Source organism: Bos grunniens, chromosome 19, assembly GCF_055505025.1.
Source record: "Bos grunniens cultivar Pamir isolate PY7600 chromosome 19, Bosgru_T2T1.0, whole genome shotgun sequence".
Lineage (NCBI taxonomy): Eukaryota > Metazoa > Chordata > Mammalia > Artiodactyla > Bovidae > Bos > Bos grunniens.
The window spans coordinates 63,705,949-63,778,037 of NC_141183.1; the positions used below are offsets into that span (position 1 = coordinate 63,705,949).

A 72,089-nucleotide genomic window follows, 5' to 3' on the forward strand; every position below is an offset into this window, starting at 1 on the left:
TCGAGGTTTTTTTGTATTTCCATACAAATTGTGAAATTATTTATTCTAGCTCTGTGAAGAATGCCATTGGTAGCTTGATAGGGATTGCATTGAATCTATAAATTGCTTTGGGTAGTATACTCATTTTCACTATATTGATTCTTCCAATCCATGAACATGATATATTTCTCCATCTATTAGTGTCCTCTTTGATTTCTTTCACCAGTGTTTTATAGTTTTCTATATATAGGTCTTTAGTTTCTTTAGGTAGATATATTCCTAAGTATTTTATTCTTTCCGTTGCAATGGTGAATGGAATTGTTTCCTTAATTTCTCTTTCTCTTTTCTCATTATTAGTGTATAGGAATGCAAGGGATTTCTGTGTGTTGATTTTATATCCTGCAACTTTACTATAATCATTGATTAGTTCTAGTAATTTTCTGGTGGAGTCTTTAGGGTTTTCTATGTAGAGGATCATGTTATCTGCAAATAGTGAGAGTTTTACTTCTTCTTTTCCAATTTGGATTCCTTTTATTTCTTTTTCTGCTCTGATTGCTGTGGCAAAAACTATGTTGAAAAGTAATGGTGAAAGGGAGCACCCTTGTCTTGTTCCTGACTTTAGAGGAAATGCTTTTAATTTTTCACCATTGAGGATAATGTTTGCTGTGGGTTTGTCATATATAGCTTTTATTATGTTGAGGTATGTTCCTTCTATTCCTGCTTTCTGGAGAGTTCTTACCATAAATGGATGTTGAATTTTGTCAAAGGCTTTCTCTGCATCTATTGAGATAGTATATGGCTTTTATTTTTCAATTTGTTAATATGGCGTATTACATTGATTGATTTGTAGATATTGAAGAATTCTTGCATCCCTGGGATAAAGCCCACTTGGTCATTGTGTATGATGTTTTTAATGTGTTGTTGGATTCTGATTGGTAGAATTTTGTTAAGGATTTTTGCATCTATGTTCTTCAGTGATATTGGCCTGTAGTTTTCTTTTTTTGTGGGATCTTTGTCAGGTTTTGGTATTAGGGTGATGGTGGCCACATAGAATGAGTGTGGAAGTTTACCTTCCTCTGAAATTTTCTGGAAGAGTTTGAGCAAGATAGGTGTTAGCTCTTCTCTAAATTTTTGGTAGAATTCAGCTGTGAAGCCGTCTGGACCTGGGCTTTTGTTTGATGGGACATTTTTGATTACAGTTTCAATTTCCGTGCTTGTGTTGGGTCTGTTAAGATTTTCTATTTCTTCCTGGTCCAGTTTTGGAAAGTTGTACTTTTCTAAGAATTTGTCCATTTCTTCCACGTTGTCCATTTTATTGGCATATAATTGTTGATAGTAGTCTCATGATCCTTTGCATTTCTGTGTTGTCTGTTGTGATCTCTCCATTTTCATTTCTAATTTTATTGATTTGATTTTTCTCCTTTGGTTCTTGATGAGTCTGGCTAATGGTTTGTCAATTTTATTTATCCTTTCAAAGAACCAGCTTTTTGGCTTTGTTGATTTTTGCTATGGTCTCTTTTGTTTCTTTTGCAGTTATTTTTGCCCTAATTTTTAAGATTTTTTCCTTCTACTAACCCTGGGGTTCTTCATTTCTTCCTTTTCTAGTTGCCTTTAAATGTAGGGCTAGGTTATTTATTTGACTTTTTTCCTGTTTCTTGAGGTATGCCTGTATTGCTATGAACTTTCCCCTTAGGACTGCTTTTAAAGTGTCCCACAGGTTTTGGGTTGTTGTGTTTTCATTTACATTCGTTTCTATGCAAATTTTGATTTCTTTTTTTATTTCTTCTGTGATTTGTTGGTTATTCAGCAGCGTGTTGTTCAGCCTCCATATGTTGGAATTTTTAATAGTTTTTCTCCTGTAATTGAGATCTAATCTCACTGCATTGTGGTCAGAAAAGATGCTTGGAATGATTTTTATTTATTTTTTTTAATTTACCAAGGCTAGATTTATAGCCCAGGATGTGATCTATCCTGGAGAAGGTTCCATGTGCGCTTGAGAAAATGGTGAAATTCATTGTTTTGGGATGAAATGTCCTTTGGATATCAATTAAGTCTAACTGGTCTATTGTATTATTTAACGGTTGTGTTTCCTTGTTAATTTTCTGTTTAGTTGATCTATCCATAGGTGTGAGTGGGGTATTAAAATCTCCCATTATTATTGTGTTATTGTTAATTTCTCCTTTCATACTTGTTAGCATTTGTCTTACATATTGTGGCGCTCCCGTGTTGGGTGCATATATATTTATAATTGTTATATCTTCTTCTTGGATTGATCCTTTGATCATTATGTAGTGACCATCTTTGTCTCTTTTCACAGCCTTTGTTTTAAAGTCTATTTTATCTGATATAAGTATTGCCACTCCTGCTTTCTTTTGGTCCCTATTTGAATAGAAAATCTTTTTCCAGCCCTTCACTTTCAGTCTGTATGTGTCCCCTGTTTTGAGGTGGGTCTCCTGTAGACAACATATGTAGGGGTCTTGTTTTTGTATCCATTCAGCCAGTCTTTGTCTTTTGGTTGGGGCATTCAACCCATTTACGTTTAAGGTAATTACTGATAAGAATGATCCCATTGCCATTTACTTTGTTTTGGGTTCGAGTTTATACACCGTTTTTGTGTTTCCTGTCTAGAGAATATCCTTTAGTATTTGTTGGAGAGCTGGTTTTGTGGTGCTGAATTCTCTCAGCTTTTGCTTGTCTGAGAAGCTTTTGATTTCTCCTTCATACTTGAATGAGATCCTTGCTGGGTACAATAACCTGGGCTGTAGGTTATTTTCTTTCATCACTTTAAGTATGTCTTGCCATTCCCTTCTGGCTTGAAGAGTTTCTATTGAAAGATCAGCTGTTATCTTTATGGGAATTGCCTTGTGTTATTTGTTGTTTTTCCCTTGCTGCTTTTAATATTTGTTCTTTGTGTTTGATCTTTGTTAATTTGATTAATATGTGTCTTGGGGTGTTTCGCCTTGGGTTTATCCTGTTTGGGACTCTCTGGGTTTCTTGGACTTGGGTGATTATTTCCTTCCCCATTTTAGGGAAGTTTTCAACTATTATCTCTTCAAGTATTTTCTCATGGTCTTTCTTTTGGTCTTCTTCTTCTGGGACCCCTATGATTCGAATGCTGTAGCGTTTAATATTGTCCTGGAGGTCTCTGAGATTGTCCTCATTTCTTTTAATTAGTTTTTCTTTTATCCTCTCTGATTCATTTATTTCTACCATTCTATCTTCTAATTCACTAATCCTATCTTCTGCCTCTGTTATTCTACTATTTGTTGCGTCCAGAGTGTTTTTGATCTCATTTATTGCATTATTCATTATATATTGACTCTCTTTTATTTCTTCTAGGTCCTTGTTAAACCTTTCTTGCATCTTCTCAATCCTTGCCTCAAGGCTATTTATCTGTGATTCCATTTTGATTTCAAGATTTTGGATCAATTTCACTATCATTATGTGGAATTCTTTATCAGGTAGATTCCCTATCTCTTCCTCTTTTGTTTGGTTTGGTGGGCATTTATCCTGTTCCTTTTATCTGCTGGGTATTCCTCTGTCTCTTCATCTTGTTTAAATTGCTGAGTTTGGGGTGTCCTTTCTGTATTCTGGCAGTTTGTGGAGTTCTCTTTATTGTGGCATTTCCTCACTGTGTGTGGGTTTGTACAGGTGGCTTGTTAATGTTTCTTGGTTAGGGAAGCTTGTGTCGGTGTTCTGGTTGGTGGAGCTGTATTTCTTCTCTCTGGAGTGCAATGAAATGTCCAGTAATGAGTTATGGGATGTCTATGGTTTTGGGGTGACTTTGGGCTGCCTGTATCTTGGAGCTCAGGGCTGTGTTCCTTGTTGCTGTAGAATTTGCTTGGAATGTCTTGCCCTGAAACTTGTTTCACCCAGAGAGGTTTACAGCGTTATATGGAGAAGAGAAGACTGAGGAGGGAGTTAGAGGTGACCCAAATGAGATGAGGTGGAATCAAGAGAGGAGAGAGTGGGCTATTCAGTAATCTCTTCCTTATGTGCACTCTACAACTGGACTGCTCAGAGTTGTTCACAGAGTTATACAGAGAAGAGAAGAAGGAGGAATGTAGCAGAGGTGGCCAGGAGGATAAATGGGGGGGATGAAAAGGTGGGAGACAGATCCAGCCAGTAATCAGTTCCCTAAGTGTTCTCCACCGTCTGGAACACACAGAAATTCACAGAGTTGGATAGAGTAGAGAGGGGTTAGGGAGGAGACACAGGCGACCTGGTGGAGAAAAAGGAGAGTCCAAAGGGGGAGAGAGCAGTCAAGCCAGTAATCTCGCTCCCTAGTGAAAAATGGGTACTGAAGATTGGGTTCTTAAAGGTACAAAATTGGTAACAAATACCTAAAAGCAAAAATTAAAAATCTAGGGTAGAGTTTGGAATTTCAAAAATACGATGTTAAAGAAAAGAAGAAGGAAAAGAAAGAGAGAAAAACCGAACAAACAATAACAAACAAGGTTGCAAAAATTATAAAGAAAATATAGGTAAAAAATTGACAACTAATACCAAAAAGCAAAAGTTAAAAATCTAGAGTAGAATCTCCACACTGTTCTCCATAGTGGCTGTACTAGTTTGCATTCCCACCAACAGTGTAAGATACAATGTTAAAAATAGAAGAAGAAAAAGAAAGAGAGAGAGAAAACAAACAAACAAACAAGAACAAACAAAGTCGCATAAATTATAAAAAAAATACAGGTACAAAATTGATAACCAATACCAAAAAGCATAAATTAAAAATCTAGAGTAGAGTTTGGAATTTCAGATATACAATGTTATTTAAAAGAAGAAGAGAAAAACAACAGATAAAAAGAAAAAGAATAAAGAAAAAAGGGTCACAGGAATTATATATATATATATATATATATAAACTATAGGTACAAAATTGATAACAAATACCAAAAAACTAAAATTAAAAATCTAGACCAGAGTTTGGAATTTCAGAAATACAATGTCAAAGAAAAGAAGGGAAAAAAAAAGGTCAAAAAATTATAAAATATATATGTATATGAAGTTTGCTTTAAAAAAACAGGGTCTTTTTTTTTTGCAAAGTAATCAGTTATAAAAGTGGAAATTAAAGGAATAATATAGGACTTAAATTTAAAAAAAAAATTAAAAAAAAAATTAAAAAAAAGAAAGAAAGAATGATCGTACAAATAGTAAAAATATATCTAGGACTTTCTCCGGTTTTGTTGTGAGTATTGTGGGTTCAGTTCATTTTTGGCTAGTTTCTTGGTGTGACTTACATTTCTCAAGATCTATAGGCCCCTTCCTATGTAGTTGGTAGTAACCACAAGATTTTAATCTCTTGCCTGTAGCTTCCAAGGCGGTTCCCTCTGTTATAGCTTCTTCTGTTTGCTGGTCTCTTCAGTGTCTGGTTTCCACCCTGACACAAAGGGTACGGTGGAGGACACTTTTTTTTTTTTAGGCTCACTTGTTCAGTCGCTCTGAGGGGAGATAGGGAGGGATGCTGCAAACAAATAACACTGGCGTGTGCTCACAGTGCCTCAGCCACACTGGGCCTGGCCCTGCTCATGGCACGTGTAGCCTCTCTGCCCACGATGCTCAGGCTCTAGGTTGCTCCGCCGGGAACCATCCGTGGCCGGCCCTGGGCTGCCTGTACTTCCCAGGTCCAAGCTGCTCAGGTTCAGGCACTCAGGTAGTCCTCAGAGGTGCAGACTTTCGGTTGGGCCTGCGTTTTGTGCCCTTCCCAGATCCGAGCAGCTCAGGTGATGAGGTGTTTGGCGCACGCGATTGCTGCAACTTATCACCTCCCTGCCACTAGGTTATCTAGGTGTGCACCGGCACACCTTCTCAGGCAGATGTTGACCGTCCAGACCCCCAAGAAGTTTTAGTTGACAAAGAAGCCTGCTTACAGTTTTATAGATAATGTCTCTCTGGGGCTGCAATTGTCCCCTTCCGGCTCTGGCTGCCTATCACCAGAGGAGGATGGTCTGCCGCCGGCTATCTCTGTTCAGTCTTTTGTTCTGTGCACAGGCCTGGCAGTGTCATAGGTTAGGGCTGGCTTTTCGCGTGGTAGATATCCCACAGTCTGGTTTGCTAGCCCAAATTATTTCGCTAAGATAGTGCTCGGGGTATTCAGGCCAGATTCTTGAGATGCAGCCGGCGCCGTGCCTCCCTGCCCAGCCCCCACTTGCTAATGGCAGATGCAGGCGTCTGCGCTGCTTCTCCACTGGGGGAGTTACCATAGGGCTCGCAATGTGCAGGTTTTAATTGTTTATTTATTTTTCCTCCCTGTTATGTTGCCCTCTGTGCTTCCAAGGCTCGGCACAGATTTGGCAGTGAGAAGGTTTCCTGGTGTTTGGAAACTTCTCTCTTTTTAAGACTCCCTTCCCAGGATGGAACTCCATCCCTCCCTCTTTTGTCCCTTTTTTTGGGTCTTTTATATTTTTCCCTACCTCCTTTCGAAGACTTGGGTTGCTTTTCTGGGTGCCTGATGTCCTCTGCCGGCATTCAGAAGTTGTTTTGTGGAATTTACTCAGCATTTAAATGTTCTTTTGATGAATTTGTGGGGGAGAAAGTGTTCCCATCTTACTCTTTCACCATCTTAGCTCCTCCCTCCTGTCACTACTTTTTATATTAGAGCTATTGGGGATCTTAGGTGCAACATAATAACGTTTTGTCTTCATTTGACAGAAATGCTTCCCTTAAAGCAATATTAAGTACTTGAGTATTAAATGATACTTAAATATCACAAAATAATACTTTTGGTGCCAATTTGAATTGGAATTATAGGCTCAGGTTCTAAAATAGCATGACAGTACTTTATCATGAGATTATATAATGATTGTGGTAGTGGGAGTGGTGAGCTAACATTATTTATATATTAAGCTATCTTCAAATACACATTTTTTTTGAATAACCTCATGTAAAATAAAAGATCAAATTTTGAGAAGCGCTTGACTGAGTGACTGAGCTGAAGCTTTCAATTTCGGGTTCTTCCCAGAATCCTGAAACTTGAGTTTTCAGATGTTATGGGGAAGCAAAAGAACAAAAATGCTTCTTTTCTGTACACAAATCAATATAACAGAGAAAACTTAATGATATGGGAATAGCCTGAAATTTCATTATTTCCTGAAAATGTTCATATTTCTAAAAGTGATTCTCAAAGTATAAGGAAGATGAAGCTTCTTCTCTCCTCTTTGGATAAAATGACCACTTCCTTTCACTTATTCTCTCTTTATAAAGCACCGTTTTCTGTCCTCCCTCCTTACCGTTAGCCTCCTTTCTGCACATTGGTGCTGCCAAACTCTTATTTCCTCTTCCCTCTCCTTCATGAAGAGCCATGTGAAAGACTCTGAAGGGCAACTGACTGACTGGCTGTTATTTCCTATTAAATCAAATATAAGATCCTTCATCTTCTTAACTATGCACATTTTAAGATGTTTTTCAGTGAGTCTAGGTTTTCACTGATAGTTCCAGCTTTTATAGGAGTTTGAGGGTCATCAGTATAGATACACTAGTAAGGTGGATTCAGCATTAATTTCTAGAGTAACATTTTCTCAGAGAATTTTCTCTAATTGTTAGGTTGTCAAAACAGAAACCATGATTCTGTAAAGTTCCAGTCCCTTATGGATAAGCTCTTATGATCACCTTCATAAGAACTAGAACAAAATCTAGAAAAAGAATCAATGTACACACACACACACACACACATACACATACACACACACACACACATTCTGTCAGTCTATTTCTCTCTGAAGAAATATTTGTACAGGAAACTAAATTATCATGTGAATATTTTCTGATGTTGATAGAATTAAAGTAAGAGTCATCAGAGGTTGTTTGAAATTGTTATGGGTTTTATTTCCTAATGCAAGCCTCTCAGAATAAGGATACTGTGTATCTCTGTCTTTATATCCATGTATTTCTTTACTCTTGCTTCTGGACAAAAATATGCTATATGCTATTTCTTCTTTCCGTAAAGCAGAACTACACCATTAAGGACATATACACAAGGATTCCAGTATATACACTTATCAACTGAAGTCATGCTTTGCTACATCATAACATTTTCATGGCATTTTTCACTTCTTCATTCTGTAGTTTATAGATCAGTGGGTTAAGCAAGGGTGTCCCAACTGTATAAAATACAGTCACCACCTTGTCTATTGGAAATGTGGTTGGTGGGCGTGTGTATATGAATATACATGGGCCAAAAAATATGACAACCACAATGAAGTGGGAGATGCATGTAAAAAGGGCTTTTATCCTTCCTTCTGCACTGTGGTTTCTCAGTGAGTACAAGGTGACAACATAGGAGATAAACAGGATTATGCAACTCACCATGCATATGGGCCCACTATTAGAAACAACAAGCAAATTTATCACAGAAGTGTCCATGCAGGCAAGTTTCAACAAGGGCTGCAAGTCACAGAAATAGTGGCCAATTACATTGGGGCCACAGAAGGGCAACCTCAAAGCCAGGAAAATCTGTGAAAATCTGTGCTGAGATCTCACCCCAGCTAGAATTCAAGACCCCACCCAGGCTAGAATCACCCAGGCTAGAATTTAAGACTGCACCCAGGCTAGAATCACCAATACACCACAAAGGTGCCAGCTCATGATGGCTGTATATTGCAAGGGTTTACAGATGGCTATGTAGCAATCTAAGGCCCTGATGAGCACAAAGATCTTTATGCATCCAAAGAAATGGGCTGCAAAGACCTGGGTTATTCACTCATTGTAGAAAATTGTTTTCTCCTGAGAAAGGGCATCCACAATTAACCTGGCGGCTGTGGTTGTAGAGAAGCAGGCATCAGCAAAGGACAGACAGAATAGGAAGAAATACATGGGACTCCTAAGTGTCCTGCTTGTCTTAACAGTCACAACAGTAAGAAAGTTCCCCAACAGTGTTGCAAAGTATAGGATCAAGAAGACTCCAGGTATTACTTTCTGCTTTCCTACATCCTGTGTCAAGCCAAAAAGAATTAATTCAGTCACACTCTTATTCACTGACATGGTAATGACTATAGATAAGAGGTAGTTGACAAAGGTTTAATCTGCAGAAAGAAGAAAATAATTAGACATGCGGGGAAGATAAGTGGACTGAATTCTGAAGTCCCAGTTTCTGTTTCATTCTTTGTTTGCTCCAAATGCCTTTGATCCAATATGGATCTCTGGAAATCTGCACATGTCCTAATCTCTCCCAGATCTATCTATTGATTCAGAAGTTAGCTGCCTTGGATCAAAGTTTTTGCGTTTTGATAATATCAGAATGAGTGGCCTTTAATTGTTTTTTTCTTATTCCAACCAAGATTACAAACTCCAGAACTAGTACTTTCCTTGGGAAAATGACTTTAACACTTCAAAATTTAGCCTTCAGACAAGAAATGGAGTGCAAATACTTGCCATATCGTATTCTGAGTTTTCCTAAAAATTTGAAGACGGTTTTGTATCCACATAGACATCAATATACACATGTATATTCCAGGCATTATGTATCTTTTCTATGTTCCCTAGAAGCTAAATAGCACTATTTCAATATTAAGTGCTAATATTATTAGAGTCTCTGCTGAAGAAACCATTCTTAGTATGGCTCATTTTTGTGTCTGTTATACCTGACTCCATTGGAATCTTGGTTGAAATATGCTTTGACAATTTTTACCTATGCCTCTTGTGTTCAAGATGTCAGCTTCACTGATGGTCATAATATAACAAATGTATGGATAATACACTAAGGTTTATATAATTTAGGAAACTACTATTTACCCTCAGGACTATACTTCTGAACTTACCCCATTAAATTACTGACCCTTTCTTCCTATGGATTTGACTTGTAAAATTTCCAATATGTGTATAATCTAATATATGATCTTACTTACACATGTCTCTCTTTACTCTAAATTTTCCAGAATACTTTCCTAAAAATATTGTTTGAAAAAAATCCTGCAGTTCCAATATAAAATAATGCAATTTTTCTATTTCAGATATTTGTTAATATCATATATAGTTTGACTGAAATCATCATTATAGTTTCTGACTTTCACTTAGAATTATTATAACAATTTTCACAAATTACTATAATTCCCATAGTTTAATTATTTTACTTAATGATATAATGATATATAGTGTTTTAGAATATTGCAAAAAATTAATGCACATACAAGCAAAGCAAAAAAAGCTTATTGTATTATCTCACTTGGTTAGCAAAAATGTATTTTTATTATATGTATATTAAATTATATTATAAGCCACATTTTATTTTTTACCACATCTTTATGAAAACATATTGTCCTGAGTATCTTTTATCGTTTGTTGTCTTATATTTTGCAATCTTGTTATTTTATTTGCAATTAATATTAATCTAGCAAAATGATATTTCTTGGTAAAGAATACAGTTGCTGAAGTCAGTTTGTCTGGATCTGGGTTCAAATCCCAGATCCACTATTTACTAGTTGCAAGATCTTGGGAAAATCACTTTAGACTTAATCATGGTTACTATGCAGATAAAATAAAGAATGATGTAGCTCATAGTAAGTAAGAACTATGTAAGTCAGTCTCTACCACTTGCACTTTTATAACTTTGCTTCTTTTCTTCTTCTGTGACTTTGTTCCTTTTTATAAAATACAAGCTGTCAATTTTCCCATTTTAATGTAGTCTATATTTTGAAAAAAACTTTAAAATAGAAACACATTATCCACTTACCTTACATAATTAAATAATTATCTTTCACTTTAAATATTTAATTGAAATTATCTGAAGTTACTGTGAGGAATGTGGAAAACATCCTCCCTGTTCCTAAAAATTTAATATGAGTTTTAAGGTACTTGTAGATAAGATCACTAATTATGTAAGTCATCATACGATTGGTGTTATAAGAATAGAAACAATCTACAGAGAGAAAAGTACAAATTCCTAAAGAGTACATTGATCAGTGAAAAATTCAGAATTTTTTAAAGAGATGAACTGTAACTGAAGAAAGTCAGGTTTTAAATCAGGTCTGAGAAGGCAGTTAGCATAGAATCTGAGGCCACACTGCTTAGATTCACACTCCATCTGCTGCCTATGAAGGTGTATATTTAACAAATTCCTTGATTCTATGCATTTCATTTTCTCCAGCTGTGAAAATATATGACAATGCAATCTACCTTTCAGAGTTGCTATGAAGGTTGGATAATTCAGTATGTGCAAAACATATGGAAGATGCAGGTATGCAGTACCTTCAATTGCAGTGGTTACTTCCATTATGATTATGAGTGTTAGCTTTCCAAGAGGGGTTCTTTATTTTCCAAAAGTACCCATTCCAAATTTTTATTTACCTATAAAACAACTGCACAACTGTTTTAAACATTAAGTTCCCTTTCTAAGTAGCAGAAATTACATTGGCACTGTGTATCACACCAGTTTTCTCATGGTGACCAGAAGTTAGGAATGATGCTTTGAGAAATTTTAATATGTATTTAAATATAAATCAATAAAAGTACATAACACCTTCAGTAATATGGTCCCATGATAAGAGGAAAGTAGAAGGAACATAGGGCCTTTGATGTGAAAAAGTCTAGAATCCAGAAATAAAACTCCGAGTGAGGGCTTCGGAAGGAGAGAGGAAGACAAGATTTTAATGGACATGATACTGCTGCTACTAAGTCACTTCAGTGGTTCAGTCGTGTTCGACTCTGTGTGACCCCATAGATGGCAGCCCCTAGGCTCCTCCATCCCTGGGATCCCCCAGGCAAGAACACTGGAGTGTGTTGCCATTTCCTTCTCCAATGCATGAAAGTGAAAAGTGAAAGTGAAGTTGCTCAGTGGTGTCCGACTCTTAGCAACCCCATGGACTGTAGCCTACCAGGCCCCTCCATCCATGGGATTTTCCAGGCAAGAGTACTGGAGTGGGGTGTCATTTCCTTCTCCAAATGGACATGATAAGGCAAATCCTTTATCAATCAAATAAAAAAATCAAATTGAAACTTTGAGTTTAGTTGGGTTATTCTGATGCTGGGATATATTGAAGGCAAAAGGAGAAGGGGGTGGCAGAGGAACAAGATGGTTAGATAGCATCACTGACTTAATGGACATGAATTTGAACAAATTCCAGGAGATCATGGAGGGAAGAAAAGCCTGATATGCTGCAGTCCATGGAGTGGCAAAGAGTCAGACATGACATAGCGACTGAACAACAACAAAGGCATAGTAGAAAAACTTCAAAAACAAGGTTTTCTACCTAGCCACAGGCCATGATAACAAGAGTGTATTGTTTGAATATGTTTTTGTAGGGATATATGAAATGTAGAGACCTAAAAAGATGTGAACTGTTTTTATTATGATTTACTCATTACCTAAGAACAGAAATAACTAAGTTGTTTAACAAAATTGTCATTAAAAAAAAAAAAATCCAATTGGACTTTAAGCTCATCTGCAAAGAAATGCCTACCTTCTTGAAGATTTGCAGCTTCCAGGGGAGATACATCTTTCTATCCCCTACACTAAGAAACTAAGTTGGAAGCATACAAGTTGATGCACTGTGGTTCCAATGAAATAAAGTCTGGACCCTCAGTGACCCCAGATATGATTCGTTGGTCACTTTGGATTTCTTACTTCCTTCCCTGGAGAAGGGAATAGCTACCCACTCCAGTATTCTGGCCTGGAGAATTCCATGAACTGTATAGTCCATGGGGTTGTAAAGAGTTGGACATGACAGAGCAACTTTCACTTCTTTGAGAAGGATCTTAAATGCTCATTTTTTATTAGTCTCATGCAAAATAGCAAAATTAATTATATCTTGTTATATTTAATAAGATCATGTGCTGTCATTGTTATCATTTTTTTAAATTTTATTTTATTTTTAAACTTTACAATATTGTATTAGTTCTGCCAAATATCAAAATGAATCCGCCACAGGTATACCCACGTTCCCCATCCTGAACCCTCCACCCTCCTCCCTCCCCTCCCCTCCCTCTAAGGTTTTATTTGTTATAGCGATTTTAGGTTCACAATAAAATTAAGAGAAAGGTTCAGAGATTTCCCATACAGTCCCTGCCTAACACATATATAACCTCCACCCCATTATCAACTATCTCACCAGAGTGATGCATTTGTTATACTGACGAACCTACATTGACACATTGCAATTGCAATCACTTGAAATCCATGGTTTAGCACAGGGCTCACTCTTGGTGGTATACATTCTATGAATTTGAATAAATGTGCAATGATATGTATCTATTACTATAATATTATAGAGAATATGTTCAGTGCCCTAAAACATGATCATTTTTATATTTCTAAAACATAGAACACAGTAAGTCTTTTCACTGAGCACTTCATTTTCATTCAATTCTAAATAAAATGTCTCACACAAAAATTTAGTGGATGAAAATAACACTTTGAGTGAGATCTTTCTGTGTGTTTTGATTGTAAGAATTATTAGCTCTTACATACCATAAAGTCAGGCTGATATTTCATAAACATCAGTATTACAAATGGTCGTCTAGTGGTTAAGACTCAGTGCTCCAACTGCAGGAGCACAGGTTCAGTCCCTGGTCAGGGAACTAAGATCCTGCATGCCATTAGACAAAGCCAAAGAAAAAAAGAAAGAAAAAGAAAAGTGAACATTTTAAAGATATGACACATCACAAATGCAATAAAATGATTACTATAGTTTTTAAGAACAATGACTGAAATACTCATTGTGGCTCTCAGAGTCCTCTAACTCAGTGCCAGTGCTTCTGCATGCAGCAGCCAAGCCTGGCACTGTCAATGTGCTTGCTAATGGCTATCCATTTTAAAGGGCATGTTTGCGTGCTTGTGTGTGTGTGTGTGTGTGTGTGTGTGTGTGTGGTGTATTTACTGAATTATGCAATCCTTTCAGATTTGCTTTAATATTTTTTTCTTCATTTGATTTTACCATCTCATAAGCAAGTTCATGTTTTTTTTTTTAATTGGAGCAGACTTGTTTTACAAAGTTGTATTATTTTCTACTATATGAGAAAACCATATTTCCAAAAGATACATGCACCCCAATGTGTATTGCAGCACTTTTTACCATAGTCAGGACATGGAAGCAGCCTTCATTAACAGAGGAATGGATAAAGAAGATGTGGCACATATACACAATAGAATATTACTCAGCCATTAAACGATCAAAATTATGCCATTTGCAGAGATGTAGATGGACCAAGAGACTTTCTTACTGAGACAAGTTCATATTATTCTATTTTGTTTACTTCAATTTAAACTGGGAGGCAGGATTTAGCAGAGAATAGTCAGAGGGGAACCAGGACTGGGACTGAAGGGTTTGTACTCCATGGCGATTCTTGGTGACTCTGCTCCACACTGGTACATAAAATATCAGTCTCCAGCCATCCAGGAGAAGCCATCATAAAGCCAGAAAATCACAAGCAGGTAAAGAAGTAAACATCTCTGATATGTTCAGTGCATGTTCTGATGAGTAAATGGGTGAAACTTCAGGATGGGTCAAAGAGATCAGCATTTTAGATATATATTTGAAAAATAATAGTGAGGAGTAAGGAATAGAGAGATTAGAGAATGGTGGCAGGAATCAGAGCAAAAGGGGAAATTTTGATTGTGGGAAAGACCCAGAAAAAGAAGAACCAGGGGATGAGACAGGGCAAATCTCACTAGGCAAGGGTGAGCAAAAACCCATGTTAGGGATAAAGAGTAGTTTATCCCAAGGTTTCACTAGAGAGTTGATCTTTCTATTCTCCAGTCCTCATATTATCCCTTATTCCAATCCCAGAAGATAATGCAATTTGAGGCTGTAAGTAGGGATGATGGTGTGTCCTGGACAGAAAATGTTAGTGTGATAATTAGGGCAATAAATATCACAGCATCACCAGTATCAGTGTATACCCACTGCATATCATTAATCTGTGCTCTTGTCCTTTTCCTATCCCTATGCTTTATAAATAAGAAATGTGCAGATATAGAATACTGTGCCTCTGCTTCCTTCAATATGTCCCCTTTTTGGATAAGAATTGGGCCTGAACCAATGTTGCATTAAGCAGAGACCAGTAAAAGAAGAGAATCCCCCAAATATTAGAATCCTCTCATCTCCAGAGAAATATATTTCTGGAACTTGAGGTTTCTCAGGAGACAGAACTGGACAGAGGCAACTGACCTAAAACCAGTCTTGAATGGGAGGCAAGAAAAAGGGAATTGTTCAGTTGGTCTTGAAAACTTACTTTTTCTTTGTGGAAAAAGAAAGAAAGAAAGAAAGAAAGAAAGAAGTATAGAGCTATGAGCTTTTGCTCCTTCAATTCTGATTTACTATGAAGATGAATCATGCTCAGTATTTGCAACATGTACATTGTACTCCAAATAGATCCACTCTGCTTTCTGTCCCGGCACCTATGGGAAGAGAAGACACTCCATAGATACCAACCCTTCCTAGAAAGCCTGAGTTAGACTCTTCAAAACTGTCTGTAATACTGGCAGAAGGTTTCTTACTCTGCTCTTATAAATTTCTAGAATAAATAGGAAATATTCTCACTAGTCTGTGATAAAACTGTCTCTAAATAGCCAGATCCATTACCCCAAATCATTCCCTGGCAGAACATGTTAATTAAACATTTCCTCTTCCTCCAATAGATATTTATAGGGATTTCATGAAAAGGTATTTGCCGAGGCTTTGAAGGAAAAATGTCTTCACCCTTCCCACCCAACCCTGAATGATTTGCTAAATGAGCTATTTACTTCAGTTAATCAAGAATCACAGTAAACCGTGAGGCTAATTAATCCCGGACAAGATTGTCAAACGGGAGATTTCGCCCAGAGAGCCCTCCTCTCCTCCTATTCTGTCTTAATGAATGGCAAGGACACCTTCCATTTCATTTACCAAGAGCTCCACTCACGTACCCTACTCTAAAGAAAACACACACACACACACACAAACACACTTTCAAAGTCACCTGGAAGTATAGACTATGAAAAGTTACCAAAGACTCTGTCCTTTAAGTCAAATCTTTCCCAATGACAGAAGAATCTCTGAGTGTAGGAAAGGTTCAGATAGATCTGATCTAATAGAATTCTAGCTTCATGACTTATGTTTCTGTGGCTTTAAGCAAGTTTCTTAGCTTCTCCTAGTTTCATATTCTAGAAACTGTTATTGTTAGATATATTAATTATTATATAACTCCTGATTATACCAGTGAAATATAACTAATGACAATGAAAACTACTAATTTAAATTTCTATAATTCCTATAGCATTTTGAAATCAGTCACTAGATAAAGGAAAGAAGAAGAGAAAAATGGAAAAAATGTTTTTACATACTTTTATATTAAAAGAACTTCTTAAAGTATGATTTACATACAATAGAATGCACAATTTTAAATATACAGTAAATACACTCATGTAAATGCCACCACATGACAGGGGATTATTAATTTTGTTCTTCTGGTCAAAGGACCAGATTATGGCTTTCTGTGTGTTCTCTCTTCATAATTATATTCTTTATTTTTCCTTCTGCTCTTTATTATTTGGTAATATAATATGGTTCGTTCTGAAGTAAGATGAACAATCGGTTCCATGCCCCTCTCTAGCCTCTGGTGATTTATATATGTTTCTACAATTATCTATTTATTAGCTCAACAGGTACTTGACTATTTAGACTATGCCAAGTGCTATTCTAGGCACTGAAGATGTAATATTATTTTTAAGGCACACATTCCTACCATCATAACCAGAAAATAAAATGAATAAACTGTATGACAGGTTAGAGAATGATAAGTGCTAAGGAGAAAAATAAAGCAAAGATGAAGGAATAGGAGATACAGAAGGTTACTGGATGGGCGTTGCAATTTTATGAAGTAGTCTGAAAAGTCAGTATTGAGAGGATACATTTTAATAATAAATCAAAAGTATTGAGGAGATAAGCTATGAATATACCCAGAGGAAGAATAATTGGAGACAGAAAACAGGCTTGCAAAGATCCTTAGAAATGATTACAGCAAGAAGACCAGTTACTATCTTTAACCATAAAAAGTTAACAGAAGAGAATATAATCAGATCTTCCACACTTTAATTGTTAGAATCTGAAGTTCCATGAGTGCTGAGATTCCCAAAGAGACAAGCTAATGCAAAACATCACAAAGTGGCATCATATGAGTTCATCTGCCACAGTTTACAGTCCAGTTTTCAGATCTATAGGGAAATCAGTCAGTACAGTCACTCAGTCATGTCTGACTCTTTGTGACTCCATGGACTGCACCACACCAGTCTGCCCTGTCCATCACCAACGCCCAGAGCTTGCTCAAACTCATGTCCACTGAGTCTGTGATGCCACCCAACCATCTCATCCTTTGTCATCCCCTTCTCCTGTCTTCAATCATTCCCAGCATCAGCATCTTTTCCAATGAGTCAGTTCTTCCCATCAGGTGGCCAAAGTATTGGAGTTTCAGCTATAGCAAAATAGTCTTGATCATATTTATTCTCAAAGATAGACTCAATGTCTGTTCCCTTGTGGGCTGGCTCCTACTGTTGATACACATTAGTTAACAGTAGTCAAGCAAGAATGCAAATTTAGTGAGATACATGAAAAATATGAGCTTCCTAGGTGGAACAGAATCTGCCTGCCAATGCAGGATATGCAAGAAATGTAGGTTTCATCACTGGGTCAGGAACATCTCCTAGATAAGGAGATGAAAACTCACTCCAGTATTCTTGCCTGGAGAAACACATGGACAGAAGAGCCTGGCAGGGTGCAGTCCATGGGGTCTCAAAGCAGTCAGACATGACTGAGCGATTGAGCACACACACATACACACACACATTATGACATTAGTTCTATTTTGTCAATTATTGCCTTTTTCATATGTATGATCGCATCCATGAGATGTTAGTTTTTATAATATAACTCTAACAGCTTTATAAAATGGTCATCTATTCAGAAGTAACCATATTGGGCAAGTGTCCATTAACTTAAAATACAAAAACAGATATGTATAAAAAATTAAGAAATATGAAAATAATTATCAACATGATAAACAAAACATATTAATGTATACATAGAAAAATTATGTATCAATACTGTGAATATCTTTGTTATAACTAGAATTATCTGATTTGAATAGGAAGTGAGGTGTTATTTCCCTGTACATACTCAGGCAAAGGAGAAGTTAATTTTTAAGAGTATTAAAGAGGGGAGACAAGCACCAAATAGAGGCTTAACTAGTTGATATTTATGCTCCTTGGGGATCATAGGTTACTGGGTGTGACATTATGTTATTGACTTTTAAGCCAGAAAGTATAAGATATAGACACAGTGATTCCAGAGCTGGTTTACCAACAAAATGGATGATAGATATCAGGGACAGACTATTAAACTTGAATAAGAAACATAAATAAACAAACAAAAAAATGATGCACAAAACCAGAAGGTAAATATATGGAAAGAACAGGATGTGGTTCACAAGCGGAACCATCAAAGCAGATGGCAGAGGTGAGGAGTGGGCTTATGTCCCCACGAAGATGATGGAACTTCAGGTTCTTTCTCTGAGACATTGGTTAAAATAATACAGATTTTTCTGGGTGCTCATTCTGCCTGTTCCCCTAAATGCCCCACTGGAACACATTTATACTGTCCACAATAGAATGAGAACATTTTCTCTTTTCCATCGATCCAATTATACTTAAACTCTGACAGAATTAGCAGTTGGCATCTTCTGCTCTTTGCCATCTTGAGTCAGACTTTGTTGCACCATAGCTTTCTCATGGCCTGTTTGACTTCTGCATTCCTCAGAGTGAAAATCAGGGGGTGGAGCAAGGGTGTCACAATAGTGTAAAACACAGCTACCATCTTGTCCACTGGAAATACAGTTAGAGGGCAAGCATATATGTATATACACGGTACAAAGAATAAGACAATAATAATAATGTGGGAGGTGCATGTGGAAAGGGCTCTCCTTCTTCTTTCTGTGCTATAGTTACTTAGAGAATGTAAGATGAAAATATAGGAGATAAGCAGCAACAGGAAACTCACCATGCATATGGTCCCACTGTTAAACACTATGAGCAGGTTGATGACATAAGTATCCACACAGGCAGGTTTCAACAAAGGTTGCATATCACAGAAATAGTGATCAATAACATTGGGGCCACAGAAGGGTATTTTCAAAGCCAAGAGAATCTGTGCTGAAGAATGAATACAAGACCCCATCCAGGCCAGTTTCACCAGTGTGCCACAGACACTCTGGCTCATGATGGCTGTGTACTGCACGGGCTTGCAAATGGCCACATAGCGATCAAAGAACATGAGGACAAGTACCAAGATCTCCAGGTACCCAAAGAAGTGAAACGCAAAGATCTGGGTCATGCACTCATTGAAGGAGATGGCTTTCTTCTCAGATACAGAATCTGCAATCAACCTAGGGGCAGTGGTCAATGAAAAACAGGCATCAGCAAAAGATAAGTAGAAAATGAAGAAGTACATGGGGCTCCCAAGTTTCTGGCTATTTCGTATAGTCATCACAATTAAGAAGCTTTCCAACAGAGTCCCAAGGTAGAGAAAAAGAAGATAACAGATACTACTTTCTCCTTTAGTAGATTCTGTGTTAACCCAAGCAGAATGAACTCATTGACACTGCTTTCCACCTCCCTGGTTATGGTGAATATAGAACAGACATAGGTGGGAAGTGGTTCATCTGCAAAAAAAAATTGGAGAAATGGTGACTTGGCAGTTGCAGTGTATTTGGATGCAGAATTGTAATTTTTAGAGGTCTAAATTTATCAAACATATAACTTAGTATTTCTCAAAGTTTTCATACACTATACTTACTCAGGATTTTTTTTTTTTTTAATGTCAACATGCTTTAATCATTGGCATTGATTCAAGGTCTTCTTATGGGTTGCCAATTTGTGTGTGTGTGGGGGGAAAAAAGCTCTCAAGTGATTGTGCACTCTGCCGTTGCCTGAAAACTAGTGAATTTGCTTTATGATCTTGATCAGATCATTTTAATGTCTTGACACTCCTTCTTTATATGACAGAGAATCTAATAGATACATTATTAACCATATGCATATGTATATGATACATATATGTGCATATAATGTGTATGCATATCAATTACTGATAATAATATCCTTATATAATTTAGAAATCATACGTTTGGAGATTCTTTCCTGAGCAAATACATTCCTTGATTTGAACAACAGTTAGTAGCCATTAATCCTGATCTCTTCAGTATATTTGTTGGGTTATACTTAAGAAAAAATGCTTATTTTTCCATTTTTAGGTTCATTGCAGCTATAACTTTACCTTCATTGACAGTTAGGGCACATGAGATATTTGAGCAAATCATTGAGGCTAGCAATATTTTGGAAAATTGGTATATATTTGATACATATACATTACATATATTAGATGCGTGCTAGTAAGTTTCACATTCTGTGGACTCAACCTGACATTTCAGTTTCTATATTTCTTTCTTTTTTAATTTAATTTAATTTAATTTTTTAACTTTACAATATTGTATTGATTTTGTCATATATCTAAATGAATCCGCCACAGGTATACCTGTGTTCCCCATCCTGAACCCTCCTCCCTCCTCCCTCCCCATAACATCCCTCTGGGTTGTCCCAGTGTACCAGCCCCAAGCATCCAGTATCATGCATCGAACCTGGACAGGCGAATCATTTCATATATGATATTATACATGTTTATTTCTGTAACCTGTGTATTAACCTCTTTCATATCTGATTCTCCTACCACTGTCATCCAGAAGATTGCATTCTTTCAACTTTTATGTCTTTAAATGTAAGTTTAAAAATGTATTTCAGAAATTCAACATAAAAATACATCTCCTTGCTCTCCTTTACTTTTTCCTTATATACATGTATCTATATAAGTTCAATCATCTTATTATATTTTCTGATTTTCCTTTTTTAATTTAAAAGCCTTTTCTATGTTAGCTAAACTGTACTTCTAGTGTAATTATCTACTTAGCAATTATAAATAAACATGACGTTAGTCACTCAGTCATGTTTGACTCTTTGTAACGACAGTAATGCTGAAGAAGCTGAAGTTGAACAGTTCTATGAAGACCTACAAGACGTTTTAGAACTAACACCTGAAAAAGATGTCCTTTTCATTATAGGGGAGTGGAATGCAAAAGTAGGAAGTCAAGAAACACCTGGAGTAACAGGCAAATTTGGCCTTGGAATACAGAATGAAGCAGGACAAAGACTAATAGAGTTTTGCCAAGAAAATGCACTGGTCATAACAAACACCCTCTTCCAACAACACAAGAGAAGACTCTACACATGGACATCACCAGATGATCAACACTGAAATCATATTGATTATATTCTTTGCAGCCAAAGATAGAGAAGCTCTATACATTCATCAAAAACAAGACCAGGAGCTGACTGTGGCTCAGACCATGAACTCCTTATTGCTAAATTCAGACTGAAATTGAATAAAGCAGGGAAAACCACTAGACCATTCAGGTATGACCTAAATCAAATCCCTTATGATTATACAGTGGAAATGAGAAATAGATTTAAGGGCCTAGATCTGATAGATAGAGTGCCTGATGAACTATGGAATGAGGTTTGTAACATTGTACAGGAAACAGGGATCAAGACCATCCCCATGGAAAAGAAATGCAAAAAAGCAAAATGGCTGTCTGGGGAGGCCTTACAAATAGCTGTGAAAAGAAGAGAAGTGAAAAAACAAAGGAGAAAAGGAAAGATATAAACATCTGAATGAAGAGTTCCAAAGAATAGCAAGAAGAGATAAGAAAGCCTTCTTCAGCAATCAGTGCAAAGAAATAGAGGAAAACAACAGAATGGGAAAGACTAGGGATCTCTTCAAGAAAATCAGAGATACCAAGGGAACATTTCATGCAAAGATGGGCTCAATAAAGGACAGAAATGGTATGGACCTAACAGAAGCAGAAGATATTAAGAAGAGATGGCAAGAATACACAGAAGATCTATACAAAAAAGATCTTCACGACCAGATAATCATGATGGTGTGGTCACTGACCTAGAGACACCCTGGAATGTGAAGTCAAGTGGGCCTTAGAAAGCATCACTACGAACAAAGCTAGTGGAGGTGATGGAATTCCTGTGGAGCTATTCCAAATCCTGAAAGGTCATGCTGTGAAAATGCTGCACTCAATATGCCAGCAAATTTGGAAAACTCAGCAGTGGCCACAGGACTGGAAAAGATCAGTTTTCATTCCAATCCCAAGGAAAGGCAATGCCAAATAATGCTCAAACTACTGCACAATTGGACTCATCTCACACGCTAATAAAATAATGCTCAAAATTCTCCAAGCCAGGCTTCAGCAATATGTAAACCGTGAACTTCCTGATGTTCAAGCTGGCTTTAGAAAAGGCAAAGGAACCAGAGATCAAATTGCCAACATCTGCTGGATCATGGAAAAAGCAAGAGAGTTCCAGAAAAGCATCTATTTCTGCTTTATTGACTATGCCAAAGCCTTTGACTGTGTGGATCACAATAAACTGTGGAAAATTCTTCAAGAGATGGGAATAACAGACCACCTGATCTGCCTCTTGAGAAATTTGTATGCAGGTCAGGAAGCAACAGTTAGAACTGGACATGGAACAACAGACTGGTTCCAAATAGGAAAAGGAGTTCGTCAAGGCTGTATATTGTCACCCTGTGTATTTAACTTATATGCAGAGTACATCATGAGAAATGCTGGACTGGAAGAAACACAAGCTGCAATCAAGATTGCCAGGAGAAATATCAATAAACTCAGATATGCAGATGACACCACCCTTATGGCAGAAAGTGAAGAGGAACTCAAAAGCCTCTTGATGAAAGTGAAAGTGGAGAGTGAAAAAGTTGGCTTAAAACTCAACATTCAGAAAATGAAGATCATGGCATCTGGTCCCACCACTTCATGGGAAACAGATGGGGAAACAGTGGAAACAGTGTCAGACTTTATTTTTCTGGGCTCCAAAATCACTGCAGATGGTGACTGCAGCCATGAAATTAAAAGACGCTTACTCTTTGGAAGGAAAGTTATGACCAACCTAGATAGCATATTGAAAAGCAGAGACATTACTTTGCCCACAAAGTTTCATCTAGTCAAGGCTATGGTTTTTCCTGTGATCGTGTATGGATGTGAGAGTTGGATTGTGAAGAAGGCTGAGTGCCGAAGAATTGATGCTTTTGAACTGTGGTGTTGGAGAAGACTCTTGAGAGTCCCTTGGACTGCCAAAAGATCCAACCAGTCCATTCTGAAGGAGATTAGCCCTGGGATTTCTTTTGACGGAATGATGCTAAAGCTGAAACTCCAGTACTTTGGCCACATCATGCAACGAGTTGACTCATTGGAAAAGACGCTGATGCTGGGAGGGATTGGGGGACGGAGGAGAAGGGGCCGACAGAGGATGAGATGGCTGGAGGGCATCACTGACTCGATGGACGTGAGTCTGAGTGAACTTTGGGAGTCAGTGATGGACAGGGATGCCTGGCGTGCTGCGATTGATGGGGTCACAAAGAGTCGGACACGACTGAGTGACTGATCTTATCTGATCTGGACTCCACCAGGCTCCTCTGTCCATAGTATTCTCCAGGCAAGAAAACTGGAATATGTTGCCATTCCTTCCTCCAGGGTATCTTCCCAACCCAGATATCAGATCCAGGTTTTCTTCATTGCAGACAGATTCTGTACCTGCTGAGTCACCAGGGGAGCCCAAAATTAACACAATGTCTTAAAATATAAATTCTACCATTTATTTTTTTTCAAAATTTTCATCTTAATTAAAATATTTTTAATAATTTTTTCTCATATAGCTTGTGCTTATTTTTATAGTTTAATCAAATATATGCCCAGGGGATTGCTAATATAAATATCACTATTTTAAGTCACAGGAACTGTAGCCCACCAGGAACCTCTGTCTGTGGGATTTTCCAGGCAAGAATACTGGTATGGGCGGCCATTTCTTTCTCCGGGTGATCTTTCTGACCCAGGAATCGAGCCCAGATCTCCTGAATTGTAAGCATATTCTACCACTGAGCCACCTAGGAAGCCCATAATTATTGATACTATTCTCAACTAATCTTTCAATTTGGGTGCTTCAATATTTATTTAAAAATTAATTATTGTATGGGTATATCTGCATAATAAAATTTCCAAAGCTTGCAATATATTACAGGGTGAAAAACGTGCCCTTCAAAAATTCATACTTGACAAACCCTACAGTGGTTAGTCACTCAGTCCTGCCAGACTCTTTGTGACCCCATGAACCAAATAAGATTCCTCTGCCCATGGGATTCTGTAAGCAAGTGGGCTGCCATTCCCTTCTCCAGGGTATCTTTCCAATCCAGGGATCAAACCCAGGTCTCCTGCATTGCAGGCAGATTTTTTATCACCTGAGACACCAGGGAGCCCATAAACCAGAAGTAAAAGTTAGTTCCTTATGCATTCTGCTGGGTTTTCAGACATATATCTCTATATACGTATATACCTATGTAGATATATATGTATGTATATACACAAACACATATATGTGAAATATTTTATGTACAAATTAGGTCATTTTCCATTGTTTCTAAAACTATAACAATATGGCACAAATTATAAATAAAGATTAAATTGAGGCTTTATTATATTTACTAAGTTAATTGAAGTAAAATTATGAAATATATATTTTGATTAGCAAGAGTATTACATTTTTGTTGATTTTAATTTCTTATATTTCATTTGTTTTGAACTTTTTATTTTATATCTATTTAATTTTTGATATCTTTGTTTTGAGCTCTTTTTTTTTCAACATTATGCAATAAACTCTACCAATTTTACACTCCTGTTTCCGTTTTAGTCCATAATGCCTTTAAAATTTAATGTCAATTGGGATACATTTTAAAATAAAATTTGACATACACTTCCTCTTTCTGATTAACCATCAATTCTTTAGTGATTTAATAACACCATCAACTTAGTCATCAAATGTGTACTGAGAACTGCTCACATCTGGAGTCAACTTACAGAGCATGAAAAGATGTCCTCAACATCCTCACAATGACGTTGGAGGGATACCATTTCTCTATGTAAGATTCTTAATCTTTGAAAAACTACACACAACTCTGCAATAATACCAAGTTAATTTTAACTCAATATCAGAAAGATCCTAGAAAATAAGGTGATTGGCCGTTAAAGGTTTAAACATGGGAAATAAGTGAAATTATGGCTTTGAGTTAAAGTGCAATTTCTAACAAGTTCTCTGATAATTAAATATTCAAAAAGTGTATAAAGGGTTTCTCTAAGTAAGATGAATATATCAATATCAGTAAATCAAACTAATTCAACTCTAGTAAAGTTACACATCTAAATATAATTAGGTTTTCCTTGCAGTTGAGCTAAAATAATATTAGTTCACTATGAGAAATTACAAATTGCAACTACAAATTAAAAATTACACTATGAGACATTACAATAATTACAAACTCTGATTGGAAGTTGCAACTTTCTGTGCTGATTATTAAAAAAAGAAAATAAATCAATGATTATTTAACTTTAATACATTAGGTTTCCAGTAGGGGATAAAAACAAAAGAGAGGCAGCCCTTAGTTGTGAGAAGAGGAGGAGTTAGGACATAATTAGAATAAAGATTAAATATTTTTAGAAAGGGAACATGAATTGCTTCAGGAAAAACCGATGCTCCCATCATTAAAAACCGCACTCTCATTAAATCCAAATGTTTTAAGAGACAAATTTTGGGTATATGCAGGTTAGGAAACAACAGTTAGAACTGGACATGGAACAACAGACTGGTTCCAAATAGGAAAAGGAGTACGTCAAGGCTGTATATTGTCACCCTGCTTATTTAACTTATATGCAGAGTACATCATGAGAAATGCTGGACTGGAAGAAGCACAAGCTGGAATCAACATTGCTGGGAGAAATATCAATAACCTCAGATATGCAGATGACACCACCCTTATGGCAGAGGGTGAAGAGGAACTAAAAAGCCTCTTGATGAAGGTGAAAGTGGAGAGTGAAAAAGTTGGCTTAAAGCTCAACATTCAGAAAACGAAGATCATGGCATTCGGTCCCATCACTTCATGGGAAATAGATGGAGAAACAGTGGAAACAGTGTCAGACTTTATTTTTGGGGACCCTAAAATCACTGCAGATGGTGACTGTAGCCATGAAATTAAAAGACGCTTACTCCTTATAAGGAAAGTTATGACCAACCTAGATAGAATATTGAAAAGCAGAGACATTACTTTGCCAAAAAAGGTCCGTCTAGTCAAGGCTATGGTTTTGCAATCTAATGTGGACTGTTTCCTAGCCACTTAACACTGAACAACTGCTTCCTTGCATTATTTAACTTAGTCATCATAACAGTACATATTAGAAGGTATTACTTATTTTTGTCGGTTTCTATTCTTGTTTTTAAATAATGAGTGAAAAGAAAGGCAATTTAACACATGGATATTTATTATGTATTAGTCTACAGCAAGGTGTGTTCCCAATGATTTTTTTTTTTTTTTTGAAGAATGAGTTAGTTGATTTTAAAGTCTCAGTTTTTATTAGATTTTAAGGAATAACTAGGAGTATAACCATGATCCAAGCACTTCTTTAGTTTTATCTTATTTCTACTTCTATCTGTAGATAAGGAAGTCACCTGATCACAAATGGCATGCAATCCGCCCCCCCCCCACTTCTCCCACCCATGCACATGGCAGACATGACCAATAAACTGTTCTTTTCCTTTCCTCAGAACATGGATGTGGCTTCAGAATTCTTCTCACAATTCACTCCAGGAAACCACTACTATTAACATATGACCAGAGTTGGCAGTTGAGATAACAACTATTTATTATCCCCACCGCAGGTAGATCCCTACCATTCTCCTACATTGAAGCTTTATCTTAAAACATGTAACAATTTATTTATACTTCAAATCTTCTGGTATCCCCCTACCACCTTCAACACATTTCTAGCTTTGTGTTCTCAATGAAAAAGCAAGCACAAGAACATAAGTTAATTTTTCATATGGATGCTCCAATTTGTTGATGACTATGATGACTCCCAAAACTGGTCTGAGACACATTTGTCTTTCTTCTAACTATAGATTCTGCATGCTCACTGAGGTACCTTTCACCTTTTCCTTGGAAATTATACAAAACCTAAGCTTTGTAACTGAGTTTGTCCTCCTGAGGCTTAGACAGAATCCAACCACGCAGAAAATAATATTTGTTGTATTTTTGTTCATTTACATTGCAACTGTCAGGGGCCACTTACTAATTGTGGTGACCATCAGTAGCAGCCCAGCACTCCGGGGCTCCCCCATGTACTTCTTCCTGGCTTTTCTGTCTTTTCTGGATGCATGCTTCTCCTCTGTCATTGTTCCAAAGATGATTGTGGACTCTCTCCTTTGGAGAAAAACCATTTCCTTCAAAGGCTGCATGACCCAGCTCTTTGTTGAACACTTCTTTGCTGGGATGGAGGTGATTGTCCTCAGTGCCATGGCCTATGACTGCTATGTGGTCATCTACAAGCCCTTGCACTATTCTTCTATCATGAACCACAGACTCTGTGCCCTTCTGATGGTGGTAGCCTGGACCGGGGGCTTCGTTCATTCCATGATACAGATTCTCTTCATTTTCCAGCTGCCTTTCTGTGGCCCCAACATCATCGAGCATTTCAAGTGTGACTTGTACCCACTGCTGGAGCTTGCCTGCACTGATTCTCACATTTTTGGGCTTTTGGTAGTCACCAACAGTGGGTTTTTTGGCATCTTGATCTTTTCCTTGTTGCTTGTCTCCTATGGGGTCATCCTACTGTCTCTGAGAACCCATAGCTCTGAGGGGCAGCAGAAAACCCTCTCCAATTGCAGATCTCACATTACCTTTGTGGTTTTGTTCTTTATCCCATGCGTATTTATGTATGTATGACCTCCATATTCTTTCTCCTTTGACAAAATTGTAGCCATATTTTACACCATCCTAACTCCCTTTTTCAATCCTTTGATTTATACATTCAGAAATAAGGAAGTGAAAAGTGCCATGAGGAAAGTGTGGAATAGGATAGTGGTGGTTTCTAATGAAAAATAAAACATTCAAAGTTGAATAAAAAATTCAAATTTTTTAATCAGACAAAATTATATGGATTAGCATTATTTGACAGGGGTTGACTGTGTGGATCACAATAAACTGTGGAAAATTCTGAAAGAGATGGGAATACCAGACCACCTGACATGTCTCTTGAGAAACCTGTATGCAGGTCAGGAAGCAACAGTTAGAACTAGACATGGAACAACAGACTGGTTCCAAATAGGAAAAGGAGTACATCAAGGCTGTATATTGTCACCCGATTTATTTAACTTATATGAAGACAACATCATGAGAAACGCTGGGCTGGAGGAAGCACAAGCTGGAATCAAGTTTACCGGGAGAAATGCCATTAACCTCAGATATGCAGATGACACCACCCTTATGGCAGAAAGTGAAGAAGAACTAAAGGGCCTCTTGATGAAAGTGAAAGAGGAGAGTGAAAAAGTTGGCTTAAAGCTCAACATTCAGAAAACGAAGATCATGGCATCTGGTTCCATCACTTCCTGGCAAATAGACGGGGAAACAGTGGAAACAGTGGCCGACTTTATTTTTCCGGGCTCCAAAATCACTGCAGATGGAGACTGCATCCATGAAATTAAAACACGTTTACTCCTTGGAAGGAAAGTTATGACCAACCTAGACAGCATACTAAAGGGCAGAGACATTACTTTGTTAACAAAGGTCCATCTAGTCAAGGCAATGGTTTTTCCAGTGGTCATGTATGGATGTGAGAGTCGGACTGTGAAGAATGCTGAGCCGAAGAATTGATGCTTTTGAACTGTGGTGTTGGAGAAGACTCTTGAGAGGCCCCTTGGGCTACAAGGAGATCCAACCAGTCCATCCTAAAGGAGATCAGTCCTGGGTGTTCATTGGAAGGACTGATGTTGAAGCTGAAACTCAAATACTTTGGCCGCCTGATGCAAAGAGCTGACTCACTGGAAAAGACAATGATGCTGGGAAAGATTGAAGGCAGGGGGAGAAGGGAATGAGAGAGGATGAGATGGCTGGATGGCATCACTGACTCAATGGACATGTGTTTGGGTGGACTCCGGGAGTTGGTGATGGACAGGGAGGTCTGGCGTTTGTGATTCATGGGGTCACAAAGAGTCGGACACGACTGAGCCACTGAATTGAACTGAACTGATAGTAATGTAATATTAGAAAAAATAGCATAAGTTCTAGGAAATAATTTAGTTTTAATTTTTAGATCACTTATGAACTGTGATTTGACAATTCGACATCCTCAAATGAAAATTAAAAATACTTGAATTTTATGCTTAGTTAGAATCTAAAAGTAAAAAAAAAAGAATGAAAAAAAATTATTCTCACTTCTTGCTACTCATTTGATATTTTAGAAAATATTTCTGAAGAGAAGACAAAATTGTATTAGAAATTAGGTTTTACATATATATATATATGAACTTTTTGCCCAACCTAATGTATCTGCTGTACAACTGAAAATAACAAAACATTGTAAATCAACTATTTAAAAAATAAATAAACAATAGAATTAAAAACATTAACATATTAATGTTTCAGACTTGCCAAAGAACGATAATTATTGCTGACAGTAGCCCTTTGATATTGGTGATAACTATAATTCACACTTTGAAAGTGAAAGTGATGTCACTCAGTCATGTCCAACTCTTTTGTGACCCATGACTGTACCCTACCAGGCTTCTCTGTCCATGGGCTTTTCCAGGCAAGGGTACTGCAGTGGCTTGTCATTTCCTTCTCTAGGGGATCTTGCTGATACAGGGATTGAACCCTGCTCTCCCTCATTGCAGGCAGATGCTTTACCATCTGAGCTACAAGGAAAACCAGTTAACACATTGATAGAACACAAACAAGAGAATTTAACCACACATATTTCATTTACAGGCTTTCAATTGCCTTCAAAGACTTCCAGGCCTCTAGAAGAGATGGACTTAAGCAAAGTTTTTGGGAAAGAGAACAGAATTTCCTCAAATCAAGTCATATGATTTGAAGTTTAACCAATTGTCCCTAAGGCTTGATTTTGCCCTTGGACTGTTTGAGCTGGGTAGTTCATTGCATATCACTTGGGACTGGTTTGGAAGAAATAGTTTCCTTGGAGCTCCTGAGGCTTAAAGCCTACCTTAAGCCTTTGCAAACTCTTGTGTGAATTTCTATAAATATCCAGTACACCAAAAATAAAACACTTAGCCTCATGATTTTTCACACACACACAAAATAATAATAATAAATAAAAAGAGAGAGAGAGAGAGATACAGTGGGAAGGAAGCTGGTCACAGAGGCATTGATGTCTCAGAGTGTAGGAATAGTTTACTCCAATTAAGTTTTCAAGAACCGAATTAAGAATTCACTCCATTTCCAGAGCATTCTCTCTGCTCCAGAACAGACCTTGTTGTCCTGTCCGAACCAGTACTTTGCCAGAAAGGAGCTGTGTGAATTATGGTTACATGAAGAGCTCCCTTTCTCCATAAACTCTTTACATTCCATCATAACTTGTGATAGAAGGCAATGATAAATCTCAGTGAAGTATAGTTTGTGTGTTTTATTCAAATTCACATAATTCACCTTCAAAGTAAATGAAAGTTGAAGATATGAAAAATACACTGTATTGGAGTCATCTGTTTGGTTGTAAACAAAGAGGTAAGTTTCTCAATCTGTCTGAAATGTTTTCTTCTGTGCTGTGCTTAGGCTCTCAGTCATGTCTGACTCTTTGTGACCCTATGGACTGTAGCCTGACAGGCTCCTCTGTCCATGAGATTCTCCAGGCGACAATACTGGAGGGTGTTGCACACTTCCAAGGTATTTTCCCAACCCAGGGATTGAACCCAGGTCTCTTGTATTGCAGACAGATTCTTTACCACATGAGCCCTAAACACCGATCTCTTGGAATCTATACTCAGTGTGTCTTCTTCTTCTTCTTTTAAATTTTGTTCTGTTCTCCAACTCTGCAGCATTGTATTGGTTCTGCCATACATTAAAATGAATCCGCCACAGGTACACACGTGTTCCCCATCCTGAACCCTCCTTCCCCACCCTCCCCATACCATCCCCCTGTGTCGTCCCAGCGCACCAGCCCCAAGCATCCAACACCATGCATTGAACCTGGACTGGTGACCCTTCTCACACACGACATTATACATGTTTCAATGTCATTCTCCCAAATCATCCCACCCTCTCCCTCTCCCACAGAGTCCAAAAGACTGTTCTATACATCAGTGTCTCTTTAGCTGTCTCGTATACAGGGTTATTGTTACCATCTTTCTAAATTCCATATATATGCATTAGTATACTGTATTGGTGTTTTTCTTTTGGATTACTTCACTCTGTATAATAGGCTCCAGTTTCATCCACCTCATTAGAACTGATTCAAATATATTCTTTCTAATGGCTGAGTAATACTCCATTGTGTATATGTACCATGGCTTTCTTATCCATTCATCTGCTGATGGACATCTAGGTTGCTTCCATGTCCTGGCTATTATAAACAGTGCTGCGATGAACATTGGGGTGCACGTGTCTTTTTCAATTCTGGTTTCCTCAGTGTGTATGCCCAGCAGTGGGATTGCTGGATCATAAGGCAGTTCTATTTCCAGTTTTTTAAGGAATCTCCACACTGTTCTCCATAGTGGCTGTACTAGTTTGCATTCCTACCAACAGTGTAAGAGAGTTCCCTTTTCTCCACACCCTCTCCAGCATTTACAGCTTGTAGACTTTTGGATCGCAGCCATTCTGACTGGCGTGAAATGGTACCTTATAGTACTTTTGATTTGTATTTCTCTGATAATGAGTGATGTAGAGCATCTTTTCATGTGTTTGTTAGCCATCTGTATGTCTTCTTTGGAGAAATGTCTATTTAGTTCTTTGGCCCATTTTTTGATTGGGTCGTTTATTTTTCTGGAATTGAGCTGTAGGAGTTGCTTGTATATTTCTGAGATTAGTTGTTTGTCAGTTGCTTCATTTGCTATCATTTTCTCCCATTCTGAAGGCTGCCTTTTCACCTTGCTAATAGTTTCCTTTTTTGTGCAGAAGCTTTTAAGTTTAATTAGGTCCCATTTGTTTATTTGTGCTTTTATTTCCAATATTCTGGGAGGTGGGTCATGGAGGATCCTGCTGTGATGTATGTCGGAGAGTGTTTTGCCTATGTTCTCCTCTAGGAGTTTTATAGTTTCTGGGCTTACGTTTAAATCTTTAATTCATTTTGAGTTTATTTTTGTGTATGGTGTTAGAAAGTGTTCTAGTTTCATTCTTTTACAAGTGGTTGACCAGTTTTCCCAGTACCACTTGTTAAAGAGTTTTTCTTTAATCCATTGTATATTCTTACCTCCTTTGTCAAAGATAAGGTGTCCATATGTGCGTGGATTTATCTTTGGGCTTTCTATTTTTTTCCCATTGATCTATATTTCTGTCTTTGTGCCAGTACCATACTGTCTTGATGACTGTGGCTTTGTAGTAGAGACTGAAGTCAGGCAGGTTACTTCTTCCAGTTCCAGTCTTCTTTCTCAAGATTGCTTTGGTATTCGAGGTTTTTTGTATTTCCATACAAATTGTGAAATTATTTGTTCTAGCTCTGTGAACAGTGCCATTGGTAGCTTGATAGGGATTGCATTGAATCTATAAATTGCTTTGGGTAGTATACTCATTTTCACTATATTGATTCTTCCGATCCATGAACATGGTATGTTTCTCCGTCTTTTAGTGTCCTCTTTGATTTCTTTCACCAGTGTTTTATAGTTTTCTATATATAGGTCTTTAGTTTCTTTAGGTAGATATATTCCTAAGTATTTTATTCTTTTCCTTGCAATAGTGAGTGGGATTGTTTCCTTAATTTCTCTTTCTCTTTTCTCATTACTAGTGTATAGGAATGCAAGGGATTTCTGTATGCTAATTTTATATCCTGCAACTTTTCTCTATTCATTGATTAGTTCTAGTAATTTTCTCGTGGAATCTTTAGGGTTTTCTATGTAGAGGATCATGTCATCTGCAAACAGTGAGAGTTTTACTTCTTCGTTTCCAATTTATATTTCTTTTATTTCTTTTTCTGCTCTGATTGCTGTGGCCAAAACTTCCAAAACTATGTAGAATAATAATGGTAAAAATGGGCACCCTTGTCTTGTTCCTGACTTTAAAGGAAATGCTTTTAATTTTTCACAATTGAGAATAATGTTTGCAGTGGGTTTGTCATATATAGCTTTTATTATGTTGTGATACATTCCTTCTATTCCTGCTTTCTGGAGAGTTTTTATCATAAATGGATGTTGAATTTTGTCAAAGGCTTTCTCTGCTTCTATTGAGATAATCATATGGTTTTTATTTTTCAATTTGTTAATGTGGTGTAATACATTGATTGATTTGCAGATATTGAAGAATCCTTGCATCCCTGGGATAAAGCCCACTTGGTCATGGTGTATGATCTTTTTAATATGTTGTTGGATTCTGATTGCCAGAATTTTGTTAAGGATTTGTGCATCTATGTTCATCAGTGATATTGGCCTATAGTTTTCTTTTTTGGTGGCATCATTGTCAGGTTTCGGTATTAGGGTGATGGTGGCCTCATAGAATGAGTTTGGAAGTTTACCTTCCTCTGCAATTTTTTGGAAGATTTTGAGTAGGATAGGTGTTGGCTCTTCTCTAAATTTGTGGTAGAATTCAGCTGTGAAGCCGTCTGGACCTGGGCTTTTGTTTGCTGGAAGATTTCTGGTTACAGTTTCAATTTCTGTGCTTGTGATAGGTGTGTTAAGATTTTCTATTTCTTCCTGATTCAGTTTTGGAAAGTTTTACTTTTCTAAGACTTTGTCCATTTCTTCCACGTTGTCCATTTTATTGGCATATAATTGTTGATAGTAATCTCTTATGATCCTTTGCATTTCTATGTTGTCTGTTGTGATCTCTCCATTTTCATTTCTAATTTTATTTATTTGAATTTTCTCCCTTTGTTTCTTGATGAGTCTAGATAATGGTTTGTCAATTTTATTTTTCCTTTCAAAGAACCAGCTTTTGGCTTTGTTGATTTTTGCTATGGTCTCTTTTGTTTCTTTTGCATTTATTTTTGCCCTAATTTTTAAGATTTCTTTCCTTCTACTAACCCTGAGGTTCTTCATTTCTTCCTTTTCTAGTTGATTTAGGTGTAGGGCTAGGTTATTTATTTGACTTTTTTCTTGTTTCTTGAGGTATGCCTGTAATGCTATGAACTTTCCCCTTAGCACTGCTTTTAAAATGTCCCACAGGTTTTGGGTCGTTGTGTTTTCATTTTCATTCATTTTTATGCAAATTTTGCTGTCTTTTTTTATTTCTTCTGTGATTTGTTGGTTATTCAGAAGCATGTTATTCAGCTTCCATATGTTGGAATTTTTAATAGTTTTTCTCCTGTAATTGAGATCTAATCTTACGGCACTGTGGTCAGAAAAGACGCTTGGAATGATTTCTATTTTTTTTTTTTAATTTACCACGGCTATATTTATAGCCCAGGATGTGATGTATCCTGGAGAAGGTTCCATGTGCACTTGATAAAAAGGTGAAATTCATTGTTTTGGGATGAAATTTCCTATAGATATCAATTAGGTCTAACTGATCTATTGTATCATTTAAAGTTTGTGTTTCCTTGTTAATTTACTGTTTAGTTGATCTATCCATAGGTGTGAGTGGGGTATTAAAGTCTCCCACTGTTATTGTGTTATTGTTAATTTCTCCTTCCATACTTGTTAGCATTCGTCTTACATATTGTGGTGCTCCTATGTTGGGTGCATATATATTTATAATTGTTATATCTTCTTCTTGGATTGATCCTTTGATCATTATGTAGTGACCTTCTTGTCTCTTTTCACAGCCACGGATTCATTTTGATATTTGGCAAAACTAATACAATTATGTAAAGTTTAAAAATAAAATTAAAAGCTTTGCAAACATCAAAAAAATTAAAAAAATAAAAATAAAAAAGAAATGAAGTCTATTTTATCTGATATGAGTATTGCTACTCCTGCTTTCTTTTGGTCCCTATTTGCATGGAAAATCTTTTTCCAGCCTTTCACTTTCAGTCTGTATGTGTCCCGTTTTGAGGTGGGTCTCATAGACAACATATGTAGGGGTCTTGTTTTTGTAACCATTCAGCCAGTCTTTGTCTTTTGGTTGGGACATTTAAGCCATTTACGTTTAATGTAATTATTGACAAATATGATCCCGTTGCTATTTACTTTATTGTTTTGGGTTTGAATTTATACACCATTTTTGTGTTTCCTGTCTAGAGAATATCCTTTAATATTTTTTGGAGAGCTGGTTTGGTGGTGCTGAATTCTCTCAGCTTTTGCTTGTCTGTAAAGCTTTTGCTTTCTCCTTCATATTTGAATGAGACACTTGCTGGGTACAATAATCTGGGATATAGGTTATTTTCTTTCCTCACTTTAAGTATGTCTTGCCATTCCCTTCTGGCTTGAAGAGTTTCTATTGAAAGATCAGCTGTTATCCTCATGGGAATTCCATTGTATGTTATTTGTTATTTTTCCCTTGCTGCTTTTAATATTTGTTCTTTGTGTTTGATCTTTGTTAATTTGATTAATATGCATCTTGGGGTGTTTCACCTGGGGTTTATCCTGTTTGGGACTCTCTGGGCTTCTTGGGCTTGAGTGATTATTTCCTCCCCCATTTTAGGGAAGTTTTCAAGGATTATCTCCTCAAGTATTTTCTCATGGTCTTTCTTTTGGTCTTCTTCTTCTGGGACTCCTATGACTCGAATGTTGTAGCATTTAATATTGTCCTGGAGCTCTCTGAGATTGTCCTCATTTCTTTTAATTAGTTTTTCTTTTTTCCTCTCTGATTCATTTATTTCTACCATTCTATCTTCTAATTCACTAATCCTATCTTCTGCCTCTGTTATTCTACTATTTGTTGTCTCCAGAGTGTTTTTGATCTCATTTATTGCATTATTAATTATATATTGACTCTTTTTTATATCTTCTAGGTCCTTGTTAAATCTTTCTTGCATCTTCTCAATCCTTGTCTCAAGGCTATTTATCTGTGATTCCATTTTGATTTCAAGAATTTGGATCAATTTCACTATCAATATTCGGAAATCTTTATCAGGTAGATTCCCTATCTCTTCCTCTTTTGTTTGGTTTGGTGAGCATTTATTCTGTTCCTTCACCTGATGGGTATTCCTCTGTCTCTTCATCTTGTTTAAATTGCTGAGTTTGGGGTGTCCTTTCTGTATTTTGGCAATTTGTGGAGTTCTCTTTATTGTGGCATTTCCTCACTGTGTGTGGGTTTGTACAGGTGGCCTGTCAAGGTTTCTTGGTTAGGGAAGCTTGTGTCGGTGTTCTGGTGGGTGGAGCTGGATTTCTTCTCTCTGGAGTGAAATGAAGTGTCCAGTAATGAGTTATGAGATGTCTATGGTTTTGGAGTAACTTTGGGCAGCCTGTATATTGGAGCTCAGGGCTGTGTTCCTGTGTTGCTGGAGAATTCGCTTGGTATGTATTGCCCTGGAACTTGTTGGCCCTTGTGTGGTGCTTGGTTTCAGTGTAGGTATGGAGGCGTTTGATGAGCTCCTGTCAATTAATTTCCTGGAGTCAGGAGTTCCCTGGAGTCAGGGTTTGGATTTAAGCCTCCTGCTTCCAGTTATTGGTCTTATTTTTACAGTAGTCTCAAAACTTCTCCTTCCATATAGCATCATGGATAAAACATCTAGGTTAAAGATGAAAAATTTTTCCACTGTGAGTGTCACCCAGAGAGGTTCACAGAATTACATGGAGAAGAGAAGAGGGAGGAGGGAGTTAGAGGTGACCCAAATGAGATGAGGTGGAATCAATAGAGGAGAGAGAGGGCTATCCAGTAATCACTTCCTTATGTGCACTCCACAACTGGACCACTCAGAGATGTTCACGGAGTTATAAAGAGAAGAGAAGAGGGAGGAAGGAAACAGAGGTGGCCAGGAGGATAAAAGGAGGGAATGAAAAGGAGAGAGACAGATCCAGCCAGTAATCAGTTCCCTAAGTGTTCTCCACCGTCTGGAACACACAGAAATTCACAGAGTTGGGTAGAGTAGAGAGGGGTTAGGGAGGAGACACAGGCGACCTGGTGGAGAAGAAGGAGAGTCCAAAGGGGAAGAGGGCAGTCAAGCCAGTAATCTCGCTTCCAAGTAAAAAATGGGTACTGAAGATTGGGTTCTTAAAGGTACAAAATTGGTAACAAATACCTAAAAGCAAAAATTAAAAATCTAGAGTAGAGTTTGGAATTTCAAAACTACAATGTTAAAGAAAAGAAGAAAGAAAAAGAAAGAAAGAGAAAAAGAAAAAAAAATACAAGGTCACAAAAATTATAAAATATATATATATATGAAGTTTGCTTCTTTTTAAAAAATAGGGTCTTTTTTTGCAAAGTAATAGTAGGTTATAAAAGTGAAAATTGAAGGAGTAATAGAGGACTTAAAAACTTTTAAAAATTAAAAAAAAAAAAAAAAGAAAGAAGGAATGATCGTAAAAATAGTAAAAATATATCTAGGACTTTCTCTGGTGTTGTTGTGGTTATTGTCGGGTCAGTTCATTTTCGGTTAGTTCCTTGGTCTGGCTTATATTTCTCAAGAGCTATAGGCCCCTTCCTATGTAGTTGGTACTAACAACATGGTTTTAATCTATTGCCTGTCGCTTCCAAGGCTTTTCCCTCTGTTATAGCTTCTTCTGTTTGCTGGTCTCTTCAGGGTCTGATTTCCACCCTGATACAAAGGGGGCGGTGGTGGACACTTTTTTTTTTTTTTTTTTTTAGGCTCACTTGTTCAGTCATGCTGTGGGGAGGGAGGGACGCTGCAAACAAATAACACTGGTGTGTGCTTGCAGTGCCTCAGCCACACTGGGCCTGGCCCTGCTCATGGCACGTGTAGCCTCCCTGCTCACACTGCTCAGGCTCTAGGTTGCTCTCCCGAGAACCATCCGAGGCCAGCCCTTGGCTGCTTGCATCTCCTAGGTCTAAGCTACTCAGATTCAGGCACTCGGGTAGTCCTCAGAGGCGCAGACTCGGTTGGGCCTGCATTTTGTGCCCTTCCCAGGTCCAAGCAGCTCAGGTGATGAGGTGTTTGGTGAGTGCAGTTGCTGCGACTTATCACCTCCCCACCGCTTGGTTTTCTGGGTGTACAACCGGCACACCTTCTCAGGCAGATGTTGACCATCCAGAACCCCAAGAAGTCTTAGTTAGCAAAGAAGCCTGCTTACACTTTTGTAGATAATGTCTCTCTGGGGCTGCGATTGACCCCTTCTGGCTCTGGCTGCCTGTCACCGGAGGTGGGTAGTCTGCAGTCGGCTATCTCTGTTCAGGCCTTTGTTTTGTGCATGGGCCTGGTGGTGTCTTAGGTTAGGGCTGGCTTTTCGCGTGGTAGATATCCCACAGTCTGGTTTGCTAGCCCAAATAAGTTCGCTCAGCTAGCACTCAGGGCATTCAGGCCAGATCCTTACACTAAGCAATGCAGCCTGCGCTGCACCTCCCTGCACAGCCCCCGCTTGCTAGTGGCGGGTGCAGGCATCTGCGCTGCTTCTCCACTGGGGGAGTTACCTCTGGGCTTGTAATCTGTGGGTTTTAATTGTTTATTTATTTTTCCTCCCTGTTATCTTGCCCTCTGTGCTTCCAAGGCTCAGCACAGACTCGGCAGTGAGAGTGTTTCCTGGTGTTTGGAAACTTCTCTCTTTTTAAGACTCCATTCCCAGGATGGAGCTCCGTCCCTCCCTCTTTTGTCTCTTTTTTTGTGTTTTATATTTTTTCCTACCTCCTTTCGAAGACAATGGGTTGCTTTTCTGGGTGCCTGATGTCCTCTGCTGGCATTCGGATGTTGTTTTGTGGAATTTACTCGGCGTTTAAATGTTCTTTTGATGAATTTATGGGGGAGAAAGTGGTATCCCCATCCTATTCCTCTGCCATCTTAGCTCCTCCCCTCTCAGTGTGTCTTCTAACAAACCACAAAGCTCCTGGGGAGTGTTTCTACCAATGAAGAATTATGGTGGTTCAGGCTTCCTAGGCCTTCCCTGGACCCAGCAAATAGCTGCACTACCTCTCAAAGGCACCTCTGCTCATAGAGGATGCAACACACTCATTGGGAAAGACTCTGATGCTGGGAGGGATTGGAGGCAGGAGAAGAAGGGGACGACAGAGGATGAGATGGCTGGATGGCATCACTGACTCGATTGATTGAGTCTGAGTGAACTCCGGGAGTTGGTGATGGACAGGGATGCCTGGCGTGCTGCGATTCATGGGGTCACAAAGAGTCAGAAACGACTGAGTGACTGAACTGAACTGAACTGATACGTTAGTTTAAATCAATACTACCTGAGAATTTTATTGTTGAATTCAGCTATTATCTCCAAACTTTTCTGGACCAACCTGCCTATTTGATTTGGGAGGGCATTATGGTAGTAGAAGGTCTTTTTCCTTTCTTGATCCTTATATTTTACTTTTACCTACTGCATTGTTAACCGATTAAAATCTATTTGGTGCCAAATTTTTTCCATTCTTCTTAAATTGAATAACCATCTGCCTCTATATATATATGATTGAATATTATTTTTTTTTCATAACCTTATCATTCAAACAAGTTTTTGCTTGTGCTATTTCATTTGACATACACTTTTTTTTGCAAGGTAACTGAACTGGCCATGTGATTCACCCATTTCTAGTTACAAAGTATGACCTGTGATACAGAGTGCTTTAATTAAGGTACTTAGGCTAGAACTAGAAAAGGATGTTACTACATAGTCTCTTTCTCAGCATTCACCCTCATCTCATATAAAATATCAAATTCTAATCATCACATAGATTGCATCTTAGAAAAGAAAAATCATGAGTCATGAGAGAAGGATAGAAATTGATATCTTAAATGTCTGTCCGGACTCCAAAACCAAGAGCATTAAACTTCATGCTGAGACTAATATTAAAGCAATAAATAAATAAATAAATAAAAATCTGACTGGATAATTGTGAAGAGGAGGAAAGAAGCAGACTAATGCAGTCAGAACAGGAGAGAGGAGTGAGCATTTATCAGGGAAAGAAGAGTCGGGGATGGGATATAGAAAGACATAGAGTGGAAAGGAGAGCAAACACCCTAGAGAGAGTTGTTTTATCAGAGATTTCATCCTAGAGTTCAGCTTCTTTCTTTCTGAACAACCACACCATCGTTTACCCCAATTAAAGAGAGACTTCTGTTTTGTTACATCACAAGGATTGCCTGGGGAATCCCGGGGACAGGGGAGCCTGGTGGGCTGCAGTCCATGGGGTCACACAGAGTTGGACACGACTGAAGTGACTTAGCAGCAGCAGCAGCAAGGATTGTCAAGGATCCTGAAAACCCAGCTGTGTAGAAAGTGGAGCCCAATGTCATACTCTGTCCCAGAAGCATCAGCTCTGAACATAGACTTTGAACCAGGAGCTCCCCAAGAGAGAAACTTCTGCCAAGCTGGCCTACAGTTCAGTTTAGTTCAGTTCAGTGGCTCAGTTGTGTCCTACAATTATAATGAAGGTCAAGTTGGAAAATGTGAAATTGCTGCTTCTTATAAAATGCCCTTACTGATTTTAGTGACTCTTCTCTCACTTAAAAAGCCAAACAGCTTACTCATAGAAAGCTTTACCATTATCATCCAGATATTACTTCAACTTTTGATTTCATTTCTTATAGCAAGACACAGCTTTGAAGAATGACTGTCCTTTGTTGTTATTTAGTAGCTCAGTTATGTCTGACTCTTTGTGACCCCATAGACTGTAGCATGTCAGGCTCCTCTGTTCATAGGATTTCCCAGACAAGAACATTGGAGTGGGTTGTCATTTCCTTCTCTAGGGGATCTTCCTGATGCAGGGTTTGAACTCATGTCTCTTGCATTGGCAAGTGGATTATTTACTGCTAAACAACCAGGGAAATATGATTGTGTCCTTCCTTGTACATATGAGAAATTCATCAGTCAAGTGGGAAGTGATTGTGTGTGTGTGTGTGTGTGTGTGTGCATATACATATTATCTATGCTTGTTAAATAGGGAAGTAAAAGAATAATTGGGCTTTCTTGAAAAATGAAAACTGTGTTGATTTTTTAATTTTTATTTTATTTTTAAACTTTACAATATTGTATTGGTTTGGCCAAATATCGAAATGAATCCGACACAGGTATACATGTATTCCCCATCCTGAACCCTCCTCCCTCCGCATACCACCCCTCTGGGTCGTCCCAGTGCACCAGCCCCAAGCATCCAGTATCGTGCATCAAACCTGGACTGGTGACTTGCTTCATATATGATATGATACGTATTTCAATGACATTCTCCCAAATCATCCCACCCTCTCCCTCTCCCACAGAGTCCAAAAGACTGTTCTATACATCAGTGTCTCTTTTGCTGTTTATCCAAAATCACTACAGATTGTGACTGCAGCCATGAAATTAAAAGACAATTACTCCTCGGAAGGAAAGTTATGACCAACCTAGATAGCATATTCAAAAGCAGAGACATTACTTTGCCAACAAAGTTTCGTCTAGTCAATGCTATGGTTTTTCCTGTGGTCATGTATGGATGTGAGAGTTGGACTGTGAAGAAGGCTGAGCACCGAAGAATTGATGCCTTTGATCTGTGGTGTTGGAGAAGACTCTTGAGAGTCCCTTGGACTGCAAGGAGATCCAACCAGTCCATTCTGAAGGAGATCAGCCCTGGGATTTCTTTGGAAGGAATGATGCTAAAGCTGAAACTCCAGTACTTTGGCCACCTCATGCGAAGAGTTGACTCATTGGAAAAGACTCTGATGCTGGGAGGGATTGGGGGCAGGAGGAGAAGGGGACGACAGAGGATGAGATGGCTGGATGGCATCACTGACTCGATGGAGGTGAGTCTGAGTGAACTCCAGGAGTTGGTGATGGACAGGGAGGCCTGGCGTGCTGTGATTCATGGGGTCGCAAAGAGTCAGACACAACTGAGTGACTGATCTGATCTGATACAGGGTTATTGTTACCATCTTTCTAAATTCCATATATATGTGTTAATATACTGTATTGGTGTTTTTCTTTTGGCTTACTTCACTCTGTATAATAGGCTCCAGTTTCATCCATCTCGTTAGAACTGATTCAAATGTATTCATTTTAATGGCTGAGTAATACTCCATTGTGTATATGTACCACAGCTTTCTTATCCATTCATCTGCTGATGGACATCTAGGTTGCTTCCATGTCCTGGCTATTAGAAACAGTGCTGCGATGAGCATTGGGGTACACGTGTCTCTTTCAATTCTGGTTTCCTCAGTGTGTATGCCCAGCAGTGGGATTGATTTTTATAAATGACACTGACTGCTAACAAAAATTATTGAAAATATGAATAAAAGCAGCAAATATACACATGTATATACAACATGTCTTTTTACTTTAAATCAAATTGTTTCCAGGTACTAGTCATTCCTAAACAGTGCCTGAACTCTGAACTCCATATCAGCTATGTCATCAAGAAAACAATAACATGAAACAAACCTTATAAGATCATTGGATCAGTCAATGACTGTATTAAAGAGTAAAGACTATCAATATATACAGAGACAATTAAATGAAATAAAGACATCAGGTCCAGATTCATAGAGACCTAGGTTCAAATCAAAGCTCTTGTACTAAGTTATATTATGTGATTAGAAAAGTTACTTAAAATTCTCAGGAGCTCAGATTCTATTCTGTAATTCTGTATAATAAAAATACCTATTGATAACATCTTGGAAGAATCAGATAAGGCAATATTGATATTGATGAAACCATTAATGCAGTTAGATGCACTGGAGAAAAGTGCCATAAGTGTGAACAGACTCCCAGGGCCTTTGACAAAGAGCAGAAATGACAATCCTTTTACTCCTAATTTACGTTTTACCATGATCTAGGCTTACAAATATCTTTACTCATCCTTTTACATATTCACGAATATAAAATAGTTTTTTGGTTACCATAATGAAGATATGGTATCATTTAAATTTGAAACACTTTTAAGTCTTTAATAATCCCTGAATACAATTTTATAGTCTTCAGACCCTTATGTGTGCATGTGTGGGTGCTAAGTTGCTTCAGTGTGTCCAATTCTTTGTGGCTTTATGGACTGTAGCCTGCCAGGCCCCTCTGTCCATGGGATTCTCCAGGCAAGAATATTGGAAATGACTGCCATGCCCTTCTCCAGGGTACTTTGATCCCTACCCGAGGATCAAACCTTCACCTCTTCTATCTCCTGGGTTGGCAGGCAGGTTCTTTACCATTAATGCCACTTAGGAAGCCCAGATGCTCAGAGTCCAAATCTTTTTCAGGTAGTGTCATTGTACAAAGAAAATCAAATAACACAAACAGTAGAGAGAAAGAGCAAGGCTCTGTATTAATCTAGCAAGTAATTCTTAGGCTCTGTATTTCCCTAGTCTGGGAAGTTTCTAAGAAATACTATTTTAGAATCAAATGCTCATTAACTATGAACAAATCAAACTGCCTTTTTTTTTTTTTTTAAGATAAAAGGAATTTCCAAAATTACTGTTAATACTTAGGTAATGGAGAGGACAGTTTCCTCAGAGTTTATGATCACAAGGTCTATGATTAGAAATTATTTAAAAGGTAATTAAACATGCTGTGCTGTCCTGATTGACCCCTAGAACAAAAAAATGATAGAAGTGGAAATGTTAGTGAAACATGATTAAAATCTTGTGCTTCTTTAAGAGTAATATAATCAATGTTCATTCTACAGTTTTGACAAATATACTACTAGTAATGTTCAATTCAATTCAGTTCAGTCAATCAGTCATGTCTCACTCTTTGCAACCCCATGAATCACAGCACGCCAGGACTCGCTGTCCATCACCAACTCCCAGACTTCACTCAGACTCACATCCATCGAGTCAGTGATGCCATCCAGCCATCTCATCCTCTGTCATCCCCTTCTCCTCCTGCGCCCGATCCCTCCCAGCATCAGAGTCTTTTCCAATGAGTCAACTCGTTGCATGATGTGGCCAAAGTACTGGAGTTTAAGTTTTAGAATAATTTCTTCCAAAGAAATCCCAGAGCCGATCTCCTTCAGAATGGACTGGTTGGAACTCCTTGCAGTCCAAGGGACTCTCAAGAGTCTTCTCCAACACCACAGCTCAAAAGCATCAATTCTTCAGCGATCAGCCTTCTTCACAGTCCAACACTCACATCCATACATGATCACAGGAAAAACCATAGCCTTGACTAGACAGACCTTTGTGGGCAAAGTAATGTCTCTGCTTTTCAATATTGTATCTAGGTTGGACATAACTTTCCTTCCAAGGAGTAAGCATCTTTTAATTTCATGGCTGTAGTCACCATCTGCAGTAATTTTGGAGCCCCAAAAAATAAAGTCTGCAACTGTTTCCACTGTTTCCCCATCTATTTCCCATGAAATGATGGGACCGGATGCCATGATCTTCGTTTTCTGAATGTTGATCTTTAACCCAACTTTTTCACTCTCCTCTGTTACTTACATATTAAAAAGTTGTTCTCCAGTAAAATCATTAATAATACATTTTTTAGTTAAACAAGTTTATTCATGTTGAAAAATAAATATCCAAAATATGGGCTAGTAACTCTGGACAAAAATGAGGGGAAACCCTACCAGATACCAAAAATACAGCAGACAGCTACAATGACTATAAAAATGTGGTATTAACCATAGAATAGACATATCATTTAAACTGAAAACAGACCCCTGAAATTGAACATAATGGATAACCGACTTACCTGATGGCTCTGAGGTTAAGGCTTCATTTTCCCCTGCATGGGGTGTGAGTCTAACCAGCTCCCCCTAGTTGGAGAGCTGAGATCCCACATACCTTAGAGCCAAAAACCCCAAACATAAAACAAGAAATATTGGAACAAAGTTCAATAAAAACTTTAGAAAATGGTGTGCATCAAACAAACAAACAAAAAAGCTTTTTTAAAAAAAAAAAAGACACAGTGGATAAGAGATTTTTTAATAAGGTTAAAGCAGTATCTCAAGTTACTGGAAAAAATATAAACCATTCAAAAATGTTGCTAGGAAAATGTGTAACGATCTGAAACACATTCTTTTTACCATGGTGAATAAAAGTAGATAACTTTAAACGGAAAGTACCTGTCAAAGTAGCAGAGAATACTATGGCAAAACTATTTTATGACTGTGCAGTATAGAAAGTTTTCTTAATAATGGTGAAAAGGAACATGGAATTGGAAGGGTTACTTACCAAGATTGATACTTTTGAACTGCGGTGTTGGAAAAGACTCTGGAGAGTCCCTTGGACTGCAAGGAGATCAAACCAGTCAATCCTCAAGGAAATCAGTCCTGAATATTCATTGGAAGGACTGATGTAGAAGCTGAAACTCCAATACTTTGGCCACCTGGTGAGAAGAACTTACTCATTGGAAAAGACTCTGATACTGGGAAAAATTGAAGGCAGGAGGAAAAGGGGACAACAGAGGATGAGATGGTTGGATGGCATCACCAACTTGATGGACATGAGTTTGAGCAAGCTCTGGGTGTTGGTGATTGACAGGGATGCCTGGCGTGCTGCAGTCCATGGGGTCACAAAGAGTCAGATATGGCTGAGCGACTGAATTGAACCTATAAAGATAAGCACTTTTAACAACCTATACCAGGAAAACTGACTTGAACCACATTTGCAATTATAAGTCCAATAGAATCTGGCTATTATCGGCATGAAAGTGAGAGAGTTAGTTGCTCAGTCATATCTGACTCTTTGCAACCTCATGGATTTTAGCCCACCAGGCTCCTCTATCTATGGAATTATCCAGGCAAGAATACTGGAGTGGGGTGCCATTCTCTTCTCCAGGGGCTCTTCCAGACCCAGGGATGGAGCCCTGGTATCCTGCATTGCAGGCAGATTCTTTATTGTCTGATCCACCAAGGAGAGCCTTCATTATAAGAATAGTTAGCAACAAATATTTGGAATAAAATCAAGACTAAATAGTGTTCTGAGGACTTATCTTAGGGGAGTAATAATAGCTTTCTGCCAGATTTAAGTTCTTTCAAAATCTGGAGATACAGAAAAATGGAAAAGTTTAAGGAATGAGAACAAGTGAAGAAGGAAATAAGAATGATAAAAGTAGGCAAATTTGGAAAACTCAGCAGTGGCCACAGGACTGGAAAAGGTCAGTTTTCATTCCAATCCCAAAGAAAGGCAATGCCAAAGAATGCTCAAACTACCGCACATTTGCACTCGTCTCACACACTAGTAAAGCAATGCTCAAAATTCTCCAAACCAGGCTTCAGCAATATGTGAACCATGAACTTCCTGATGTTCAAGCTGGTTTTAGCAAAGGCAGAGGAACCAGAGATCAAATTGCCAACATCCGCTGGATCATAGAAAAAGCAAGAGAATTCCAGAAAAACATCTATTTCTGCTTTATTGACTATGCCAAAGTCTTTGACTGTGGATCACAATAAACTGTGGAAAATTCTGAAAGAGATGAGAATACCAGACCACCTGATTTGCCTCTTGAGAAATTTGTATGCAGGTCAGGAAGCAACAGTTAGAACTAGACATGGAACAACAGACTGGTTCCAAATAGGAAAAGGAGTTCGTCAAGGCTGTATATTGTCACCCTGTGTATTTAACTTATATGCAGAGTACATCATGAGAAACACTGGACTGGAAGAAACACAAACTGTAATCAAGATTGCCGGGAGAAATATCAATAACCTCAGATATGCAGATGACACCACCCTTATGGCAGAAAGGGAAGAGGAACTCAAAGGCCTCTTGATGAAAGTGAAAATGGAGAGTGAAAAAGCTGGCTTAAAGCTCAACATTCAGAAAACGAAGATCATGGCATCTGGTCCCACCACTTCATGGGAAATAGATGGGGAAACAGTGGAAACAGTGTCAGATTTTGTTTTTCTGGGCTCCAAAATCACTACAGATGGTGACTGCAGCCATGAAATTAAAAGACGCTTACTCCTTGGAAGGAAAGTTATGACCAACCTAGATAACATATTCAAAAGCAGAGACATTACTTTGCCAACAAAGGTCTGTCTACTCAAGGCTATGGTTTTTCCTGTGGCCATGTATGGATGTGAGAGTTGGATTGTATAGAAGGCTGATCGCCGAAGAATTGATGCTTTTGAACTGTGGTGTTGGAGAAGGCTCTTGAGAGTCCCTTGGACTGCCAAGAGATCCAACCAGCCCATTCTGAAGGAGATCAGCCCTGGGATTTCTTTGGAGGGAATGATGCTAAAGCTGAAACTCCAGTACTTTGGCCACCTCATGCAAAGAGTTGACTCATTGGAAAAGACTCTGATACTGGGAGGGATTGGGGGCAGGAGGAGAAGGGGACGATAGAGGATGAGATGGCTGGATGGCATCACTGACTCGATGGAGGTGAGTCTGAGTGAACTCCGGGAGTTGGTGATGGACAGGAAGGCCTGGCGTGCTGAGATTCATGGGGTCGCCAAGAGTTGGACACAGCGGAGTGACTGATCTGATCTGATAGTGAGAAGAAGGTCCTGTGCTTTGTATTTTGGAAATGCTTCTAGCTGTGTGAGTATTTAGGCAAAGGCATGGATAATCAAGGAACCTAGCTTCATGTTCTCAGGAGAGTTCAGTTTCCTATGATCCAATGTGTTTGAGGATTTCAGTGAGCACAGAAACTCGTCTTTTCTTAGATTATTCAAAACTCTATGATTATGGGGTAGGGTGGTGGTTGGATTCCTGGGCATTTGTGGCAATTGCTGCTCTGGTTATCCACTAAGTTTGTTGCGTTCAGCAAGTAGAGAAAGACAGTAGCTGGAAAATTTCTGGGAATCTGAGCCTCCATGCATCTTCTGTGTGTTGACATTTTATATGCAAGTTGAGGTATACATAATGAAAGTGTTAGTCACTCAGTTATGTCCTAATTTTTGCTACTTCAGGGACTGTAGCCAGCCAGGCTCCTCTGTCCATGGAATTCTCCAGGCAAGAATATTAAAATGTCCATTCTCTTCTCCAGGGGACCTTCCTGACCCAAGGGTCAAGTTGGGGTCTCCCAGGTTGTTCCACGGACAGAGAAGCTTGGCAGGCTACAGTCCATGTGGTGGCAAAGAGTCAGACAGGACTGAGGACTAACACTTCCACTTTCACTTTGAAGTATGTATGTATGTATGTATGTGTTTGTGTATGTGTGTGTATGTGTATATATATATATATATACTTATCTTTGCAAGGGCAACATTCTCCAAGATGAGTGTCAGTCATGAAAGCTGTGAGAATTAAATAGCTCAAAGAAAATTATGATCTCTTAAATAATTAAATAAATAGGAAAATAGGTTGATAATTTATGTGAATATTTGGAGTTCATTGGCTATATATGGGGAAGTCTGTTTTTGCCTTTTTGAACTAAGAAATGTCCTCAAAAATTTAAATCATTTTAAAATTGGGAAAAATATCAATGATTAAATTATGTCTAAATTATAATTATGTGAGAGTTTGATTTCTAGCATGTATAACAGCAACACAAGTAACTTATTTTGGATTCTGTGGGAGAGGGAGAGGGTGGGATGATTTGGGAGAATGACATTGAAACATGTATAATATCATATATGAAATGAGTCACCAGTCCAGGTTCAATGCACGATACTGGATGCTTGGGGCTGGTGCACTGGGATGACCCAGAGGAATGGTACAGGGAGGGAGGAGGGAGGAGGGTTCAGGATGGGGAACACGTGTATACCTGTGATAGATTCATGTTGATATATGGCAAAACCAATACAATATTGTAAAGTTAAAAAATAAAATAAAAAGTAAAAAAAAATTGGGAAAAATATTAGTGGTTAGAGTATATCAGAATTATAATTATGTGAGAGTTTGATTTCTAGCATGTATAACAGCAACATAAGTAACTTTTAAGAACTTTAATTCATTTAAAATTATTTAATTCATTTAAGTCAGGGATCCTTCAAGAAAAAAACAAAACAGAAAAAGCACTCTGGAAATTCTTCACTTAGATAGTGGAAAATTAAACAAACAAACAAAAACAAAACCAGAATATCTTCTGGGCCAGCTCAAAGTATCAGGAGGAGGAAATTTCCCAAAATGTACAATAGCATACATGGTAAATCATAGTTTTAAAAATGAAGACTCAGTAAATAATAAAGAGAGTATAAAGGAAAATATATTAAAGAAAATAAGGTAGCTAAAGTCATTGATCCAGTTTGCATCCTGCCAGCCTTAGACAACTGAGATGGGAACAGGAATGCCAACATACATGGATCTTATAGGCCCTGAGGTTAGAATCCACCAGAGCTAGCATCAAAATGACCAATCAAATGTAATCTAAAGCCACTCTAATCTGAGGGCACACTTTACTACAGATTTTTTATGAGCCAACCGGGGGAAGGAGCTCTGCTCACATGTTCCCAGAAGGCTGGGGTACCACAAAATGTTCCTCAGATCTGGTTCATATGATCACCCCTGATGAGTTAGCTTTACTACACACCACTGATACCACAGCAATCTCCCTAAATATTCAGATGGGCCAGAATCCTTCTCTGACACCATGCAGCAAGAATGAAAACCCTGGCAGTTGCCAGTTCCTCACTCATATTTCAGTTGCTGGGAACACCTGGCCAATTATGTTACAGAATGCCCTGGTGAGAATCAATGCAGAAAGATCATTCTCAAAACGTTTGTGGGTACAGAAGTGGTACCCAGAGCAACCGCCATCCTCAGTTAGTTCCATGAAGAACTTATCTTCCCTCCTTCAAAAGCCCATGCATTTTTAATCTGATCAATCCTACATCCTAAGTTTTCTTTTTCCTCTTCCTGTCTGTTGTGCTAACTCATTACCAGCACCTTATTATAAGAATTCACAGAGACCCCTTCAAATAATCATCATTATATAAGTATCTCCAAAACAAACAAAAATTTTACTTTTAAAGATAAATGTCATATACTTTAAAGAATTTTCTGTGTGTGTGTGTGTGTGCAAGCACACAGTTCAGTTCAGTTCAGTTGCTCAGTCGTGTCCGACTCTTTGCGACTCCATGGACTGCAGCACGCCAGGCCTCCCTGTCCATCACCAACTCACAGAGTTTACTCAAACTCATGTCCACTGAGTTGGTGACACCATCCAACAATCTCATCCTCCGTCGTCCCCTTCTCCTCCTGCTCTCAATCTTTCCCGGCATCAGGGTCTTTTCCACTGAGTCAGTTATTCGCATCACGTGGCCAAAGTGTTGAGTTTCACCTTCAAAATCAATCCTTCCAATGAATATTCATGAATGATTTCCTTTAGGATGGACTGATTGGATCTTCTTGCAGTCCAAGGGACACTCAAGAGTCTTCTCCAACACCACAGTTCAAAAGCATCAATTCACATATACACAATGGAGTATTACTCATGACAACCCACTTTGGTACTCTTGCCTGGAAAATCCCATGGATGGAGGAGCCTGGTAGGCTGCAGTCCATGGGGTCGCTAGGAGTCGGACACGAATGAGCGACTTCTTTCACTTTTTACTTTCATGCACTGAAGAAGGAAATGAAAACCCACTCCAGTGTTCTTGTCTGGAGAATCCCAGGGAAGGGGGAGCCTGGTGAGCTGCCGTCTATGGGGTCCCACAGAGTCGGACACAACTGATGCAACTTAGCAGCAGCAGTAGCAGCAAAAAGAATACATTTGAATCAATTCTAATGAGGTCTATGAAACTGGAGCCTATTGTACAGAGTGAAGTAAGCCAGAAAGAAAAACACCAAAACAGTATCAGTTCAGCTCAGTCGTGTCCAACTCTTTGCGACCCCATGAATTGCAGCACGCCAGGCCTCCCTGTCCATCACCAACTCTTGGAGTTCACTCAGACTCACGTCCATCGAGTCAGTGATGCCATTCAGCCATCTCATCCTCTGTCGTCCCCTTGTCCTCCTGCCCTCAATCCCTCCCGGCATCAGAGTCTTTTCCAATGAGTCAACTCTTCGCATGAGGTGGCCAAAGTAGTGGAATTTCAGCTATAACCTTATTCCTTCCAAAGAACACCCAGGGCTGATCTCTTTTAGAATGGACTGGATGGATCTCCTTGCAGTCCAAGGGACTCTCAAGAGTCTTCTCCAACACCACAATTCAAAAGCATCAATTCTTCAGCACTTAGCTTTCTTCACAGTCCAATCCTCACATCCATACGTGACCACGGGAAAAACCATAGCATTGAACAGACGGACCTTTGTTGGCAATGTAAGTATACTAACGCATATATATGGAATTTAGAAAGATGATAATGATAACCCTGTATGCGAGACAGCAAAAGAGACACAGATGTATAGAACAGTCTTTTGGACTCTGTGGGAGAGGGAGAAGGTGGGATGATCTTGGAGAATGACATTGAAACATGTATAATATCATATAAGAAACTAATCGCCAGTCCAGGTTCAATGCAGGATACAAGATGCTTGGGGCTGGTGCACTGGGATGACCCAGAGGGATGGTTTGGGGAGAGAGGTGGGAGACGGGGGTTCAGGATGGGGAACACGTATACACCCGTGGAGGATTCTTGTTGATGTATGGCAAAACTAATACAATATTTTAAAGTAATTAGCCTCCAATTAAGATAAATAAATTTAAATTTTTAAAGGAAGCATCAATTCTTCTGCACTCAGCTTTTCTTTTTTTTTTTTTTTTTAGGTTGATGTTGGCTATTTTTTTTTTTTAATTCTCTTTATTACTTTAAAAAAAAAATCACATGCTCCCCATCCTGAACCCTCCTCCCTCCCAACCTCCCCATACCATCCCCCTGGGCCTTCCCAGCGCACCAGCCCCAAGCATCCAGCATCGTGCACTGAACCTGGACTGGCATCTCGTTTCATACATGACATTTCATTTCTTATAGTCCAACTCTCACATCCATACATGACCACTAGAAAACCCATCACCTTGACAGGATGGACCTTTGTTGGCAATGTAATGTCACTGCTTTTTAACATGCTGGTTAGGTTGGTCATAACTTTTCTTCCAAGGAATAAGCACCTTTTAATTTCTTAGCTGTAGTCATCTGCCATGATTTTGGAGCCCAAGAAACTAAATCTGTCATTGTTTCCACTGTTTCTCCATCTATTTGCCATGAAGTGATGGGACCGGATGCCATGATCTTACTTTTCTGAATGTTGAGCTTTAAGCCAACTGTTTCACTCTCCTCTTTCACTTTCATCAAGAGGCTCTTTAGTTCTTCTTAACTTTCTTCCATAAGGGTGGTGTCACCTGCATATCTGAGCTTAATGATATTTCCCCCAGTAATCTTGATTCCAGCTTGTGTTTCATTCAGCCCATCACTTCTCATAATGTACTCCGCATACAAGTTAAATAAGCAAGATGACAATATACAGCCTTGATGTACTCCTTTTCCTATTTAGAACCAGTCTGTTGTTCCATGTCTAGTTCTAACTGTTGTTTTCTCACCTGCAAGGTGAGTTCTCAAGAGGCAGGTCAGGTGGTTCTGTATTCCCATCTCTTTCAGAATTTTCCACAGTTTATTGTGATCCACAGTCAAAGGCTTTGGCATAGTCAATAAAGCAGAAATAGATGTTTTTCTCGAACTCTCTTGCTTTTTTGAGGATCCAGTTGATGCTTGCAACTTGATCTCAGGTTCCTCTGCCTTTTCTAAATCCAGCTTGAACATCTGGAAGTTCACGGATCATGTATTGCTGAAGCCTGGCTTGGAGAATTTTGAGCATTACTTTGTTAGTGGGTAAGATGAGTGCAATTGTGTGGTAGTTTGAGCATCCATTGGCATTGCCTTTCTTAAGGATTGGAATGACCTTAAGAACAGACTTTTCTAGTCCTGTGGCCACTGCTCAGTTTTCCAAATTTGCTGGCTTATTGAGTGCATCATTTTCCACAGCATTATATTTAGGATTTGAAATAGCTCAACTAAAATTTGATCACCTCCACTAGCTTTGTTTGTAGTGATGCTTTTTAAGGCCCACTTGACTTCACATTCCAGGATCTGGCTTAGGTAAGTGATCACATCACCGTGATTATCTGGGTCGTGAAGATCTTTTTTGTACAGTTTTTCTGTGTATTCTTGTCACCTCTTCTTAATATGTTTTGCTTCTGTTACATCCATACCACTTCTGTCCTTTTTTGAGCCCATTTTTGCATGAAATATTCCCTTGGTATCTTTAATTTTCCTGAAGATGTCTCTAGTCTTTTCCATTCTATTGTCTTTCTCTATTTCTTTACATAGATTGCTGAGGAAGGCTTTCTTATCTCTCCTTGCTATTCTTTGGAACTCTGCATTGAAATGAGTGTATCTTTCCTTTTCTCCTTTGCTTTTTGCTTCTCTTCTTTTCACAGCTATTTGTAAGGCATCCTCAGACAGCCATTTTGCTTTTTTGCATTTCTTTTTCTTGGGGATGATCTTGCTCCCTGTCTTCTGTACAATATCACGAACCTCATCCATAGTTCATCAGGCACTCTGTCTATCAGATCTAGTCCCTTAAATCTGTTTCTCACTTCCACTGTATAATTGTTAGGGATTTGATTTAGGTCATACCTGGATAAGTAGGTAAGTAAGTAAGTGTTAGTCGCTCAGTTGTTCCCGACTCTTTGCGACCCCATGGACTGCAGCCCACCAGGCTCCTCCATCCATGAGATATTCCAGGCAAGGTTACTGGAGTGGGTTGCCATTTCCTTCTCCAGGCGATCTTCCCAACCCAGGGATCAAACCCGGGTCTACTGCACTGCAGGCAAATTCTTTACGGACTGAGAGTCTATTTGTTTTCCTTACTTTCTTCAATTTAAATCTAGTTTGGCAATAAGGAGTTCATGATCTGAGCCACAGTCAGCTGCTGGTCTTGTTTTTGCTGACTGTATAGATCTACTCCATCTTTGGCTGCAAAGAATATAATCAATCTGATTTCGGTTATGTTAATGTGTAGAATCTTCTCTTGTGTTGTTGGAGGAGGCTGTTTGCTATGACAAGTGCATTCTCTTGGCATAACTGTATTAGCTTTTGCTCTGCTTCATTCTATACTCCAAGGCCAAATTTGCTTCTTACTCCAGGTATTTCTTGACTTTCTACTTTTGCATTCCAGTCCCTTATGATTAAAAGGACATCTCTTTTTGGTGTTAGTTCTAAAAGGTCTTGTAAGTCTTCATAGAACTATTCAACTTCAGCTTCTTCAACAATCACACACACCCAGTTAAATATCACAGAATTGTAAAGTCCCATTTTGTAATTTTGCTAATTAATTTGCAGTAAGAAACTGAAGTGAATAAAATGAAATGAATAAAGAGATATTGTCTCCTAGTCACACCTAATATGTTCACCAATATTTGAGAGTAAATATGTTATCTTAGGGCTTCCTGAGAGCACAGTAATAAAGAATCTGTCTGCTTAAGAAGGAGACAAAAGAGACACGGTTTTAATCCCTGGGTCAGGAAAATCCCTGAGGTAGGACATGACAACCCACTCTAGTATTTTTGCCTGGAGAATTCCATGGACAGAGGAGTCTGGTGGACTAGAGTCCATGGAGCCAGAAAGAGTCAGAGATGACTGAGAGACTGAGCACACATACATGTGTGTATTAACCATGAATCTGAATCTTGTGACTGAGTTGTAATAGCATCATTATGGAGATTGTACATGACAGTAAATTATACAGTCATATCCCAGAGGGGCAGAGAGGTCACAAATGACTCTAGTGTAGGCATTTAGTTCTTCTACCTTTCAAATGCTGAATTCTAAGTTGATAAAAAATTTTAGGTGAAGACCAGGCATGAAACTGAACTTCAGAATTTACCTATTTAACAATCTTTTAAAAAATACTCAAATTTGAGAAATAATTGGCTACACATTGAAAAGGTACTATTAGGTTCCATGTATACAAACAAACAAACAAAAACTTCCCAAAGGGATGCACAGTCTTGAATGCTGAGATGGCCCTATGACCATGCTCTGAGTGACAGGAAGTGGGAGAAAAGTGATTTTACGAAGATGCTCTGGGTAAAAGCAGAGAGTTGGCATGAACTTATAGATCGGTAGAAAGGAAACTGGCCTCGGTCTCCATCCCTGACTGCACAGGGCACTAGAGACAGAAGCATCATTCAAGGTGGCTGATATAATATCTTCAGAGAAACTTTCATTACCTCGGAGGAATTGCAGGCTGCTAATAGGAGCCATTTTCAGTAGCTCGATAGTAGGATTAAGTCAAAAGCTTCTTGTCAAGAAGTTACTGTTTATAAAAGAAGTTGTCACTGGGGAGCTGATAGACCAAAGTGCCTGTTAGAGTGGGTGGCTGTTTGACACCGAGTGTTCTGACTAATTAAAGCACTGCATCATCCATGGACACCAGAGACTGCCCTGGAAGGAGGCAGTGACCACGGTTTGCCACATACCTCTGAGAATGCACTTTTCCCTGCCCTGCTTCATGGGCCAAAGGCTGGGAATGGAGTCCCAAGGCATCTCTAAGTGAGGCTGATCTAAAGAATATGTCATAGTCCTTGCCTCAGTGTAGCTCATGGCTCCAAGAAATTACACTCTAGAGAAACACCTGGCATTTTCATGTAGAAGCCTCTACATCAGCGAGTAAATACATTGGATTACATTTTAATTAAGTCTTTTTTTTTTTTAAGAACAACTTTAGGTTCACAGTTTAATTGAAAGGAATGTACAGGTTTCTCATTTACCCCACATTTCAGTTCAGTTCAGTCGCTCAGTCATGTCCAACTCTTTGTGACCCCATGAATCGCAGCACGCCAGGCCTCCCTGTCCATCACCATCTCCCAGAATTTACTCAAACTCATGTCCATCGAGTCGGTGATGCTATCCAGCCATCTCATCCTCTGTTGTCCCCTTCTCCTCCTGCCCCCAATCCCTCCCAGCATCAGAGTCTTTTCCAATGAGTCAACTCTTCACATGAGGTGGCCAAAGTACTGGAGTTTCAGCTTTAGCATCTTCCTTCCAAAGAACACCCAGGGGTGATCTCCTTTAGAATGGACTGGTTGGATCTCCTTGCAGTCCAAGGGACTCTCAAGAGTCTTCTCCAACACCACAGTTCAAAAGCATCAGTTCTTTGGTGCTCAGCTTTCTTCATAGTCCAAATCTCACATCCATACATGACCACTGGAAAAACCATAGCCTTGACTAGATAGACTTTTGTTGGCAAAGTAGTGTCTCTGTTTTTGAATATGCTATCTAGGTTGGTCATAACTTTTCTTCCAAGGAGTAAGCCTACCCCTACACATATGTAGTGTCTCCCATTATCAGCTTCTCCTAAAGTTGATTTGTTCTAAACTTGTTACAAATGATGAACTTATATTGACACAAAATAACCCAAAGACCATAGTTTACCTTAGGGTTCTCTCTTGTTGTATATTTCATGAATTTGGAGAAAAGTATAATGATATGTGTCCATCATTACATCAATGCTATCATACATACAGAGTGTTTTCACTGCTCTGAAATACCTCTGCATTTCATCTATTCACCTATTAATTTCATCTATTCCCACCAATTCATGTTGAATTTCTAAATTATGAGATAGAATAAAGGTAATATATATTTTTAGACCATCTCTCAATGTAAGGAATCTGTCATAGTTTAAAGTACTTGCAGACAGTGCTTGCTGTTATATGGTACTAAGTACTAGACTTACTTAGGATTCAAGATCCTGGAAGTTAGTCTATTTATAGAGCTCTTTAACAAATCAATGGGAAAGTAAATATGATACATCTCTTCATCATTTAAACAACAGAATATATTATTCTACTTGGTTAGGGTTTTGAATCCAGGCAATATTCAGTTGAACAAAGAACTCATATTATGCAATACTCTAATTAAGATCCTTCATTATACTGCCTCGTCTCTTAAATTCTAAAAGGTGTCTAACTGATGTAAGCATGCAGTAAGATGGAAATGCTTTTATAAATATATTCTTTAGTGATAGAAACATAATCATAGACCTCTAATCTAATTGTATAGATCACACATTTTAAAAATGTTTAATAAACAAGAATAAGTCTTTCTGCCTCAAAGAAATTATATTTCCTTCACAGGACTCTTGATCATGTTAGTGTTGAAAAAAATTGTCTTACAAATGACAAGGAAAAGGAGGTTAAGAATTGACATTTTTAAGGCTGACATTGAAAACTATGGACTCGGGTTGTTTGAGGATTTTAATTTTATCTATGTTCTTAATTAAGACAACAACCACAGAAGAGAGAGCACCCTTCTGTTTGATTCTCTGCAAATAATGTGAGTTTTCAGCTCTGTTTACAAACATTCTGTTTGTTTTCCTTTTTGTCACATAACTAGATTGCATCTCCTGCCTCCTTACTAAAATTTATATTAGTTTGTAAACCTGAATACTGTCATATCCTGAAACCTATTAATTACACTCCCCGGAAATATATTTTTAGGTTCATAATTACTGTTTATAGTAGTCAGTCAAGTATCTATTGACTGGATATTGAATAAATACATTTTGAAATAATCCCACAATGGAGTGTGATATACCAGTGGAAATGAATTTACAATTAAATTCAACAACCAAAATAAAACACAGTATTGTTGGATGAAAAAATAAAAGCAATTACAAGAAGTCTGCATAAAGGATGTAAAGTTCTGTACAATTCAAAGCCAGGTAAAATATATATTGATAAAAGTATTTTATTTTTAGGACAAATTTAAAATACTTCTTACTTTTAAGAGGTGGGCAGCAGATAGGAAAGTGTTTAAAATGTTTAATTATGGGTAATATTTTAGTTATTGAGATGGTAGTAAGTTTACTAGAATTCATTTTATTATTTACATAAGTGCAAAACAAAAACGAAAACAGTGTGGAGTAGGAAATGGCAACCCACTCCAGTATTCCTGCTTGGAAAATTCCATGGATGGAAGAGCCTGGCAGGCTAGAGTCTATGGGAGTTGCAAAGGATTAAGAGAGTCAGTTCCTAGGCAGGTTGATAAGGAGTCTAGGGGTCCCCAAGGAAAGAGGGGTCTGGAATTCTCAAGGAGGAAGAAAGGACAAACTTTTTTTCCTTCTCTACATTCCTTAGGATTATATAACAATAATGTATCCTGCCTGAGAAGTGTTATCTTAAAATGTAAATTATGGGGGTAGGTCTGATGAGGTCTTTACAACCTCCAGACATTCTTTGGATTATATAACTTCATTGTTAACACTAGCAAGCGGGTACTCTTTCTGCCCCCTTCTGATGCCTATGTCAGAAGCTTTCTCTATCTCCTTTATACTTTAATAAAACTCTATTACACAAAAGTTCTGAGTGATCAAGCCTCGTCTCTGGCCCCGGATTGAATTCTTCTCCTCTAGGGGCCAAGAATCCTGGTGTCTTCGTGTGACTCAACAACAACCTTTCAGAATCGGACATGTCTGAGTGGACACACCTGAGCTGGCGTACATGCACACACAAAAAGCAATAACATAAAAAGAATAAATGAAACATGGTAAAATTGTTTGGAAATGAATAAATTCTACAATTGAGAACTTATTATAAAAATGGGTTTCTTCTATTGGTTGGTTCTGCTTCCTTTTTTGTTGACTTCATTTTTAATCAGAGTCTCCATTATGGTAAAATTAGGCAGGAGTTCCCAGTCTACATTTTCGGCAATTCTGTTAGGAAAAAAAGATAGTGACTTTTTTCAATAGTGAATAAAAAAATATTGTAATAAGATGTTTTCCTTAATAAGTGTATCTTTATTAATTAGCAAAACAAATGGAAATGAATTAGAAAAAAAATAATAAAAGAGAGAGATTTCTACTCAGTGCTCACATACATATCAATCCTCAGACTACTTGTTACAAATCTGTGGTTTCTAGGTGAGGGAAGGCTCTAGCGCACAGAATGCAATCTTGTTTCAAGCACCATGGTGCCTCCCCTAGATTGTGATTAAACCTAGTCTTTACAAGAGATAGAGAATAAGAACAAAGGGGAACCCTAGACCACTGGGTGGAGCAGAGTAGCTTCTTGGTGATCCACTTTTTATTTTATTTTTTTACCAAAGTCATTTTTTTTTTTCCTTTTCCTTCTTCCTCTCCTCTGTCACCCTCCCTGCCATCCATCTGAAATTTCCTCTTTTTTCCCTGGTATCTTTGGTCAGTCTGAGGCATCTAATGCCTTCAAACCCTTTTCCATATTTGGTTCCTGAGTATAAGGAGGGGCAATTCACTCTTCTACTGGCTAAGAGGACAAACCAAAACTTAAACATATTACAACATTGGGGATGTTTCTGATGAGCAAAGAAAGGGAAATGTTAGGGAATACTACTCTCTGTGATGCTAATATCTAACATTATTATGTTTTAAAATATTCCCTTTAGAATGTACTATTTTTTTCAGCATTCTATGAGAAGGCTGTTTTCAAAATGGGATGGAAAGCCTTGATGCTAATTTAGAGGGTTCTAACAGGTGTCAGACTACTCACATGATTGTAATGAAGAGGCATCATGCAGAATAATTCAGCAAACTTAAAAGTATATTTCCATAAGTGTTTTTCCCCTTAAGAAGGGAGTAGAAACTCATACAGATAGTGACTGTGGCATAAGCTTCTTGGAGAATGCCAACTTCTCCATATCCAAGAGACAGCTTTAAATAGAAAGCTGTATATCACAGATGAAAAGTGTTAGTCTTTGCAAGTTTCTAAAATTATATTTTAAGAATATAACTTGTAGTTGACATGCATTTGGATTTATTTTGAAACAGCGGATAACTACACCTGACGGAAGGTTCAGAGGAAACATAACAAAGTGGAGGTTAAGAACTGCATAATGAAGGTGAAGGGTAATATGCCATATATGTGGGAGGGAAATTTCCATCTTTATCTAATTTAGGCTTTTGAGGGATAAAGAACCTTGGGTGTATCTGTTCACCTTCTCACAGAGAAAGGTACATTTTTCATAGAAATTAAATGAATGTAGAGATTTTCCTAAAGATAAAAGTGAAAGATAAATAAATCAGGGAAGGTGAGATAGTTTAAGAGAGTCCTAAGGAAACTAAAGTTTTCACTGTGTCTTCTGCAATAAAACAGATTTGTCAAGTAGAAGGGCTTCCCTGGTGGCTCAGACCATAAAGAATTTGCATGTAATGTGGGAGACCTGGGTTCAATCCCTGGTTTGGGAAGATCTCCTGGAGGATGGCATGACAATGTACTCCAATATTTCTGTCTGGAGAATCCTTGTGGATAAAGGAGTCTGGCAGTCTACAGTCCACGGGGTTGCAAAGAGTCAGACATGACTGAATAATTAAGCATGCACACACAACCCTGTCAGGTAGAAAGATCAACATGACACCTTGTCTTTCACTCTCTTTTTTCATCACCTTTTCTGTGTGACTTTCTTTCAGCTCGTCTCTTTTAGCTCCCAGCTCAACATACTCTCTATTGCTGTTTTGAGAAATTTAACCATTCTAAAATTGGCTAAACTTGTTTGAAAATTTAAAGTAACTGCAGTAGTTAGTAGAAGGTAATGCTGTTTTATCAGTGCAGTTTTGTCTCTAGATTATTACAACTCATTTTTGTGTCAGATATCTTTGAGAATCTGACTTCTGGGAAAAGTCAACATATGGTCATACAGAGAGACATATAGAAAACTATCCATCAATTTTAGAAGGATAGGAAGAATATCAAGGCTATCCTTGTATTCTTGAAGGGCCAAGGATTCATGTGGAAAGTGTAGAAAAATCACACTGATCATCTTAGGCATGCCAAAGTCTTAAAATCTTACATGGCCAAGTGGTGCTGTTATGAGTACAACATGTTCTACTCCAGGTTGTGGAGCTGATTAAATTATTTAAAATTTATCTAATTTTATTTATTTTTATTTTAAATTTTACTTTATTTTTAAACTTTACAATATTGTATTGGTTTTGCCAAATATCGAAATGAATATGCCACAGGTATACATGTGTTCCCCATATAAATTGGGAGCACATGTTTTCAAAAAGGCAGAGGAACCAGATATCAAATTACCAACATCCGCTAGATCATCAAAACAGTGAGAGAGTTCCAGAAGAACGTCTACTTCTGCTTTATGGACTATGCCAAAGCCTTTGACTCTGTGGATCACAATAAACTGTGGAAAATTCTTCAAGAGATGAGAATACCAGACAACCTTATCTGCCTCTTGAGAAACCTATATGCAGGTCAGGAAGCAACAGTTAGAACTGGACATGGAACAACAGACTGGTTCCAAACAGGAAAAGGAGTATGTCAAGGCTATATACTGTCATCCTGCTTATTTAACTTATATGCAGATTACATCATGAGAAATGCTGGACTGGAAGAAACACAAGCTGGAATCAAGATTGCCAGGAGAAATATCAATGACCTCAGACATGCAGATGACACCACCCTTATGGCAGAAAGTGAAGAGGAACTAAAAAGCCTTTTGATGAAAGTGAAAATGGAGAGTGAAAAAGTTGGCTTAAAGTTCAACATTCAGAAAACAAAGATCATGGTATCTGGTCCCATCACTTCATGGGAAATAGATGGGGAAACAGTGGGAACAGTGTCAGACTTTATTTTTCTGGGCTCCAAAATCACTGCAGATGGTGACTGCAGCCATGAAATTAAAAGATGCTTACTCCTTGGAAGGAAAGTTATGAGCAACCTAGACAGCATATTCAAAAGCAGAGACATTACTTTGCCCACAAAGGTCTGTCTAGTCAAGGCTATGGTTTTTCCTGTGGTCATGTATGGATGTGAGAGTTGGACTGTGAAGAAGGATGATCGCCAAAGAATTGATGCTTTTGAACTGTGATGTTGGAGAAGACTCTTGAGAGTCTCTTGGACTGCAAGGAGATCCAACCAGTCCATTCTGAAGGAGATCAGCCCAGGGATTTCTTTGGAAGGAATGATGCTAAAGCTGAAACTCCAGTACTTTGGTCACCTCATGCCAAGAGTTGACTCATTGGAAAAGACTGATGCTGGGAGGGATTGGGGGCAGAAGGAGAAGGGAATGACAGAGGATGAGATGACTGGATGGCATCACTGACTCGATGGACATGAGTCTGAGTGAACTCCGGGAGTTGGTGATGGACAGGGAGGCCTGGCGTGCTGCAGTTCATGGGGTTGCAAAGAGTTGGACACGAGTGAGCAACTGAACTGAACTGAACTGAACTGATATGGTTTTATCTACAGCCTGACATATTTTTGTGTCTAAGAGTTTATTTCTTAAATACTGTGAATAAATGTCTGATCATGGACCTTCAACTTGGTTATTCTTACTGACTTCAACATAAATCACCGGGTTCAAATAATAATAGTATATACATATTATAAAGACAAAATGTTTAATCTAGGAAACCTCTCTTCTTTTTCTTGGGTTATAGTTCAAAAAAATGTTTTTGTATATTTGCATAATTGTTCTAGAATAGTGACAGAAAATTATTAGAAAATTCACCCTTTTGTGGTATTTTTTCCTTAAGGAGTTCTGACTGTTGAGGTTGACCTCATATTGACATTCTTTCTTTAAAAAAAAAAAAAAAAAGAAAGAAACCTTTTGCTATTAAAATGATTCCTTCTATTTTTAGGGATCTATTAAGTTTTCTCTTTAATCATACCAATTATAATAGTATGTTAAATATCACTTTATTATGATTATAGCATAGAAGCTGTAAATTAAGGATATATATTTATGTGAGCTTTAAAGAAATGTCTACATGTAGTCAATGGTAGGGAATTTAGAAATAAGAGTTAATTGAATAAAAAAAATTATAATCCAGAGGAGGTTATTTAGGCTTTGAAACATTCTTATACCACGTATATGAATTATTTTAGTGAGTTTTAAGACAATATAGAAAGTAGAGTAACTTAAGAAAGACTGAGATATTTGGATGAAAATTAAATGTATCCAGTAGAGATGGATATCCTCTTTCACCATTCATTATCACTGAAATCTCTAATTACATGGTCATTAAGAAATTTTCTGATTTGTCTGATTTATTATTTGTATTTTTACCCATATAGAAAATTCAGTGAGTATTTTTGTTTATTTGGAACTTCTATTTCTATTTACAAGTTGATGATATTATTATGAGTACTAAATTTGTTTTACTTTCATTGTACCCAGAAATTTATAGTCTTTCTCTATCTTGAGAAAAAGGTCACTGTGGAAATGGAAACTTGGAAATTCTGCAATGAACTCTAGCACCTTTCTATTCACATTTTTTTTTTTTTTTTTACATTCTGAGAATTTCAAGGCTAATCCTTCACAGTTTTTATTAACCACATCTGCTACAGTAAATAAGTCATCTATGCTATGACATTCTATTCCCTTTGGATTTCTTGATATGTCATTATATGAAACAAAACTAATAAATAAATATTTAAAAAATAGAAATTTCTGTTAAACATATATTCCCTTTCCTTATAAATTCACATTAAAATAAGGGAAAAATCATAAAATTATGTGTCAAAGCACATGACAGAAAGAATCAGACAGGAAATACCAGTTGGTAAAAGATTTTCACATTTTTTGAAACATAGATATGAGTGGTAGGTAACTAAGTAATTTAGCAGAATAGAAGTTACAACCATCTGAGAAAAGAGATAAGTAAGACCATCAAGTTCCACAAAAAGTAGTCTTGAAACATACATTGAATTACATAAAGATTATTTTTCCACTTTACTTTCTGCTAGTCAGGTGACACTTCCTCTATTCCATCCCACCAAAGTTTGGAGGTTTATTATTTTAAAAAAATGAACAAAAGTGTTCCTGATATCACTGTGGAGGGCAGTGATAAAATGCACAACAGCTTGCACACAGAGATTAAGTGAAAATCTACTAGTGAAATGTGAGACCCTTTCTTCTCAGGGCTCCCAAGCCCAAGTAAAAGAGTGGAACTGTCTGTTTGTTTTGTTTGGGGGTTTTTGGTGAGGAAAGAAAATATAAAACCTGTATTATATAGTCTAATTACCTTAAAATAATTATACTTCCAAATATGTACTCATTGCCTATAACGTGTAGATTCCAAATGATTTTTGTTGTTGTTGTTGTTAACTGCCTCTGCCTTAAACATAAATAGTTCCTACTTTCAGATAAGAGGGCAAGACTGGTGAATGGGAATATAGAGTGATAGAGACCTGCCTTCACATGAAAGGAAGAGGGGGATTGGGTTGCTGGTCACAGATTGGGCCTAGCAACTTCTCTATTTTTCTCAATTATTTAGCTCTGACCCTACACCTATACCACTCATGCTCTGTAGCTGACTAGATCATCTTTTTACAACTTTCTAAGGTTAGTGATCATCTATTAATATCTAATTATTGACCTAAAACTATATAAAGGTCCTCATCTTATTTTCCCTGCCAAGGAAACAAACATTATATTTTTGCCTATCATTTATGCTATTCAAAACATATTTTCCAGTGAATGTTCATTTCCCATGTACTGTTTAACATGAAAGAATGCTAAGCAGAGTTTAGTTGTTTTATTTCTTGCATATTAAAATTGCTTTGATCACTTTAGAGAAAATGAATCAGGCACTGGGGTTCGACCAGGCTCACTTATTTATAGAAAATAAAGAATGCCTTTTTTTGTTGTTTTTATAAAATCAAGTTAATAATAAGAATCCTTGTGCCTTAGGATAAACTAGAAAGTTATTAACAATTCAGGGTTCTGGGAGTCCAGACTCCTGTCATAACTGCTATTCTCTGAGCTTGTCTGTGATTCTTTGTTTAAAATCTATTAATTTACTTTTTTTTTTTTTTTTTTAATTCTCTATTGCCTTCAGGTTGTCTGTTTACTCAAAATGCCTGCCTTCACATGGCTCTGGGTTGTCAAGGTAGTGATTCTTTTTCCATGTATCTTACAATATTCTCCCCTTTTTCTCGAGTGTATGGGGCTTCCCTGGTGGCTCAGACGGTAAAGCGTCTGTCTGCAATGAAGGACACCTAGGTTTGATCTCTGGGTTGGGAAGACCCCTGAAGAAGGAAATGGCAGCCCACTCCAGTATTCGTGCCTGGAAAATCCCATTGACAGACGAGCCTAGTAGGCTACCATCCATGGGGTCGCAAAGAGTCAGAGATGACTGAGCGAATTCACTTCACTTCACTTCACTTCACTAGGGTGTATCCAATTCCCTAGTCAGAATTCCAGACAGGAAATCTGAGTAAACTTGCATTTGAATAGACTAAACTCAAGTCATTCGTCAAACCATGTAGTAACCCCCCAAGAAGGTGTTATCTCTGGTACAACCTGCTATGATAAAAAATAGTTGATGGGGAGGATAATGGGATATAGCAACTTATCAAGTTTATTAGTATGGACCATTACCCATCATGCTGGGAAAAATGAGGAAAACATTACAGTAACTAATCAAAAATTTACCTGGACATTTTAAGTCAATGTGACTTTTTTTTTTTTTTTTCCCTAGCTTTATTGAGAGACTATTGACATATGACTTATGTAAGTTTTGTGATGATTTGATAAAGTATATATTGGAAAATGAGTATCACAATAAATTTACTTAATGCATTCACTCCGAATACTATTATGGGTGTGTATATGTGTGTGCTCATATAATATATAATATATAAGATCTACTCTCTTGATAACATTCCAACATATAAACAGTTCAGTTCAGTCACTTAGTCGTGTTCAAGTGTTTGCGACCACATAGACTGCAGCACACCAGGCTTCTCTGTCCATTACCAAATTCACGTCCATCTAGTCAGTGATGCCATCCAACATATAATACATTATTGTTAATTACATTCACCATTCTACACATTAGATCACCCAAACACTTATTTTTAGTTGAGAATTTCTTTTCTTTGATTAATATTGCCCTATTTGTCCTACTTTCTGGCCCCTGGAATCCACCATTCTAGTATTTCTATAAGTTAGCTGTTACAAATTCTGCATGTGAGAACACATTGTTTGTCTTTTTCAGTCTGACTTATTTTACTTAGCATAATGCCTTCAGGTTCCAGCCACATCATTGCAGAAGGTAGGGTTTCCTTTTTTTATTTTGCTTAAGAGTATCCCATTGCATATGCAAACTGCATTTTATTTTTCCATGAACATTTTGATGTATACTTAAGTTGTATCCATATTTGGATATCGTGGATAACACCGCATTAAACATGGGGGTAAAATATATTTTTAAGACTTTTTTTTTTCCCCTTTGGATATATATCCAGATGTAGAATTGCTAAATCATATGGTATTTCTCTTTTTAATTCTTTGAGGAAACTTCCTACTGCTTTCCATAGCGGCTACATTGATTACGTTCCCACCAACAGTGCACAAGTGTTCCATTTTCTCTGCATCCTCAAACAAATCCTTGTTTCTTATAACACTTCCTCTAGGACGACTTGTACAGTTTTAGAACTTTTAATGTGAGTAAGTGTGATGGCTTGTCCCTCCATGGGATTCTCTAGACAAGAGTAATGGAGTGGGTTTCCGTTTCCTTCTCCAGGGGATCTTTCTGACCCAAGGATCAAATCCAGGTCTCCTGCATTCCAGGCAGACGCCTTAACCTCTGAGCCACCAGGGAAGCCCACCACCTGGGGATCCCGAGCAAAGGGCAGAGCGCCGGCTGCATGGGTAAAGGAGGGCCGAGAGGAGCTACTCCATGTTCAAGGTCAGGAAAGGCAGTCATGAGGAGATACCCCACATCCAAGGTAAGGAGAAGACACTGTGCTTTGCTGGAACAGCTGTGAAGAGATACCCCATGACCAAGGTAAGAGAAACCCAAGTAAGACAGTAGGTGTTTCAAGAGGACATCAGAGGACAGAGACAATGAAACCATAATCACAGAAAACTAGCCAATCTGATCACACGGACCACAGCCTTGTCTAACTCAGTGAAGCCAAGCCATGCCCTGTGGGGCCACCCATGATGGGCGGGTCATGGTGGAGAGTTCTGAGAGAATGTGGTCCACTGGAGAAGAGAATGGCAAACCACTTCAGTATTCTTGCCTTGAGAACCCCATGAACAGTATGAAAAGGCAAAATGATAGGATACTGAAAGAGAAACTCCCCAGGTCGGTAAGTGCCCAATATACTACTGGAGATCAGTGGAGAAATAACTCCAGAAAGAAAGAAGGGATGGAGCCAAAGCAAAAATAATACCCAGTGGTGGATGTGACTGGTGATAGAAGCAAGGTCCAATGCTGTAAAGAGCAATATTGCATAGGAACCTGGAATGTTAGGTCCATGAATCAAGGCAAATTGGAAGTGGTCAAACAGATGGCAAGGGTGAACATCAACATTCTAGGAATCAGCGAACTAAAATGGACTGGAATGGGTGAATTTAACTGAGCTGACAATTATATCTACTACTGTGGGCAGGAATCCCTTAGAAGAAATGGAGTAGCCATCATGGTCAACAAGAGTCTGAAATGCAGTACTTGGATGCAATCTCAAAAACGACAGAATGATCTCTGTTCGTTTCCAAGGCAAACCATTCAATATCACAGTAATCCAAGTCTATACCCCAACCAGTAATGCTGATGAAATTGAACGGTTTTATGAAGACCTACAGGACCATTTAGAACTAATACCCCCCAAAATATGTCCTTTTCATTATAAGGGGCTGGATTGCAAAAGTAGGAAGTCAGGAAACACCTCGGGTAACAGGAAAATTTGGCCTTAGAATACAGAATGAACCAGGGCAAAGGCTAATAGAGTTTTGCCAAGAGAACACACTGGTCATAGCAAACACCCTATTCCAACAACACAAGAGAAGACTCTACACAAGGATATCATCAGATGGTCAACACTGAAATCAATAGACATTTCTCCAAAGAAGACATACAGATGGCTAACAAACACATGAAAAGATGCTCAACATCACTCATTATCAGAGAAATGCAAATCAAGACCACTATGAGGTACCATTTCACACCAGTCAGAATGGCTGCGATCCAAAAGTCTACAAATAATAAATGCTGGAGAGGGTGTGGAGAAAAGGGAACCCTCTTACACTGTTGGTGGGAATGCAAACTAGTACAGCCACTACGGAGAACAGTGTGGAGATTCCTTAAAAAACTGGAAATAGAACTGCCTTATGATCCAGCAATCCCACTGCTGGGCATACACACTGAGGAAACCAGAAGGGAAAGAGACACGTGTACCCCAATGTTCATCACAGCACTGTTTCTAATAGCCAGGACATGGAAGCAACCTAGATGTCCATCAGCAGATGAATGGATAAGAAAGCTGTGGTACATATACACAATGAAGTATTACTCAGCCATTAAAAAGAATACATTTGAATCAGTTCTAATGAGGTGGATGAAACTGGAGCCTATTATACAGAGTGAAGTAAGCCAGAAAGAAAAACACCAATACAGTATACTAACACATATATATGGAATTTAGAAAGATGATAACAATAACCCTGTGTACGAGACAGCAAAAGAGACACTGATGTATAGAACAGTCTTATGGACTCTGTGGGAGAGGGAGAGGGTCGGAAGATTTGGGAGAATGGCATTGAAACATGTAAAATATCATGTATGAACCGAGATGCCAGTCCAGGTTCGATGCACGATACTGGATGCTTGGGGCTAGAGCACTGGGACGACCCAGAGGGATAGTGTGGGGAGGGAGGATGGAGGAGGGTTCAGGATGGGGAACACATGTATACCTGTGGTGGATTCATTTTGATATTTGGCAAAACTAATACCATTATGTAAAGTTTAAAAATAAAATTAAAAAAAAAAAACTGAAATCAAATTGATTATATTCTTTGCAGCCAAAGATGGAGGAGCTCTATACAGTCAGCAAAAACAGTTCACATACTGCTGAAGCCTACAGATACCTGTCACCTACAGATAGCCAGGCGTTATGGGACTTTTCCCTGGGCCTCCAGAGAAGAGAGGCAGAAAGCGAAGAGGAACTATAAAGCCTCTTGATGAAAGTGAAAGTGGAGAGTGAAAAAGTTGGCTTAAAGCTCAACATTCAGAAAACAAAGATCATGGCCTCTGGTCCCATCACTTCATGGGAAATAGATGGGGAAACAGTGGATACAGTGTCAAACTTTATTTTTTGGGTCTCCAAAATCACTGAAGATGGTGATCACATCCATGAAATTAAAAGATGCTTACTTCTTGGAAGGAAAGTTATGACCAACCTAGACAGCATTTTAAAAAGCAGAGATATTATTTTGCCAACAAAGTTCTGTCTAGTCAAGGCTATAGTTTTTCCAGTGGTCATGTATGGATGTGAGAGTTGGACTGTGAAGAAAGCTGAGCACCAAAGAATTGATGCTTTTGAACAGTGGTGTTGGAGAAGACTCTTGTGAGTCACTTGGACTGCAAGGAGATCCAACCAGTCCATCCTAAAGGAGATCTGTCCTGGGTGTTTATTAGAAGGACTGATGCTGAGGGTGAAACTCAAATACTTTGGCCACCTCATGCATAGAACTGAGTCATTGGAAAAACCCTGATGCTTGGAGGGATTGGGGACAGGAGGAGAAGGGGATGACAGAGGATGAGATGGCTGGATGTCATCACCGACTCAAAGGTTGTTGTTGAATCACGCATCCGGGGCCAGAGACCAGGCTTGATCTCTCAGAACTTTTGTGTAATAAAGTTTTATTAAAGTATAAATGTGATAGAGAAAGCTTCTGACATAGGCATAAGAAGGGGGCAGAAAGAGTACACCCCTGCTTGTCTTCAGCTGGATGTTATATAATCACTAGCAGTCTGTTAATGAAAGAAAGGAATGGCTTAAAACTCAGAATGACATCAGGCCCCTCACCCATAAGATGCATTTTGGGATAATCTTGGCACCTAATTGTTCATCCTGGACCATAAAATGATTAACTTGAATCTTGAAGAACGGTAGATCACCATATAAATAGTTTCATTTACATAGATTAGAGGAACAATATCTGAGTATAACATACTGGTTTATCAAGCAGGTTCTGAACCAAGAGGCAGAACCAACTTGAAGACAAAGTTTGGGGTAAATGCATAGTACATTAGCATAGCTTAAGACAAACATTTCCATAAGAAAAAGGCATTGGTTATCTCTAGTTTTGAGAATAGTTAACTTCAGGTGAAACCAGGTGTCATTATGGCAACACAGTATTTTTTTTTTAATATAAATTTATTTATTTTAATTGGAGGTTAATTACTTTACAATATTGTATTGGTTTTGCCATACATCAACATGAATCCGCCACAGGTAACACAGTATTTTAAGAGAATCCTCCTTTTAAATTTGTATAGAGAAAGAAAAAATATTGCTAGTTTGTTTCCTCCTGCCACTTAAGAGAGATAAAAATGTCTGACACTTGCAGGCTACTTCCTCCATTTGGAGACCCCTGGCCTTCCTGCCTGTTACCCTCTCACGACTCAATGGACATGAGTTTGAGTAAACTCCGGGTATTGGTGATGGACAGGGAGGCCTGGCATGCTGTGATTCATGAGGTTGCAAGGAGTCGGACACGACTGAGTGACTGAACTGAACTGAACTGAACTGATGGGTTAATGGAGACTGACTAGTCTGCACGAAGGGGGAGCCCCAGCACTTCAGGTTTCTTCTGCACCATTCTTTAATCCTAGCATCTCAGAATCTCCTTACAACCTCACATATCAAGTGATCTTCTCTATCCCACTGTTGCAATCATGTTCTTTGTTCTTCTTCCATAACGCCCTCTGTCTCCCTTTCCTATAGATCCAGTATCATTTAGGCTGGAGGAAGGAAAATATGGCATCCGGTAATCACCAGTGTCAGGGAATCAAGGAATCATACTCTGGTGTGTAGGTTAGTTTCTTTATTCATTTTTTATTTTGCATGAGCTGGAAGAAGGTGTGAAAACATTCAAGTCAACAATGATAAAGAGAGGAAAGGAAATACACATTAAAACAAACAAACAAACAAAAAAACAACAATTTTGCTATATAACCTTCCCATCTCAGTATATAAACAGAACCATTCTGGCATTCAAGAGTTCTAGTAGTCTCTGATTCACTCTTTCTATACCATCAAATCTATCATTAACTTGCCATTCTGACAATGTCTTATCAAATAATGTTTTAATTTATTGACAAATATGACTGATTTTTTCATATTGTTAAATCATTTACTCATGGTTTTGTATTTATATTTTATTACCATCTGACTCTGTCTTTTACAAATATATGTTGCTTATTAAATGTCCATGTTGACCTTATCATATTTTTGTTGTTGTTCAGTCACTAAGTCATGTCCAACTCTTTGCAACCCCATGGACTGCAGCATGCCAGGCTTCCATGCCCTTCACTATATCCTGAAGTTTGCCCATACTCATGTCAGTGAGTCAGTGATGCCATCCAACTGTCTCATCCTCTGTCACCCCCTTTCTGTCCTGCCCTCAATCTTTCCCAGAATCAGGGTCTTTTCCAATGAGTTGGCTTTTTGTATTAGTAGGCCATAGTATTTAAGTTTCAGCATCAGTCCTTCCATTGAATATTCAGGGTTGATTTCCTTTAGGATGGACGGGTTTGATTTCCTTGCTGTTCAATCAGCACATTACAGTGATACACTTGGGGTGTCTGTGTGTGTGTGTGTGTGTGTGTGTGTCTGTCTGTCTGTCTGTCTGTCTGTGTAGATTATATAGGAATTTATTTTATTTTATTTTCCTAAAAGACTTCATCTGTTTTAAAGAAAACAACAGTGAGAATTCTCACACCTTTAACTTAGTATTCTATGCTACAGTTCAGGTATATTGATAACAAATCTAGATGCTAAATTTAAACTAATTTAAATTTAGTTAATAAATTAAACTCAACTTCTAGATAATGAATTTACTAACAGAGTAATTATTTTGATTATTGTATGTGTCTATTACTGTGTAACAGATTACCACAAAGTAATATCCTAAAATAGCACCCATTTACTGTCCCACAGTATTTCTTGTCAGGAGTTTGAGAAAGTTTCTGCCATCAGTGAGGTCAAAATCAAAGATCTACTGGGCTGGGCTTTAATCTGCATGTTCTAGGGAAGAATTGCTTTCAGGTTCATTCAGATTGTTGTCAAATTTCAGTTCCTATAATTACAGAACTGAGGCCCTGATTTCCTCACTGGCTTTCAGCTAGGGGTCATTCTCAGCAGGTTGAAGTCCCTGAATGTAACCCTCTGTCTTCAAATGCAGCAATTGTGCATATAATTCTTCCTGATTGCACTCTGAATTTCTGTATTTCCTCCTGTTATCAGC

At 38.2% G+C, this 72,089-nt stretch overlaps 3 pseudogenes; 1 reads left to right on the forward strand and 2 right to left on the reverse strand.

The window, feature by feature from the left end:
• Positions 1–8,004: 8,004 nt before the first annotated feature.
• LOC147352830 (olfactory receptor 4C11-like) lies at positions 8,005–8,961 on the reverse strand (annotated as a pseudogene).
• Positions 8,962–18,644: 9,683 nt separating this feature from the next.
• LOC147352831 (olfactory receptor 4C11-like) lies at positions 18,645–20,259 on the reverse strand (annotated as a pseudogene).
• Positions 20,260–26,960: 6,701 nt separating this feature from the next.
• On the forward strand, positions 26,961–28,001 carry LOC147352832 (olfactory receptor 4C15-like; annotated as a pseudogene).
• The last annotated feature ends 44,088 nt before the right edge of the window (positions 28,002–72,089 follow it).